Here is a 58,869-nt window from a genome sequence, read left to right on the forward strand (position 1 = left end):
ATATCAAATATCAAAATACCAATAATATATATATATACAGTGTTAAATATGATCATTGTGTTTCTATTGTTTTTCTGTCTCTGTGTCAAATGCAGTTTCTCATCATGTTTCTGTAGATTAAAGTTCAAAGCTGTTCCTGACAGGACAGAAATAAACTCCACACACACACACACACACACGCACTGAATGCCCAGTCTCACATACAAGATGTCCGTCCACACAACTGATCAAACCACAAAAAAAAAAGAAGGAAGAAAGAAAGAAATAACCCACAGCAGGTTTCAGTTTGACTCAGAAGCTGAACTTCAGTAAACTCATACACGGTTTTAAAGTTGTACTTTTCCCCATACGCTATAATTAAGAACTGAATAAATACGATTTTAAATCACTAGAGTTACTCTTTATTTTACCATGAAATGTAGATTTTATATGACATATGTATACTGTATGTAACATGTGCATACAAGTGTGTGTGTGTGTGTGTGTGTGTGTGTGTGTGTGTGTGTGTGTGTGTGTGTGTGTGTGTGTGTGTGTGTGTGTGTGTGTGCATTAGGAGGGTCAGACTCTGTCGGGGGAGGATTCACAAGCTTGTGTTTGTTAAGATCTGTTGTGCGTTCATTGATAGTCTTATTAGATCAGGCGTTTCACTGAACAGCTGCAAATGTTTCACATGTTTGTTTTGTTCTGTTTGTGTTTCTGCCGTCTGATCGGTAAGTTATAAACATATTTGTGTTGTATATTCACATATCAGAGTAATAAACTCATGCGGCGGCTCAAATTAGATTATTTTCATCCACTGTGATCAAATCTCTCTTGTTGGTTTAGGTATTTTAATTTCAATGATTACAAATGCAAATCCTCCCATGAAAATGTCTAAAAATCATTTAAATAATTTTAAATACTTCTGCTGTAATCATAAACAACTACAAAAGTCATGGAAATTCAGTAACTAAAAATGTGTTGAAAATATATAGCATATTTAAACTTGTACTTTCAAGCTGTATTTAATTTATCTTATAATTTTTTATTTGATTCTTCAACAGAACATTTTAAAACACATTAAAAGACGAAATTATTGATTATCTCTCATGTCTGTCTGTTCATTTATGTGACTTTTCATTTAGTTTGTAGTCTCTGCTGATGTTAAAAGTTACAAACTGATCTCAGACTTTCTAAACCAACTTGAGCATTAATCTGAAAACCTGTTCATGTTTATCAGGAGTGTTTGCTGCCGAAACAAATGAAATACAGTCAGTGTCAGTGATGGAGGGAGATTATGTCACGCTAAACACTGATGATACTAAAATACATGAAGAACACATACTGTGGAAATATGGAGCTGAAAAGTATTTTATAGCTGAAAACAGTAGAAAACATGGGATCTCCACATATGATGATGTTCTTGATGGGAGATTCAGAGACAGACTGAAGCTGGACGATCAAACTGGATCTCTGACCATCACAAACACCACAACTGAACATACTGGAGATTATAAACTAGAGATAATTGGAGCGACACTGACATCTAAAACATTCAGTGTTTCTGTCTATGGTGAGTCGAGTATGGTGTAATTCCTCCTGCGCTTCTTGTTTTATTAGCTATTTACATATTGAAATGTTTAATTATGTTATAGTTTGAGATGAGACAATCACTGCTCATCAACAATGAATCAAAATTAACACTGTAGATTTATCCATATTTCTGTTTATTTATCTCATCTTTCTCAGCTCGTCTTCCTGTTCCTGTCATCAGCAGTAACTCTTCACACTGTTCATCATCATCATCAAATTGTTCATTGGTGTGTTCATCAGTGTTGAATGTGTGTGATGCGACTCTCTCCTGGTACGCAGGAATCAGTGTATTGTCCAGCATCAGTGTGTGTGATCTCAGCATCAGTCTCTCTCTACCTCTGGAGGTGGAATATCAGGATAAAAACACCTACAGCTGTGTGCTGAACAATCCCATCAGCAACCAGACCACACATCTGGACATCAACACACTCTGTCACACATGTGCAGGTACCACAGCACTGATGATATATGTTTATGTACAAACACACTCACACTAATGACTCTCTCCTTCTCCTTCTCCTTCTCCAGTGTCAGTGTCTCTGATAGTGTTGATCTCTGCTGGATCTCTGATGATTGTTTCTGGATTCGGGATCTTCTGGATCTGCAAGAAATGTAGAAAAATTGACAGGGAAGGCAAGTGTTTACTGCTTTTAAACATTATAATAAACACAACTTTACACCCTAAATTATACTCTAAATATTTAGTCAACTGATAGCCCTAAATACAATTTAAAAATAATAATTGTCATTATTTTGTAGTTAACACCCTTGAGATTATTTATATGAAAATAAACCAAAATAATATGTGTAGTTTGTTGTGGCAAAAATTAATTAAACAATCATCAACTGCGTAACAAGAGACACTCTGAAATTCAAATGATCATTAAAAAGTATTTTATTCTTGCAAGAAGGCCCAGTTGCCACACAGAAGTCACCAGTACAGTCTGTGAAACAAGTGCGACGACGAGAGGGAGGGTAGAGGAGTCTTTATACTGCTTTCAAGGTCTTCTGCTTACAGGCCCTTATCTACACAAGGAGAGGCTTCCCTGCTAGTTTTCTGATACTGCTAAGTTTTGTTCTTACAAACTCACAAGTTCTAAATTGGGCGACCTCTGACCCTAGAAGTCAGAGGTCCCTTCTCATTCTGCCGCCTCCTGACGTCCCACCTGTTACCCAGCATTAAGAGAAACACATACACGTCAGTTTTACCACGTAAACCACATATAGAAGGTCATTTCAATGTTTTACTGAAAGTCAATGAAAATCAATACTGCAAATCAATGAAAATCAAAATTTTCCATAACAAGTTTGTAAAAAAAAAAAAAAAAACAGATCCTTCTTTTCTCAAATTGCACCAAAAGATTAAAAATACAAAAGCTTTCTTCACTTTATGAACACCATTTTACATGTTCCATAATTAATTTCCTATTGTCACTCTAAAGCTTTGAAACAATCTATATAGTTGAAGGTGACGTGTAAAGATGCAGCTGGTGATAAAGTTAAAATATGTTATTGATTAATTTTGTTGAACTTGTTGAGCATCAATTTCACCAAACAAAGAATGCATTTGCCTGGGTTTGATTTATAAATTATGTGTAAAAAAAATGTCTCTCTAATTTTAAGGTGATAGTTCAAATTTAAATTTAGTCGAATGAAATTTGTTAATGTAATTTTTTTTAAAGGGCTGTGTTAAACGGTTAATGAAATGTGTGCATTTATGCTTTAACTTTGACGGCCATAATAATAATAATAATAATAATAATAATAATACAGTATGTTAAAGAATCAGATCTAATTAGTATTGAGGTTTGTTGTTTTAATGCATCTATTATTGTTGAAACAGTTGAGACTCACGAAGACGAGATCACTTACGCTGAACCAGCGTTCTACAAAAGAAACACACAGAAAACGGTAAGACAATGTATAATTAAGTTATGTTGTGTTTCTCTGTGTCATTTCAGCAGTGAGTCAGATGCAATTGTGTTTTTGATTGTATAATGATCCATCAAATACAGCAGCACCAAATCAGATGTTTAATAAAAGCCATTAGATTATCAATGCAAGAAAAAGGTCTCAGTTACGTATGTAACCCTCGTTCCCGAGTTCAGGGAACGGAGACGTGTCGTCGGGGGAGTTCCCTGACGAATTGGGATCACGCTAGGGAGACCAATTGCCTACGAGTGAATTAAAACGAGCCAATGAAAATTGGCATGCAGGATTTGCATTCTGCAGCCTGCCTACCATCGCGGGTATAAAAGGCGGAAGCAACGCATGCATAGTGCTTTTCGCTGAGGAGCCGAACGGTGTCCAGTCCTCCGCGAAGGTACAGCAACATGGCGAAGGGACGACACGGAAAGAGGGTTACATACGTAACCAAGACGTTCCCTTTCGTCCTGGGAACTCCGACGTGTCGTTGGGGGAGTTCCCTGACGAATTGGGATCCCTAATAAAACGCCATGGTGCTGGCCCCTTCCAGCGCCCAGCTAAGCAGTTTCTTGTAATAAGTTGCGGGAGCTAGCTAGGGAACCACACTGCTGTTCCGCAAGACCCGCACAGTGGATTTTGGATAACACTGGGAAAGCGTGCCCTTGGGCTAGTGAAACATATGGCAGTCCCTGAGGTAGTCCCAATCCGAGGGAAGTGGGAGCATACTCAACAGGGACAACAGAACGAGTCTGTCAAGGGGAAGACACGGCTGAACTGCACGTGGCATCATGGGTCACCGTAGAGACCACTGGAAAAAACACCCAGTCTACTAGCAACTCCTTACTACAGGTAGCAGACCTGGCACCAGGCGGTCCGCCACGCCTGGCACCGAAGGGGTGATGGAGGAACTCACGAGGCCATACGGAGCCATACGGAGCAAAAGACGCACGTATCCGGCCGAGGCGCGGAGTGGCGTAGCAAGTCGACACAACCTATTCCCTCGCACCACTGGCCGTAGCGAGAACTCGGGAGGAAACAGGTTCCACACATAGGCTATAGAATCTAGCAAACGTGTTCGGTGTCAGCGAGGCGCCTTGAGCCAAAGCCCAGGAAGCGGCAACACCTCTAGTAGAGTGAACGCGCAACCTGGGAGGACAAGGCTCACCCAGAGACTCATACGCTCGGGTGATAGCATCCACTAACCAGTGAGCTAACCTCTGCTTGGAGACAGCCTTCCCCTTCTGCTGGCCTCCGTAACAGACAAAGAGCTGATCTGAGGTCCTGAAGCTTTGTGTTCTGTCAATATAAACCCGCAGGGCGCGGACGGGACAGAGAAAAGCTAGGGCTGGGTCTGCCTCCTCCTGGGGCAGCGCTTGCAGGTTCACTACCTGATCCGCGAAGGGAGTGGTAGGAACCTTGGGCACATATCCAAGCCAGGGTCTCAATACAACCTGAGAAAGGCCTGGCCCGAACTCTAGGCACGATTCGTCTACCGAAAAAGCCTGCAGATCCCCGACCCTCTTGAAAGAGACCAATGCTAACATGAGTGCTGTCTTAATGGACAGGATATTAAGCTCTACTGTGAACAAAGGCTTAAAGGGAGGACTTTGAAGAGCTCTAAGTACCAGAGCTAGGTCCCAAGAGGGTACAGAGTGCAAACACGAGGTGGATTTAACCTCCTAGCACCCCTAAGGAATCTGATAATCAGGTCGTGCTTCCCCAAAGACTTACCTTCTACTGCATCGTGAAGTGCGGCTATTGCAGCGACATACACTTTGAGGGTGGAGGGAGACAGCCTTCGCTCCAACCCATCTTGCAGGAAGGAAAGCACGACTCTGATCGGGCAAGTTCGGGGGTCCTCCTGACGAAAGGAACACCAATCGACGAACAGGTTCCACTTCAACGCATAGAGGTGCCTCGTAGAGGGGGCTCTAGCGGAAGTGATGGTGTCTACCACTGCCTGTGGCAGGCCATCTAGAACCTCCGCGTCCCGTCCAGGGACCAGACATGGAATTTCCAGAGGTCTGGACGCGGGATGCCATAGAGTGCGCTCGACCCTCGAAAGCAAGCCGTAGAAACGGTCTGTGTCGAGGAAGAATCGAGACGTGAAAGTACGCGTCCTTTAGGTCGATCGCTGCAAACCAATCCTGGGGACGGATGCATTCGAAAATGACCCGGAAGCGCTAGCCAGGCTTCCAGATACCGTCTCAACAAACCCACCCAAACCACCGGCATACCCGCGGAGGGGCAGCGAGGTGGAAGACAGGGACCCGGCTCTGGTGGCATTGTAGCGACCGAGAGCGGGGTCTGGGCATTTTAACTTGATACCAACCTGCTTCCACCTGTGGGCAGATGGCAGAGAAGGCCCGTGGGCATTCTGCTGCGGGCTGCCCGGTGGCGAGGGGAGGGGGAGAGACGAGGAACGAAGCCCTGACTCCTCGTGTCCTGGTCTCTGCGCCTCCGGGCCCAGCTGCAGACCGGAGCGACGCAGCCGAGGCTGCGTCACTGCTATCCGCAAGCTGGGGAGAGGGGAACGGGAGTGGCGCCGTGCGGAAGTCTCAACAGTGGCGGCGCGCACTGCCATTCTGACCCTCTCCTCCCGAAGAGCAGACATCACATACTCTGGGTCACTCCTCTCAGGGTCATTTCCCTTCCCTTTGCTGGGGGGGGAAACGAACTCCGAGCGGGCTGGTTTTGAGGCGCTTCTGGACCTCCAGTGTGGATATCGTCTGACCGAGGGCCAGCACTGTGACTAATCACGGTCAGTCACTAAGCGCAGCTCCACCCTGAATCAGAACTACCCACGTGCACTGAATGTGCAGGGGTAGTGAGAGAGGAAAAACTTCTGCAGATTTAGGCATGTTTGGCTTGCCATATTGGCACCAAAATGCTTCCATACTACCAACATTTTTCACACGCATCCAGGCACTTTAGACCCAGGAAGTGTGGCTGTCAAGTCTGAATCTTCAGCACGAGAACACACCATTATAGTAGGAACTCAGCATCATTTTCAGAGTATTACAGGCCTCTTTCCGATGTAGCGATCGACATCTGTCCTCCCCTGGGGCCCCGAATGAAATGCTTGGTCCCTCATGAGAAGGACCAAAATCCCATTCAAAGCCTCGATGGCACACGACACGCTGAGCGGCTCAAGCCCTTACGAGAAAGGGGAGACGAACAACGTGCTGACGTGGTCATGCACTCATGAGAGAACATGAACCACCCATGAACGCAGTCTCAACACACTGATTAGGCATGTGAAACAGCGATCATGGCCGTCAACCAGGCATTCAAGACAGTGAACGTGGCCATCGCCTCGATGACACACGGCACGCTGAGCGTTCAAGCCCTCAGGCAGGACGAACAACGTGCCGACGTGGTCATGCTCTCATGTAGAGAGCACAAACCACCCACGAACACCGTCTCAGCATGTTTGCGATGAGCTAGAGGAGTGAGTGGTTTGTGCTTACTGTAACCCTCAGATCACCAATGTTATTCACCAAAGTAGCCCTCTTCTGGTGCACCAGAAGAGAAACTAGATCGGGAAATAAGCAAAGGGACTCACCTCATAGAGTACTCTCCTTATTGTGCTGAAGCACACAGGGACCCAACGCGGCAACACAGCGGGGAAACTGCAAGCCCGCTGTGCGCACTCAACCGTTTACCAGCTGTGAAAACAGCTTTTGAATTAACAGCGTGTAGACGCAGCCGGCAGACAGGAAATCGCGCGGTCGCTGAAACGCCGTCACGCTAACACAGAGAGATCCCTTCCCGGAACAGCAGACTCGTAGAGCGTAAGATAGATACAATCTTAAAGCTCATTCACAGCTTTCAAAATGATTCAGGAAAACATTTAAACAATTAATGGTTTGCACAACAAGACTAGAACAAGCCAATTAAACAAATGAGGTTTTGTTGAACCTAATAAATTTAAGTTATTGTGTCAGATTAACATGTTAGCAAAACCAGTTGAGAACCACTGATATAGAAGATGTTGTTTGATGTCATTTCCTCAAGATGTTTAAGTTTGCATGCAGTGCTTGCAAAATGTTATTAGAAAAACTATATACTATATAAAACTATATTTCTTGTGTTGTGTTTTTACAGAAAGTTGAAGAGGAGGATCATGTGGTGTATGCACCAATCACAATGAGAAGATGACCAAACTTCAGTCTTTTTATAAGTACAAGACCGAACTGTGTGGAGTCCTGCGTCAAGTCCGAGTCTATGGTTGAGTTTTTGGTGAGAATCACCATAATTGTAGGACTTCCCAGCAGATGTAGAGCAGGATCAATATTTGAAGTATTAAATGAAGTGGTCTCCTAAAAACTTAAAACAAACTTGCCTTTTTAACCAATTAAATCATATTATTGATTGGAGCATTTCATGTTTGACTTTTTAAGTCTTAAAGGGACCATGCGTGTGATAATCTCATGAAAAACACAGATGCAAAACACTCATGAACACTGTGGTCTCATGTATTCACATCTGAACAGAAATGTGGTTTGATCTGCTGGGTGGATGGACAGCTTGTGCTTGAGTGTTTCTGCTGATGGACGTGTGTGTTTGATGTCAGTTTGTGATCGTCTCATTCTGAATAGTCTGTGAATAGCCTGTGGTTGAAGGACTTTTTCCATTCCTGCTCACATGAAACCATCGACTTCTGCTCTACAGAACACCTGCTGTACTAAAATATGCTGAACTCAGCACTGGTGTTTAACAAAAATATTATATACTTTGTGTGCGTTGATTTTGTTATAGTCTATACTCATGCAGTGATCCTGCAGTTAAGCAGTGTGACACTCTCAGGGTCATATCTTTACAAAACTCATATCATTTTCCTGCCAGTAATTTTAAGGATAAATGCCATGTATGACTTACAATTTATGATTTATGTTTGATAGTTGTTAATTTATTTTTGTTTTCATCAAGTATGGATGAGAAACTAACTAAACACTATAAACAGTCTTGATTTTTTTTTTTTTTTTTGTAGAAATTCATAGAATGAGATCAAGATCATAATTAGATAGGAAATCTCACCTTAAGTTTCCTTGATAGTGGTAAAGTCCAGATGCAGTGATGAGGACAGCTCAAGATATCCACTCCTGCCAGGGAGTCAGGGAACAAAACACAGGATTGGGTGAAGAAGTGTTGATCCTACAAATAATACAAACCACTTTTTTAAAATCTTTTTTAAAGATAAATTAATATCCCTATTAGCAAATATGTAGGTTAGTTAGTGCAGTGTTCTAGTGGATTTGAATAGGCTACCTATTTAGTAGGCTACCTGGGTGCTCTGAGTGGTTGTTTACAGGTCAAAGTGCCCACATCTCTGTGCTTTTCTCAGTGTCTGTGATCTTCTGGTTTGATGTCTCGGTTTCTCCTTCAATGTGCATCTGAGGGACTTTTCACCTGATTCATCATCATCTTCATTCAGGTGAAAATCTGCTCACTTAAAATAACAGCACGTCTCCTCAACAACACACATTATTATAGGAATCATTCTTGAACGGAGCACAGGACTGAAACTGTTTACTCGCAGATTTTCTGAGTTTTTTTTTTTCAACTTGTCAGATTTACAGCTCATGCGGAAGACAATATTAACTTTGATGCCGCCAAGATCACGTCACGTGAACACGGCTTCATCCAGGGAGATGTACACAAGAACATTCATTTTTAGCAGAAAATGAATCAGCAATTCAATCAGCAGAAAACCTGTTATCATGGTTCCGAAGATATCTACCTATTCGGAACCATGATAACAGGTTTTCTGCTGATTGGATTAGGCATTGCCCTGGTTTATCAAGGAATTAAGAAGACGGTGACAGCTGTCCAAAACCCCACAAGGCTGCCCGTCATGATTGAAGCAGTGAGCAGAGCTGTCAGCACTCAGACTGTGACTATGAACAACAATATGGTTAACATCTTGGAGAAGCTTACAGCTTTGCAAAGGCAAATGGATCGTTTCAGAGACCCAAATGGACCAGGAGCTGTTTAAATTGGAATGCGGCTACTCGTCCCAAGACCAAACAATCCCTATCTTATCTGCTTTCGGCCCCCTCTACCAGCACTGGCCTTGGCTGAGGCTGCTTCTGGAACAACAACTCCCCTGGAAGAGCACTGCAGCGAGATGCTCTTGCGTTCCTTCCCCCACTCCCCACTGACACCTGCTGATTGTTGACTCTGTCTGGGACCTGATCAAGGTTGACTCCATGGCAACTGCTGTGTATCGCTATGACATCCTGCGGACTGAGGCACCTAGATTAGGATGCCGGGCGTAGCGACTCTCCAGGCCTACATACACAAACTCTTACATATATACAGATATGCAAACACCCTCCCCCACCCCCCATCCCTCGCCTTCAACGCTTTGTACCCCCAGTCTGACAGGCGGGTCTGACCAGCGCCGAGAATGGCTGCAGGACCGGATGGCTGCTTGCCTGTGCTGGGTTACCTCCATTCCCCACTCCCCTCCCCTGTTGCAAGTCTTGTGTGTTCATGTTGTGTACTGATTATGTGTTAATGTTGCTGAGGTGTTTTTTTACTGTTCCCAAACTGTACTCCTTACAGGAGCATAGTCTGGGGGTTGCCTTTTTTTCTCTCCTCATGTCATGCTGTATTTTTCTCCTCAAACGAATTTCCTCATTATGGGATAAATAAAGGTTTCTTCTTCTTCTTCTTCTTCTTTAATCAAATAAAAAAAAATATTCTAAGTTCTTTGTGTTGACAATGAATAATTTCATAGCTGCCATGTTCCTAATTGTAAATAATATCCTTCATCAAACCTATATGTGTTCCCATATAATGCTTCTGTATTGTAAACAACCTCCTAACTGCATTTCTACAATCCTGCCAGTTCAACGCTGAGATATAGTTTCCGTTTCTTTTTACTTCAACATGCGCTAATACTCAAATAAAGCAGATATTTAAACACTCAGAAATAACTATAACAACACTTGACCACTAGAGGGATTAATCACATTCCCACCCAGAATAAATGTGGTTGATATATTTTGCTTTGTCAAGCATCAAAGCCTATACTGTTTTTATAAAGGATATTAATAATGTTCATTGCCATGGTATGGAGCGATTGAACATGGTAATTATATTTCTCCACAAAATAGTACAGTTATCGTTCCTATTATACAATTATAATTTGAGATCTTCAAAGTGTAAAAGAAATTATAAAAAAAAATGATCATTTATTTTTTTAAGTCACTCATTAAATTTCACTATAATAACTGTTGCTGTTTCCCATGATCTTTATTATTATTATTATTTGTAAGAACAACATCCCACACACAATGTGCCCTTATTATCACCTTATATTTCAGATAAGAGCAGACACGGCCATTTGTACTTTTAATGTGTCTGGCTTCCAGTGTCATATGCCTCCTTACCATATTACCATATTACATATCATATCTACATATCTTAGTAACTATAAACATGCTGGTTTGTAGCTAACAGTTTAAAGTTCACTGAACTTTGATATAGTATTCTCGTTATTTCTCTACAGCTGCTAATAAATAGGAAGTCTCGCACATTCTGCGTCCAGCTTACTTCTGCGTTGAAACATCTGGAGGATAAATTACCTGATATTTCATTAATACATAAAGTGTGCACTACAGGCAGTATGGAGACTGTGTTAGACCACCATCTAGTGTTAAAAGTAGGAATTCACCATTCAGAGAATGTTCATTTGATGTTTTTAATGTCATTTATCACATCAACACACACACACACACACACACACACACACACACAGTGGAGGGGTTTGACAAATGATAGTATTTTGGCTCTGACATGACAAAACATTTACATGACAGAAACAGGCATCACGATACACTTCTAAATGAGCGGTCCAGAGTGATTTTGCCAGCTCTTTTACTCACTCTGGATGAGTTCAGTTCTTGGAGAGTGTGGAGAGGTGTACCAGTGATTCTCTCAGCAGTCCGGACTATCCGCTGTGGTCTTCAGAGGTCTGACTGGTAGCTGAGCAGAACCAGACAGTGACAGAAGTGCAGAGGACAGACTCAATGACGTTAGAGAACTGTATCAGCAGCTCCTGTGAGAGTTGAACTTCCTCAGCTGGAGAAGGCAGGGCAACCTCTGCTGGGCCTTTTTCACAATGGAGTCAATGTGACTGTCCCAATTCAGGCACAGGAACCTGAATGACTCCACTGCTGCCACAGTGCTGTTCATAATGGTGAGTGGGAGAGTACTGGGATATTTCTCCTGATGTCCACAATCATCTCCACTGTTTTGAGTGTGTTCAGCTCCAGGTTGTTGTGACTGCACCAGACAGCCAGCTCTTTAACCTCCAGTCTGTAAGCAGAAACATGAGGCTGATAAGTGGTGTCGTCTGCAAACTTCAGGAGCTTGACAGAGGGGTCTTTGGCGGTGCAGTCGTTCGTGCACAGGGAGAACAGCAGTGGGGAGAGAACGTACCCCTAGGGGGCGCCAGTGCCGAGACATTCCCTTTCGGTCGGTCGGTCAGTCGACGCCACGTTGAGACCGACGAATAGGAATCCCTACTAAAGGGCCACAGCTGCTGCACCCCATCCAGCGCCCTGAGTAAGCCTCCACACCTTCTTGCCTGGAAGGACGATAGGAGAGGGCTTACACCGAGTGTATCTGTCACTGTTGTTCCGTGATAACCCATACAGTGAGATTATTGGATAACACTGGGAAAGCGTGCCCGATCTGAGGGAGGGGAACGCTGCGGGAGCCACATTCTTAAAAGAGTTATGTGGGAATACACATATGGACTAACCCGAGGGTTTTACTGCATATGAATAGTGGGTGACTTAGCCCAACGGAAAGACACAGGCTTCCATTAGGAGCAGCCGTGGAGAATATACACACATGGGATCCCCGTAGGGTCACACATATGAGACCCAGCCTAGACCCGGTTCTCAAGGATTCAGCGGATAAAGGCCTGGCACCGGACGTTCTGCTATGTCCGGGCTGAGGGTGTTGGTGGACTAAACAGGTTTGACTCTGGGGCAATAAGGACACACAGTAAACAGGGTGCAGCAAGCCGACAGAGCCAGTACTCACAGTGCTTCTACCCATTTAGGGTGAGAACAAGGGAGGACACGGGCTCTACACGTAGGCTATAGTATCTAGCGAACGTGTTAGGTGTCGCCCAGCCCGCAGCTCCACAGATATCTGTTAGTGAAGAGCCACATGCCAGTGCCCTGGAGGATGCAACGTCTAATGACATATCATGTGTTTTGGTGAACTGTTCAACAGCTAACTCTCAAGAGAAGGACAAAGTTGAACCTCAAGATCAAGATCAGAGAAAATGTAGACAAAAAAATCTCACCTTAATTTCCAGCTCTGAACCGCCATCAATCAGGAAAGAAACCAGAGTCAGGGCAAGTCTGAAGGGATGTTAATCCTACAAATAAACAAACCGTTTGGTTTTTAATTTTATTAGAATTTTTTTTTGTGATAAATCTTATCTTTAGGCTAATACTCGATAAACGAAAAGGCATACAATTATGAAATATGTGGTTAGTGCGGTGCTGGTGGATTTCAGTACCTTTTTAGTCGGCTACATGTGATTGCTAGGTGGTCAAAAAAGCCCACATCTCTGTGATCTTCTCAGTCTCTGTGATCTTCTGGTATGATATGTTTTTCGGGTCTCTCCTTCAATGTGGGACTTTTCACCTGATTCATTCACCAGCAGGGGGAAATCGTGAGTCTTAACTGCACACATATGAAGAATCAATCATTCATGTCTGGAGCACAGGACTGAAACTGTGCAGGACAGTTTACACACAGATACTTCTGCGTTCAGTTCAACTCAGAAAGTCACGATTTCCAACTTCTACTAAGAAAAGTGTCATCACGACACTTGAAGTCAGACAGACACAACTCATGCTGAAGTCCATAACTTCAACGCTGCCGAGATTGTGACTTCACTGACACCAGGGAGTTCATGTACACATAAACATTCGGTTTTAATCAAATAAAGTCAGTAAGTCCATGATACTGCACTGGTAGCTCTGATGAAGGAGGGAGAAGGGACTGATCTCTATGTGGAAACAGTGAATAATCTGGTAAAGTGGTGTGATCTAAATGCCCTCATCCTCAATACACAGAAAACTGAGGAGATTATCTTCGGCACCTCTCATGAGTGCCACATTACACCAATAATCATTCACAATCAAACCATAAAACAAAAATCATCGCTCAAACATCTTGGAGTGCACGTGGACAGTGTGATCATGTAGACTATATCTGCAGCAAAGTACAGCGGAGAATCTACTTTTTAAGGAGACTTAGGTCATTCGGAGCGAGCAGCGAAATTCTGTCTCTTTTCTTTGTGTCAACTCAAAGCTTTCTGCAATTTGGAGGAGCAGTGTGGTTTGGGGGCCTCTCAGCTCATCTGAAGGCCAGGATTCTATGGCTCCTGGGAATCTGTTCCAAACTGGTGGGACACTCAGTGGAGAACGCGTTCACTGAAAGCCATGTATACTGCACACTGTCAGACTGGTTGACAAAATCTCCCAGGACTCTTCCCATGTGTTGCAGCGGGAGTATCAACTCCTGTCCTCCGGGAGGCGCTATAGGATCCCAGAATGCAGAAAGAATAAATATAAACACTAATTTGTTCCTCTGTCAGTATCTCTGCTGAATCAATACAGGAAAGTAAAGAAGTGATAGTTCCCCCATACTTTCGCATTCATCTATATATGTATGGCTATTGAAGACCACTCTTGCAGGGCAGGACCCCCATCATATTAATTAAGTGTCTATTTATGTTTTTACTGATGCTTCTATGTTTTTTTTGTTTTGTTTTTGGTTGTTGTGTTGTAATTGTTGGAGCTTGTATTGCAAGACAAATTTTCGTGTACACGTACAATAAAGTGCTATCTATCTATCTATCTATCTATCTATCTATCTATCTATCTATCTATCTATATATATATATCTATCTAATAAATGAGTTGAAGTTCTTACACTTTATGAATATAAAGCATATTAATAAACAGTTGAGGTGGCACTAAATGACTCCCTCTGTTAATAATCATAAACCCGCACTACTTCATTTATCTACCATATCTTTCTAAGGCAGAAAGCTGTATGCTAGTATGCGGTTCTGAATTTAGCATTATTTTATGCTGACAATGGACAACTGCAAAGCTACATATATATATTAAAGTCCAACTGAAATCAAAATTGACCCTATTTACTTTGTTAGCGCATATTACTAGTCTTGTGGTGAACAATTAATCCGTGCAAGTTAATACACAGAAAAAAATTGTTTGCCGTCGTAATCTTTAATCAAAGTCTGAAAAGTTACTTCCGGTCTGGAATGGCGTTCCTTCTCTGATGACGTAGGTTTGACGGCTTGGTTTGGGAAACGCTTAACCACTCCCCTCAAACCGTTAGTCTGTAATGAGCGAGAGATGGAGAGGAGGAGCGCTAGAGTAAAACCATGGCGAGAAGTTTCACTCTCAGTACACTTCCGGCTTCTGAACTGGTTGCAGTTCCTCTCTGATTCCATATGAGGGCGCTCACAGGACGAGTGCAGAATGAATGGAGGTCTATGGCGCTATACCAACCAAAATCCACTTTTCTCAGGATATAATTTTTTTGTCTAGTAATTTGAATGTTGTATTCGAAAAGAGATGCAAAGAAATTACACATTGCTGGGTGTTAGATTTTTTAGAGTCACTTATTTGCTTAAAAAAATTTTTTAAAGTGTCAATGACGTCATACACATCGTACGACCAGCTTTACGGCAATCCTTCACTCACTCTGGTGCGTTCGCGCTCTGCACTTTCTTTTCACTCGAGGCATCGACAACACAGCTGACACAGGTAAACACACGTGCTAGAAGAGTTTTTGTTTTGTTTGTTTCTGGTCCCGCTTCGGATGCCACGATGCCATCAAGCGGTATCTCTGGTCATAATCAGTCCTTCACTGACCAATCAGCGTTCATTAGCTGAATGCTAGCGTGTTATGGGCAACAACAACTCAACCTGTAAGAAATCGAAAGGACATAAGAACTCATTCATTCAACTTTCGACCAAAACCCATGTTGAACTTGCAAAAACTACAATCAGATCTGAGATTTCTCAACGGCAATCGGGTGAAAGAGACACATTTAGCCGTCTAGCCCCATAGACTCCCATTCATTTTGCACTCATGGCGAGCGCCCCCAGTGGAACTCTGGTGGAACTACAACCAAAATTCGGTACAATAGGACTTAATAGGGAGTGGCCAGGCTCTCCGTAGACGGGCTCTGGTAAAACCCTGCCCTCTGTTCAAGATTCCTTTTCACTGGGAAATACGTGACAACACTGGAGAAAAGACGTTTGCAACTTCCGGTTCACGCGGACTTTAAACGTATATCCTTATACATAAATTAGCCTATCTCGCAACAAAACTGATGTGTGCTTCCACCTAATGTTTCTGTATTGTAAACCTATAACCTCCCTTCATCATTGGGTAATCCTGTTCATAGCTTAGAAAGTTGCGTTGCTTTAACTGAAAATTAAACTAATACATCATGTGACCATTAGAGGGATGAGACAGTCCTACAGGATAAAGGTTTTTTTTTCTTTGCCAAGCATCTACTATTTCTAATATTATTCCTTTGATTAGGGTATTAATAAATAATAATAATAATAATAATAATAATAATAATAATAATAATAATACAAAAAGAAAAACAGATGCATTACTAAACCATAAAGCACTCAACCATGATAATCATATTTCCCACATTATTCTCGAACTTATTGCTCCCACAAAATCATGTGAGATCAATTTTGTCGTTTTTTTTTTTTTTTTTTTAGACAGTGGTGTCTGATATCACATTACCACAGTTGTACTGTAGTAACAATCTCTATAAAATTGTTACATATTTCCAGAGAGTGCAGTGATAGTAAATCACACCAGCAGAACAACAACACATCCTGAAGACAGACCTGAAGCTGTAATGATAAATAGACATAATTATTATTAGAGACTGATTGATAATCGATTTTACTTTGACTCATATTTACACCTTTCTACTGTCATCACTTTTCTTCTCGATATTGAGTGGCACCATCTGGTGGTTTTGAATAACAGCAGCTAAACAGCATTACAGCACTAACAGTGGCACAGAATGTGTATAAAACCCTTTTTTAGTGAACAAATATATACAGAACAGGACAGTAGGCTTACTGTGTAAATGTTTTTGTACAGATCATAAAGATTGTCGGTAGAGAAATATGTCTGGATTCATAATGCAAACAAACAGCAGAAGAACATCATTGATTCACACTTTCATTCATCAAACATGCACAAGTCTCGTGGATGATCTGAATCTCCTCATATACGCATAAACTCAAATAGTGTTCACTTCATATTTTCAAAAAACTCTGCTCACTGGCATCTGTTAAAAAACACTGGATCCAGAGATGGTTTTATTATTGAGAGATATCAAGGTCCATCATTAAAGAAGGCAAACTTCTCTGTCTCCTCCAGGATCATATCATGAAGCATTCAAGTCCTCGTGGGAAATAACTTTCATCAGAGCAAGATGTAAAAATACAGCAAGATTTTTAAACTACTTCTGGAAAATGAAGAACAAAAAATGTGCATCAGGTGCATTTTGCTTTTTATGTATTTAATAAATGTATGGTTCGGTTTGCTGTCCTCCGGTGGTTTTCCTTTAACTAATAAATACCGCTTTGCAAATAAGTCCTTCAACTGTCTCCTTCCAACCAAGCCCTGACAGAGAGGAAATAAAAAGAGGACCTTTGAAGAGGCCCTTCAGCTACACACACACTTGCTCTAAATACCCGTTCTCACACACACAAGATGTTTGTCCAAATCAAACCACATTTCTGAAGAAAACCAACCACAGCAGATCTCAGTTTGACTCGGAGCCAGAGCTTTAAAAGTGGTAATGTGAGATCATACATGATTTTAACGGTTTCTTTCAGAAGTATGTTAAATTATAAAAATAATATCTCACCCATTAAGAACAGTTTAAGTCTTAATAAGGCCAGATGAACTATAACATTATGTCATGTGCAAATGCAGCGAGTGAAACTAGGAGGGTCAAACTGTGTCGTGTGAGGATTCACATATAGACTGAGTGTTTTTCAGTGGATAGTTTCATCACACACTGAACTACTGAAGAAAATGTCTCACACGTGTGTTTTATTCTGTTTGTGCTGCTGGAGTCTGATCGGTAAGTTATAAAAACATTTTCATTGCTTTTGTTCTATTTCAGAGCAATAAAGTGGCTGATACTGTTTGAATTAGACTTTTATCTGCTGTTAAAATGAATCATGAATATTGTGAAATCTACTAACTTTGAAATCAGGTCTCCAATTCTTAACTAATAATAATAATAATAATAATAATAAAAGGGGTTATAAACATCTACAAAAGTCATGGAAATCCATTAGTATATATATATACACAGTATATAAATACACAGTATATATATATATATATATATATATATATATATATATATATATATATATACACACACACTGTCGTTCACAAGTTTGGGGTCGCTAAAAGTTTTTATGTTTTTAAAAGAGTCTCTTCTGCTCAGCAAAGCTGTGTTTATTTGATTAAAAATACAGTAAAAATTGTGAAATATTATTCCAATGTAAATCAGCTGTTTTATGTGAATATACAGTATAAGTGTAATTTATTCCTGTGATTATTCCTTCAAAAATCATTCTAATATGATGATTTGATGATCAAGAAACATTTATGATTATCAATGTTGAAAACAGTTTGTATTTCTGTGGAAACCGTCATATATTTTATTTTTCAGGATTCTTTGATGAATAGAAAGTTCAAAAGAACATAATTGATCTGAAATAGAATCTTTTGTAACATTATAAATGTCTCTACTGCCACTTTTGATCAATTTAATGTGTCCTTGATGAATAAAAGTGTTTATTTTTTAACTTCTTTCCAAAAAAATAAAAAATGTTACTGACCCCAAACTTGTGAATGGTAGTATATATATATATATATATACACACAAACAGCAATGTAAAACTTGTACTTTCAATTTGCAATAATTATCATGTATTGATTTTCGACAAATGATGTAACTTTAAACACTGATTTTCCTCGACATCCGATAATTAAAAAAAAAAATGGACTAAGCTTCAATCTAGATTAAATCAAGGTTTATCTAATAATTCGGTTTGCACCAAACTTTAAACTTTGTTTAAAAATATGCAGACTTACATTTAAACCATCATTCTCCTGGTTATACATTTAGGATTGCTATATTACTTTAATATAAAATCCTTAATGAAGTCACATGACTCAAACTTTTTTAATCTACAGCATTAAATATCCTGGAATATTTAGTGTAAAATGTAATGCATTGTATTTGCTTGTTTAAAATGGGCATTTGTAAAAAGTATAATAATAATAATAACTAGAAAAATGCATTTCCGGAGGAACTGCGAAGTGTGCTTGCTCGGGTGCAGTTCACTAACGTGAGCAGGTAGTGGATAAGGGTGCATTGAAGTTTGCTTGATGTGAGAATTTCAACAATAGTACTTTTTTCAAGATTGTGCAAAAAGGTGAAAATTCATGTGCATTAAGAGACATGTCTGCAATGTAGACTAGTGCCAATGGCATTGTTTATGTGGCTTGGTTGTTGGTTTTGAAATAATTGGTTATGAATATACAGCAGAGTGTTTTGGGTGATGAAATAGTATTGAAAATAAGCTGACAGTCTTCATTTACTGTATCCAATAAGCCAATACAAAACTCACCCAGCTGTTCTGTGGTTGAGTCCCAGCCAACATTTGTATGTGGGGCCCATATGGGTATTAAATAGGCTGGAAAAATGGGCCTTATATAGGATTGTCCGCAGGTTTCTTTATGGCCCCACGCCAACTGCCCACATGGATTTTATGCATGATTGCACTTGCCACTAGGTGGGCCCCAACTGGGCAACATGCACAAGACCCGTTTCGGTCCCAGCTTTAAGTGTTATGTGGGTACTACATGGGCTTTAAATATGGGTTATACATGGGATTGTCCATGGGTTCCATGCTGGCCCCTTGTCAATTGCCCATGTAGATTGTATGTAGGATTTCACTGGGTGTTAGGTAGGGCCCAAGTACCCAGCCAACATTTGTATGTGGGGCCCATATGGGTATGAAATGGGCTGAAATGTAGGATTGTCCGCGGGTTCCATAATGGCCCCCATTGCACTTGGTACTAGGTGGGACCCAAGTGGGCAAAATGCACAAGACCCATCTCTGTCCCAGCTTTAACCCAGTAGACATTTGTATGTGGGGCCCATGTTGGTTTGAAATGAGCTGAAAAATGGGCTCTGTATGGGATTGTCCGCGGGTTCCATAATGGCCCCATGCCAACTGCCCACATGGAATTCATATAGGATGGCACTTACAAAAAGGTGGGCCCCAACTGGGCTACATGCACAAGACCCTTCTTGGTCCCAGCTTTAGTTTTTTTGTGGGTACTACAAGGTTACTACATGGGCCGAAATACGGGCTGTAAGTAGGTTTGTCCATGGGTTCCATGTTGGCCCCAGCAACTTACTCATTTAGGTTTTATGCAGGATTTCACAGGGCTTTAGGTGGGGCCCAACTAGGAATCATATGCATGTGGCCCAACTAGGAATCATCTGGGTTCCATCTAAATGAGTAGCAACACCACACAAACAAGTTTTAAAGCATTAGAGCACACAGTGAGATTGAAATCTTTTCAAATTAAAATTTTATTGAAATTACCCATCATATTATACTATATTCTGAAATTCCAGAGACAATATTTAAAGAAGCAGATTTATGTCAAGTTATATACCTAATTGTTAAAATACATACTTTTAGGGGGGGGGGGGGGGGGGGGTATCATGTCAAGATTAACATGAGATAACAATCTCATGTTAATCTTGAGTACCTATATTGCATCCTTCATATCTCCAAAAAGTCTTTAGTTTTATTATATTTATAAAAGAAAGATAGGTTATACCGAGTCTTTCCGGAAAAAAAAAACGAGCGGCTGGAGGCGTGCCGTGTGGGCGGAGCTAAAGAATCACGAGCGCTGTTCACTGTTTACTTGCTGTGCTTATGCGCCGATAGCTAACAACACACAGACATTTGAAGCAGTTTTACTCACCGCCTGCGGTTCCAACGCACGACTGTGAACCTTTATCGTTGGGACTGCTCCATTCGTAAGCATTAGACGATCTGCAAATCCGGCGTCAAACTGGGTCTTGTTTATAAAACAATCATCGTCGAAATGCAGGGAACAAACAAGAACACTTGCACAACTCCGTTGATGCTCTGGAAAAACAAACTCCATCCACTGGTCCCTTAACGCTGGGTTCTTTGGGAATCTGTGCAGGGTTGTCTTGCCCTGGCAACCAAAAAATCACTTCTTTGGTGACAGTGACTTCCCTAATGCCGAGCACAGCGCTTTGATGGGCGTACTGCTTTCGTTCTCTTGCTCTGGTCTACGGGTGCGCGCGGGCCCTTCCGGGAGAAGTGCCCTTAGGACCCGTATAAGGAAATTCCGCCCCATCTGACGTCACACAGGCCCATACTCGAAAAAAACTTTCCAAAACTTGTGACAAACCGGAAGGAGTATATTTGGCACAGAAATACTCCTTCAAACGTACAATTTAATTGTTAAAACTTTGTCCATGTTTAGCATGGGAATCCAACTCTTTAACAGTGTAAAAAACTCAGTATGCATGAAATAGCATTTTGTATTAATAAAACCAGTTTATAAAGTATGAATATGCAATGTGTTTGAAAGCATCAATTCATTAATTGATACAAGTTAACCCTTAAAAAAAATTATAAACAAAAATAATAACAATACATTATTTGTCTCAAGTCATTTTAATAGTAGGTAGTTTCTCACAATCAGATTCTCAGTCCATGATATAATGGGCTGACAAAATGATGCATAATTAAAGTATTTATTGCTAATGATTTATGATTGCTTTTAAAGTAAAAATACACAAATATTATTCTTTGAGTCTTTGGAAAATAATTGAGGTAATCACAGGTGTGGATGAATCTTACATTTCCAGGATGGCTCGACTTAAGAGTCACAGTTTTAATAACAAGTTAGAACTAGAAAAATGCATTTCCGGAGGAACTGCGAAGTGTGCTTGCTCGGGTGCGGTTCACTAACGTGAGCAGGTAGTGGATAAGGGTGCATTGAAGTTTGCTTGATCTGAGAATTTCAACAATAGTACTTTTTTCAAGATTGTGCAAAAAGGCGAAAAGTTATGTGCATTAAGAGACATGTCTGCAATGTAGACTAGTGCCAATGGCATTGTTTATGTGGCTTGGTTGTTGGTTTTGAAATAATTGGTTATGAATATACAGCAGAGAGTGGGAGTGTTTTGGGTGATGAAATAGTATTGAAAAGAAGTTGACAGTCTTCATTTACTGTATCCAATAAGCCAATACAAAACTCACCCAGCTGTTCTGTGGTTGAGTGTTCCCTTTTATTAGGAACAAATTTACTATCTCAAATTAAGGTCTACCGTAATTAGCGATGCTTTGATTGCTGCTGTCAAGATGGTTGTCATCACCTACAGAGAAACTCAGATTTTTATAGCCTACCGTCAGTCCTCATATTGTAATTAAATGAAAAACGCTATCAGTTTCACTATAAGCTTACTCTAGCGATGCAATCGCAACAACATGGATAACGCTGTTTGGCCTTGCCTAACTTTATATGACATATGCGCCATATGCTAGAGTTACACATTCCGCTCCCGCTGCCATTTCAGGGCTTGAATTTCGGTGCGGGAATGTGGGGATTGCGCATAATTTAAACCATTCCCACAAGGTTAGCCTTTATAGTGCGAGAAATTCCCGCACAAATATATTCGCTTAGAGCAAATGATTAAAAAATAAATTCACAGATGCGAGAAAAAAGATGTCAAACTGTCTTCCGCTGAGCCCTGGCCATAGACAGATCATATGCATTCTGCATTGCGCTGATCTTATTCACACTATCGAGTGTAGGTACAGCATTCTAACATTGAGTCATAATGAGCTGTTTGTGAAGAAATGATCCGTTTCCAAATTATGTCATTTTAATCACGAAATTGAAACATTAAAAAACAATTTGCTCTTTATGGTGTGCGAGTGATAGAGCGCGGCAGCAACGAACCAACAGCTTGCAGCGTAACAACATTGAATGCTCGGCCGAACAGCTGATCATAGCTGTACAGGGCGCCTTATTATTTTCCATCTCCATAAATATATCTAGTAGTAAAGCTAATGCAAGGGCTAGAAATATATTAATCTTTTGCTGATACTTCCTTAGCTGTGTCTTAAACCGCTCACTCGTTCACTAATCCCTACATAATGAATGGCAGTTGAGTGCAGTACATCAGCAAAGAATTCGGACGCTGACATAATTATCACGCGCCAGAGAGCTCAGACAATTTGTCATAAACATTACCTACCCATCTTTAATATTTCCTTTTCTTGGCTGTATGAATTGTATGTAACAATTGTATGTATGTATTTTTCACGTTTATTGCGTTATTTGATTAAAAAAAAGATAATAAAAACACTTGCTTGTCATATTTATTTACTTTTTACATTTATATGTGAAAATTAAAGAGAACAAAACACTACACAACACATTTGTTTATTCAAATATAGATATAACGGTATATATAAATAAATAACCAGGCGTCTGGTCTTATAAATGATTGTTTTCTAACTCGCGTGCACCGTTGCCATGGTGACATTTTTGTTTATTTTTCATTCGCGCTCTATCGCCTTATCGTGTTGGATTGTGGGAAATAGTGTCTCAGCAAGTGTACATCGTATGTACACTCGAATTCAGAGAGGATTGTGGGTAAAAGTAGTGAATAATGTAGGGAATGATGTCGTTCACTCAGAATTCGGACAGCCCTACAAAATGGCCGACACCCTAAATAGTGCACTATATCAGGCACGTGCACACATAGACATCAAAGGGGGCTTGAGCACCTGCCCTTTTTATTACTGGAGAGAAAGTGCCCTTTTTTCTGGAGTGCTTTTTTTCTATTTTTGAAAAATAATATATATATTCCTGTTTGCGCACAGCTTCCCTGTCAAACAAATATATTTATTGAAGAATAGTATATCTAAATATCAGGTCCGTCCAAGTGATCTGAGGGCGCCCGCGCATCCTGGTGTGTGACGTGTAGACTGGTGCATAGAAATATACACTAGATGTCGCCTTGTCTACGGCAGGTCATTGGAACGAATGTCTTTAAGGCGACATCTAGTGTATATATCTATGCACCAGTCTGCGTACACGTCACACACCAGGATGCGCGCGCGCCCTCAGATCACTTGGACGTGGCTGTGTATAAGAGCTAAAAACGATATAAATGCTGTTTGTTTTCTCACACAAACCGCTCGTTTCGTGTCTTAGGCCATCAATGTGTACTTACGATGGGGAATTGTTTAATTTGGACGATGGGGAATAGTTTTAATTTGGACTCTGTGCATGCTCTTTGAGATAGTGACCATAGACCTGCACTTAATAATAAGAAACCTTAAGAAGAACAGTAAGTGTGCTGCTTTCAGCAAGCACACTTAATAATAATAATGAGAAAACTTAAGAAGAACAGTAAGTGTGCTGCTTGCAGCAAGCACACTTAGGCTAATAATAATAAGAAGAAAACTTAAGAAGAACAATAAGTGTGCTGCTTTCAGCAAGCACACTTAATAATAATTGTGGTTGAAGACACTGTGGCATTAAACTTGATGGGGCTGTCGGTTCTTATAGTTTGTTAAATGTGGTTTTCTTTACTTTTTTCATAAATTATGATGCCATTTCAGTCCATTTATACATACTATAAATATATTTACAGGCAATTAATAAGCGCTGCCGTAATGTTTTCTGACAGTCTCTGAGTAACGTTATCAGTTTATAAAGATATTTTACATATTAATTTCATTTATCAAGAGCTACTGGTGACAGAGAGAAAGTTTCTAGTAAAAAGGAAATGGAATATTCCATTGTTGATGATATTCCAAACATGATTGTTGATCATCATGTTGATGATGTTTAATTATAATGGTGAATCCATCATGGTGGACAAAATAAACTGTATGAATGTTTTAATCACAGTTTATAATAATAATCCCTGATTTGATGTGTTTAACATTAAGTGTTGCAACAAACTATAAGTGTTTGTCTGTTCATAAATCTCACCTTTCATTTAGTTTCATGTTTCTGCTGTTTTTCTGGATGTTCTAGACTTCACATCTAAACAAGAAATACTGATTTCAGGCTTTATAAACCATCAGAAGTATTAATCTGTGTAAATCTGTTTGTTCTCCAGGTGTGTTTGGTGATTCAGTGTCAGTGATGGAGGGAGATTCTGTCACTCTAAACACTGATCTTACTGAAATACGTAAAGATGATGATATACTGTGGACATTTGGAGCAGAAAAATCTTTAATAGCTAAAATGAATAAAAATAAGCAAATCTTCTCCACATATGATGATGTTCCTGATGGGAGATTCAGAGACAGACTGAAGCTGGACGATCAAACTGGATCTCTGACCATCACAAACACCACAACTGAACATACTGGATATTATCAACAAGATACAAGTGGAGCAAAAAAATCATCAAAATCATTCAATGTTTCTGTCTATGGTGAGTCGAGATCATTTGTCCAAACATTCACATATTCATGTTTTAATTTACTGGATCTATTTCAATTTTTAAATTACATAAGTTTTCAGTGTGTGAGATGACAAACACACTCACTAAGTGTTATTATACTAAACATTCACTCAGCACATTAAATCAAGTATTTTTTTTCCAAGTTCATCCAAATTCCATTTTATTCTCTCATGTTTTCCAGCTCGTCTGCCTGTTCCTGTCATCATCAGTAACTCTTCACAATGTTCTTCTTCATCATCATCATCATATTGTTCACTGGTGTGTTCATCAGTGTTGAATGTGAGTGATGCGACTCTCTCCTGGTACAAAGGAATCAGTGTATTGTCCAGCATCAGTGTGTGTGATCTCAGCATCAGTCTCTCTCTACCTCTGGAGGTGGAATATCAGGATAAAAACACCTACAGCTGTGTGCTGAACAATCCCATCAGCAACCAGACCACACATCTGGACATCAACACACTCTGTCACACATGTGCAGGTACCACAGCACTGATGATATATGTGAGTGTTTACTGACCTGATCTCTGTCTTCTGTTGTAGATCAGACTGATGCGTTCACTTCTTTCTTTATCATTACAGCACCAGACACACTCTCTCCTTCAGTTCCTCCAGTCTCAGTGTCTCTGATAGTGTTGATCTCTGCTGGATCTCTGATGATTGTTGCAGGATTTTGGATCTTCTGGATCTGCTGGAAACACAGAAAAACAGATAGAGAAGGCAAGAATAACTGCTTTTAACTAAAGTGTTAACAAATAATAATAAATAATAAAATCTACTCCAAATGCATTTTTTTCAAGTGATAGCCCATTTTATTGTTTAATATTTAAATATGTATTTATGTAGGTAATGTAATTTAGTTCTTAAATAATGTTGGTTATTGGTTGTTGCATTGATCTGAGCAGCTTTACTCGTCTCACACACAAACACTGATTCTGTATTTACTTTTACTCTGGTAATAGTGATGTTTTGTGTGTGAAAAGTAATAATGTCAAATTCCATATTGCCATTTTAAAAAAAATCTGTTTTAAATATATTTAATTAATTGTGTGCAATAACTTTGACAGCCTAATAGTCACACATATGTTGTAAAAAACAGATCTAGATTTGTATTTTTAATCTCTTCCTGTTGTTCAAACAGTTCAGATTTGTGAAGATGAGAAAACTTCTGTTGTTATGTTACTTCATCCATCGTTCTATGAAAGAAACACACAAACATCGGTAAGATGGTAAGACGGTAATCAGCATCACTTATCAGATATTTCCAAAAGAAGCTATTTTACTGTTAACACTATTATATAAGATATTTGAATAAAAGTCATCTATAGTTGATTTATTGTCTTGTGGCTTTGATGAAACAGAGTTAAATTAAAGGAGTTTATTGTAGCTCCTGTTTCAACAGATTATGTTACTTTCATATTATGATTGATCACATTACATTTTACTTAGCAAGTAATACATTTTAAAGCAATTAATTAACACAAAGGGCCTATTTTAATGATCTGAAACGCAAGTATCAAGCGCGAAACGCAAGTAACTTTGTGGGCAGATCTTAGGCGTTGTTGCCGCCCAACGCAAATCTAAAAGGGGTTGGTCTGAAGTAGCTTCATTATTCATAGGTGTGGTTTGGGTGTAACGTGAAATAAACCAATCAGAGCGACATCTCACATTCCCTTTAAGAGCAGGCGCGCTTGTTCCATGGCGGATTGCTATTATAACGACGGATTTGACAGGCGCACGCCAGGAGTGGTTCACAGCTGAGGAGACCGACGTTCCCGTCAGGGCCGTAAAACACAGAAAAGTGACATTGGGGATGGAGAAACACACCCAAATTAGCTTCGGTTAAACAGGCGTATAATAATGTGGGTAAATGTGTAAGCTAGATATATGCCTATTTTTTCACATCCTCATGGACACAAATGATTTATCTTGTGTTAATATTTTTCCTTGTAATAATGTATGGTTTTCTAAAAATGAGAACTGCTGCGTCTGTGTGTAGATGAGAGAATCAAAGTGTATTTGTGTTGTGCACACGCTACATTTATTATGGCCAAGCATGCGCCCTTAAATAGCATTTGAATAACATGCGCAACGCGCCACTGACTTTATACTAGGTTTTTCCTGGTCAGTGGCGGAATTGTTTTCTAAACCTGTAAAATAGCATCAGGGAACGTTTGCGCCAGAACACGCCTCCTCTTTTCGCTGCACTGCCCCCGTGAGCGCAAGTTCATTTCTTAGTTTACTGACATGCGTCTGTGGAGGGAAAAGTCCACTGTGCGTCGTCGGTTGCAAAATAGGAATGATACATGCGTCGGTGTACAAAGTCAATTGCGCTGAGTGCAAGATAGGGCCCAAAATGATTTCAAGATATTTTAATATAATAAATTAATAAAATGTTCTATAAGTGTCACAGACAGCAGGAAAAAAAGAATGTCTAAAATACAACTAACCATATTATTGTGCAAAAGAAAGGGAAAAAAAACCTCAAACTCTATTCAGACACAAATACATCCATGAAACTCTTCAGTTTAGGATAATATTAATACAATATTGTTTTTAAGGTATTTACAAAATTGTCAGTTTTCCCATCAGCTTGGAAAGTGTTGTTATGATTTAACATAGTTAGGCCTTTGCAGTTCATGCTAATATTTGTTTTTTGTTTTTATTAAAATATCTTATTATATTTGGTGTGATGTTTTTTTTTTTTACAGAACGCTGAAGTGGAGAGTCACGTGGAGTATGTGTCTGTCAGCGTGAGAAGATGATTTAATATTTCAATATAAAGTACCAGATCCAGCTGTGGGATCATTTCACATGGTATTAATATTAAAGGTGCTCTAAGCGATGTTGGGCGAAATCACTTCTTGTTGACGTTCAAAGTATTGTCAAACAAAACGGAGGCTAGCTCGACCCTCCCTCCTCCTCATCCCGTCTCCCCACCCCCCTTCCATGCTTCCTGAAACAGTCATGAACCATTTAGAAAAACCAAACTGGATTTACACACCTGTCCAGCAAACAGAGCCACCTGAATGTCAGATTGGAAGCCCTTCTGCCGGCGGAGTTCTCGCCACCTTTTGAACGCTTTTCCGATGTAAATTCGGGACTTCACACGTTCCTTCTCCTTTTCCCTATTCTTTGTTATTTGTTCATCAGAACATCGTCTCTTTGGTCGTGTGTCGGCCATTTCAAAATTCTCAAGAATATTAATTTTTAACGTTAGTCGTTGTCCAGGACATCTCTCCTCTAGCTAACTTCCCTCTTCATGCTTTTCTCTCCTCCACTCCCCACACCCCCCTTCATGTGCACACGCACTAACCCCCACCACCAAATCATTCTTGTCGGTGATTGGCTGGAACACTGTTTGTTATGTTTCGTGGTCCAGGCTGGGCCAGTTTGTTTTTCTTGCCGTTTGTGGAGCCTGGGCTGTCTACAGAGACCACGTTTTATTACAGTGTGTTCAGGGGACAGGCAGCTAGCAGATAGTAAGGAGATGTTTACTGGATGTGACAAAAAAAATGTTGGGCCTAAAAATGCGTGACATCGCTTAGAGCACACAAATGAGAAGTTTTTAGGGCAGTCAAAATAGGAAAGATTAACATGATGGTCAAAGCACTTAACACAACTAAATCAAACCAAGAGAAACAAAACACATCACAAATCAAATTCAATACAAAATGTCTCTCTTGCTCTGGCAGTAGCATGTTCCTTAAGTAGCGCTTCCCCAGGTGTCCCCTCACAGGGCACAGCCAATCCACTCGTCACGGATGATTGACAGGAAAAACAGCCAATCAGCACATTGCCTGTTAAAGTGAAATTATAGAGAGAGACACAAGGAACCGAAAAGAGAAACACACACGAAACACACTCTAAACGTCCCTAAGGAAGAAACACTTTCTATGTCACAATTTTCACTTATGTCTTAACAATGATCTACCAGAGCATTTTTTTCTTATGTGGTGGAAATGGGCTTCCATATTATAATGATCTATCACATAAATCACGAAACACAACAGCGCCATCAGATGTTTAAAAGTCTTAATGATTAATCGCAATAAAACCGCATACGATTTGGCAAAGGCTGCGATTATTTTGTGCGCAGCTTGTCAGTGCAGTGCGGCTGATTGGTAGTAAATACTGCCCCATTTGAACGCCAGAGGGCGCTCTCACGCAAACATGATAAATATGCCCCACCGCAGAAGTACAATAATGCACATCATTCCAGGAAATCCCTATCGCTGTAGCTGAATAAACAGAAGATTGAAACTCTTTGATTAAACATGACATAAATACAAGACTGCCTTATTCTGTGTAAGAAGGCACATCATCTCACAGAAGGAGCTCAACTGTCGTTATGAAGTGAGTTTGGAATAAATGCATGTTATTAAATGTTGTCTGTTGTTGGACAAGAGGTTCATAAATGCTTCTCATGTTTTGGAAAGATGTTTGACGCGTGTTGTTTTTTCAAATGCACGTTATAAGTGACTCAAACTCACAGTGCTTTCAGATGGAGCAGCGTTTACAGAACCGTACATAAATGACACCCTGCGTATAAAAAAATTATCGCAGCCTTTGCGATTTTAAAATCGCGATAAGCCATCTCGATTTAAGTGCGATTACATGGAAAGTGCGATTAATCGTTCAGCCCTACTTGTTACTTCAAATAAACTATATACAGAGCCCGTCTACGGAGAGCCTGCCCACTCCCTATTAAAGGGATACTCCACTTTTTTCGGAAATATGCTCATTTTACATCTCCCCCAGAGTTAAACAGTTGAGTTTTACCGTTTTAGAATCCATTCAGCCGAACTCCGGGTCTGACGGTACCACTTTTAGCATAGCTTAGCACAGATCATTGATTCTGATGAGTCCAGTAGCATTTCTTTCAAAACGACCAAAGAGTTTCAATATTTTTCCTATTTAAAACTTGACTCTTCTGTAGTTAAACCGTGTACTAAGATCGACGGAAAATGAAAAGTTGCGATTTTCTAAGCCTATATGACTAGGAACTACTCTCATTCCAGCGTAATAATCAAGGAACTGTGCGGCTGTACCATGAGTGCAGCAGGCGTAATGATATGACGCAGCGCCTGAAAATAGGTCTAATAGGTTAGACAAACTTAGTCCCGGTCACGTTGGAAGAAGTTACCGAGCTGGGGACTATTTTCAGGCGCTGCGTCATATCATTACGCCTGCTGCACTCATGGTACAGCCACATAGTTCCTTGATTATTACGCTGGAATGAGAGTAGTTCCTAGCCATATAGGCTTAGAAAATCGCAACTTTTCATTTTCCGTCGATCTTAGTACACGGTTTAACTACAGAAGAGTCAAGTTTTAAATAGGAAAAATATTGAAACTCTTTGGTCGTTTTGAAAGAAATGCTACTGGACTCATCAGAATCAATGATCTGTGCTAAGCTATGCTAAAAGTGGTACCGTCAGACCCGGAGTTCGGCTGAATGGATTCTAAAACGGTAAAACTCAACTGTTTAACTCTGGGGGAGTTGTAAAATGAGCTTATTTCCGAAAAAAGTGGAGTATCCCTTTAAGCCCTATTGTACCGAATTTTGGCTGTAGTACCACCAGAGTTCCACTGGGGGCGATCGCCATGAGTGCAAAATGAATGGGAGTCAATGGGGCTAGACAGCTAAATTTGTCTCTTTCACCCGATTGCCGTTGAGAAATCTCAGATCTGATTGTAGATTTTGCAAGTTCAACATGGGTTTTAGGTCGAAAGTTGAATGAACGAGTACTTATGTCCTTTTGATTTCTTACAGGTTGAGTTGTTGTTGCCCATAACACGCTAGCATTCTGCTAATGACGTCAGCATTCTGACGTCATTGACATTTTGAAAGACTTTTTAAAGCAAATAAGTGACTCTAAAAAATCTAACACCCAGCAATGTATAATTTCTTTGCATCTCCTTTCGAAAACAACATTCAAATTACTTGACAAAAAATTATATCCTGAGAAAAGTGGATTTTGAGGGGTATACCGCCATTGACCTCCATTCATTCTGCACTCGTCCTGTGAGCGCCCTCATATGGAATCAGAGTGGAACTGCAACCAGTTCAGAAGCCGGAAGTGTAGTGAGAGTGAAACTTCTCGCCATATTAGACATTCTCTGCTATATATCACATTATTCTTTATTATTATTTCATGTTATGCATTTTTCACAGAAAGCTGAAGAGGACAATTGTGTAAATTATGCACCAATCGCACCAATAAGATGATCAAACTTCAGTCTTTTTCCGAGTACAAGACCCAGATTGTAATCATTTCACCTCCAACGTCCTCAGACTCAGAGTCAATGGTTGAGTTTTGAGATTGTGAGAATCACCACGTTTCATCAGGAAATCACAGCAGTGTAACGACTGAGACAAATCAGACACAATTATTTGTTGTATTTCACAAATAATCTTTAAAACTCACTCTGGGGTCTATGGACCCATCCCCCAAAGGACCAACTAGGGCAAGAAGGGCCTCAGTTACCATGACTACCAACTGATAAGACGGTTTATTGCTGTAAAAATGTGGTCACGTGGAAAAGCAGAGGCCATAGGAAAGACCCACAGTCCTTAAAACAGACTTTCCTGCATTCATTTATGGATGAACTGATCTGTAAATGAGCATGCACTCCAGGACATTGTACAAATGATAATTACTGTCTTGTGTAATGTCTTTTGATACTATTATTTTTTGATACTATGTATTTTATGATTTAACCTCACCTACACCATGTTTGGTCTCTATAAATTGGTATTTTGAAGATCGAAATGGTCGTGTATATGATATGTCGATGGCTGCGCAACATATTTGGATTACAATAATCTTTAATAGTTTCTTCTTCAGCAACCAATCCAGCTGCACATTAAAATAAGCATGCTTCAAACTAAGAGCCATTTATCTCAAACAGAGGAATTTTCTCACTTGGATATTCCACCTTTCTCATTGGTCAAGCAAATCCAGAGAGGTGGGACTTTTCTCAGGCTTTATTAGAGCCAAATTCACAGTGACCCCCTCTCCCCATACACAAAAGAAATATATTTTCTGGATATGTTTTGGAATATATGCACATATTTGAAATTGGCCCAATAAATATATTTCATACTTATATTTCATATATTTTTGTTATATTTCAGAATATATTTCAATGTATTTTTTTTATACATTGAAATATATTCTGAAATATAACAAAAATATATTAAATATAAGTATGAAATATATTTATTGGGCCAATTTCAAATATTTGCATATATTCCAAAACATATCCAGAAAATATATTTCAAATACAATTCTTTTGTGTATGGGTCTTCTGGCTTCTACTGCGGCTTCTTCGGGTTGATGTCTGTGGGGAACCTCACCGGGGCCCATGGGCAACGGCAGGCCTTGAGCACAGCCTGCTATATCTTCACTCACCCAACAGAGTCAGACTGTAATTTCTTCAGAGCTTCATTCCCTGTTTACAGTTTCATTCTGTCACTTTTTTCATTTTACCCGTGTATGTGTGATTGTGTGTATGTGTTTATGTTTAGATTAGATGTGTTCGTGTTTAGTTAATAAACTTGTGCACAATACATATTTGGTTCTGAATCTCTGCTTGCAATAAAGTTTCAGTGTCAGTTTGTGATCGTCTCTCTCTGAGGTGTGAAAAGTGTGTCTGTGAATAACATGCGGTTGAAGGTGTTTTTTTTTCCATTCCTACTTACATGAAACCATTTGACTTCTGCTCAACAGAGAAACCACTTTACAACACACCGGTGATACTGAACCCATCAATGCTGATGTTTGACAAAAAGGTCTCAAATCAAACAGAGATATTGAAATATTGAAATATAAAAATATATACCTTGTGTGCATATGCATCATGATCTTATATACTCATGCAGTGATCGTGCAGTTCAGCAGTGCCAGTTTCAGTATTTTTTTTTCCAGATGTAACACTTTCTCTAAGAAGAACTATTCTTGATACCTTTGTTTCGTATAAAGGTCATCCTGTTTTTTTCTGCCAATGTTTTGGGCATTATTTTAAGAATAAATTGTTAATAATTAATAATGACAGTTGTTAATAATTAACTTAGTTTTTCCTCAAAACTGATGAAAACTAAGTAACACTGCTAAGAACCTTGTTTTAGTAGCATTAGTGCTCCTGTCTACAGGTAAACAAATAAGGTCAAAACTTAAATGAAATAGTTCTGTTTGATGCAATATGACACTGGTGGGTGTGGCCACACATCAAAGCAAAACTCACTCGAGGTGAAATATAGAAAAATATTTTAATTCCTAACTTAAACACTAAATGCAAACTGTACACTGAACATCACTGTACACACTGTAAACAGAAATAAACTGCAAATAATAAAATGTTTAAAAATGTGTCCGTTTTTTGTAAGGTGTTTAAATATTGCTGGCCCACTTTGGCTGAATGTGTTTGATAAAGTGGGATTCATGTAAAGTGGGTGACCTTTAACCTTCAGTAATTATACTCAAATTCATTAAATAAATTGAGATTCACTGGTCATTCAGGGTTTTTTTTAGCCTATGTGTTGTTATGCATTGTGGTCACAATTTGATGTTGTAGAGTTCAAATGCCATCACATTTATGTTCTATCAGTCATTTTGAATTTTACACATGAATTGAGTAATCTGATGAATTTTCCTCATGTTTTTGGGTTTGTTAAATATGTTGTTGAATATGTTTGTTTAATATATGTAACAAATGATGTGTTTTTAATTGCAGGTGAATCACTGATGAAACATCTGCTATAATACTATAAATGAATAGTTTTAAATGTAGAAATAGGCCTTTTCCTAATGGTGTAGTTAAATTTAACAGCCTCTGTATAGAGCGCCATCTAGTGTTCAAAATAAGACTTCACATCTGGAACAATAATACTAGGGTTCTTTCTGTGTTTGTTTATCGGTCAAAAGAGCCGACCTCGAGTCTCTGTGATCTTCTGTCTCTATATAGCTCAGGTCCCTCCTTTAATGCAAGTCTGTGGGTTCCCCCCCAGAGAAGAAAGCTGGTAGTAGCCGAGGTCCGGCAGCAAGAGGAGGAAGAGATGCACAAGGCAGTCTCGCAGTCCAAACAGGGACTACCTGGGAAAACCTGGAGAAACGTAAGCTCACCTGGAAGGATCTTTGGGAGATGGAAGGAAACAGACTGAGCTTCATCATCAGAGCCACCTATGATGTTCTTCCCACACCCAAGAACATAAACCAGTGGACTGAAGAAGATCCATTATGTCCTCTCTGTTAAAGGTGAACTAAGTAACTTTTTTACCTTAACTGAACAGCTTCGGAGTCATTGGAATGGTTATATTACTTATTTCGGGTTGAATGGTGGTCGTTTCGCACCCCCCTGGTGCCCCTGAGCGGAAAATACGCACTTGCAACTTTGAGCCGGCGGGCCGCCGACCACCGCGTCAGGAAGTATCGCGTGATATCAGGTCTCGCGATGTAAACAATTGCTTTACGGCCAAAAGAAATCTGCTAAAATGCTGTCATTATTGCACTCCCTCACGCTGTCCGAACCCGAATGAAGAAGACGTTTTAAAGAATGTCCCATCTGCTTTGATGTCGTTGATCTATAGCCTCTGGTGTCTGAGAATCACCAACGAGTTTTTACAACAGTGTTGTCAAATATCTATTCCGAAGCTGTAGGGGGAGCTCTAGAGATAAACCTGCGAGCAAAAAGCGAGAATACAGCGAAGAAATCCCGAAGCTACTGAGTGCTGCTTTAAACCCCAGCAACGCTAAGGCAGATCCTCATCATCTGCAAAACCAGTCTTTCCCAGCCTTACACCTGGAGGCACAATCAGGTCCTGGGACAACTGGCGATTATCCTGGAAGGAAGGAGAACCACCACCAAAGCCCTTTTTCCTCCAAAGCATGGATACTCAAAATCCACTGCCTATAAGAGCAGGACAACTTCCAGTGAAGCCAACAAGCTAAAGTCCTAAGTCCTAAAAAGTGAAGCCAAAGTGTCTCGATCGCCCCCAGGTGGCTGGTCCATTCCTTAAAGAAAAATACATGGAATGACTGAATTACACTTACTAACGACAGAAGCTCTTTATGATTCTGCTGTTGATCTGTAGTTTATAGAGTCTGTGTTTCTGGTGTTTGTGATGATCCAGCTTCAGTCTGTAAATGTAACACATGCAAACAAACAGCAGAAGATCATCATTTATTCACACTTTCATTCTCAGATAAACATACATACGTCTCATGATCTTGAACAACTTAATGATCATTCGACACACATCCTGATTTTTAAGCATCAATCTCTAGAATGTGAAAGACTGTTTTTTCTTTACCAAATTGATATAAAATGATAAATTTTTAAAGCAAAAGAATAAATAACTTTTACAGACTACACTTGTGAATGGCAGTGTTAAATATGATCATTGTGTTCCTATTGTTTTTGTGTTTCTGTAGATTAAAGTTTAAAGCTGTTCATATAGAAGTAGGACAGGAAGAAACTCTTCACCTACAAACTAACACGCACACGCACACACACACACACACACACACACACACACACACACACACACACACACACACACACACGCTGTGAAGGTGTTTGGTGTTTTAAGCCCCCAACGGCGCCTTCCAGGCAGCGAGGGGATGGGTAGGTTTAAGGTTGAGGGTAGGGTTAGCTGCCTCTAAGGAGCCACTGGGGGCTTAAAACACCATCGAGCCGCTGTGAATTCTCACCTACAAGTTGTCTGTCCACCCAGTTTACACCAAATAACAAATAAAACCCCCGACCCCGCAGCAGGTTTCAGTTTGACTGGTAATATGAGATGAGATATGATTAAATATACACAACCATTTAAAAATTATTAGAGTTATGCTTTTAGCCATTTAACACAGTTTCAACTATTTTTCAAAAATGTATGTTAAAAAACAAAAATAAAGAATATTTTCAAACATTAAGGACAGTTAAAGTCTTAATAAGAGCTTGAAGAATATTATATGATATGCAAATGCAGCGAGTGAAACTAGGAGGGTCAAACTGTGTCGTGGGAGGGTTCACGCATATAGACCGAGTGTTTCCAGTGGATAGTTTCATCACACACTGAACTACTGGAGAAAATGTTTCACGTGTTTTTCACATGTGTTTTGTTCTGTCTGTGCTGGTGCCGTCTGATTGGTAAGTTAGAAACACATTTTTATGGTTTATTTTTTTTCCCCATTTCAGAGTAATACAGTGGCTGCTACACTCAGAAAAAAAGGTACAAAAGCTGTAACGGGTGACACACTTTCAAAATTTATCACTATCATCATTTAGGAACTAATGTACTTTTAAGATACTAATATGCATCCTTTAGAGATTAATAAGTGAAAGGGTCTCGCTCCAGTCACAGCTTTTGTACCTTTTTATCTGACAGTATCTGTTCAAATGAGATTATTTTCATATACCGTTATGTGTGAGATGAATATTGTGAAATCTACTGACTTTGAATTCAGGGCTCTGTTCAGAATTTTAAATTGAAATTTCCAGGTCTGGAAAGGTCATAATAATGATGGACATTTCTACAGCGAATGTAAATGTCTCTATTTTTTTTTTTTTTTTTTTTTTACTTCTGTAGTGATCATAAACATATTAAGTCATAAAGTTCGTCAAAATTAGTAAAAATGTGCGGGTGTCATTTATATACAATAATGTATTGAAAATATCCAGCACAATAAATCTATAATTTCAATCTACAGTAATTATTAGCTTTTTTTTCCAATAAATTATGTAACTTTATAAATTGATTTTCTTCTAAAGCAGATCATTTTAATACAAATTAAATATTAAGGATCTGTTGCTTTAATTTAGATTTAATCAAGGTTTATCTAATTATCGGCTACTGTTGCACCAAACTTTAAACCTTCTTTAAAAAATTACAGACTAACATTTAAACCATCATTTTTATACAGGTTTTACTTTATTTAAAATATATATTCTTTAAACAAAGATATATTTCCAAGCAATACGTAAGCGCCGCTGCAATGTTTTCTCTCTCTGCTTGATTCTGACAGTCTCTCTGTAACAGTAGAGGTTTATAAACACATTTTACACATTTATTTTTCTGTATCTGCAAAAGCTACTGATGTCAGAGAGAAGGTTCTGGTAAAAAGGAAATCAAATATTACCTTGTTGATGTGTAATTATAATGGTGAACAAAATGAACTGTAGATGAAAGTTTTAATCTAGAATTATAATTCCTGATTTGTTAATCTGTGTTTAACATTAAGTGATGCGACAAACTCTACGTGGTTGTTCATTTAGTTTTGTGTTTCTGCTGCTGTTCTGGATGTTCTCAACTTGTAAACTATAAAAACTTCAGCTGATTTCAGGCTTTGTAAACCATCAGAAACATTAATCTGTGTAAATCTGTTTGTTCATCAGGTGTGTTTGGTGATTCAGTGTCAGTGATGGAGGGAGATTCTGTCACTCTAAACACTGATCTTACTGAAATACGTAAAGATGATGATATAATGTGGACATTTGGAGCTGAAAAGTCTCTCATATTTAGAATAAAAAAAAAAAAGCAAATCTTCTCCACAAATGACGATGGTCGTAATGGGAGATTCAGAGACAGACTGAAGCTGGACGATCAAACTGGATCTCTGACCATCACAAACACCACAACTGAACATACTGGAGTTTATCAACTAGAGATAAGTAGAGTGAAAAAATCATCAAAAACATTCAGTGTTTCTGTCTATGGTGAGTAGAGACGTCATTTCTCTAAACATGCACATATTCTATTTACATACAATCATAGATTAAATAATTGTATAGTTTGAGCTGACAGACACATTCAGTGAGCGTTAACGCACTAAACACTCTCTCCACACAAACTACAATTCACAACACCTAAAATAGACTGATTGTGTTCATATTTCTGTTTATTCTCTCATGTTTTCCAGCTCGTCTGCCTGTTCCTGTCATCAGCAGTAACTCTTCACAATGTTCTTCATCAAATTGTTCACTGGTTTGTTCATCAGTGTTGAATGTGAGTGATGCGACTCTCTCCTGGTACGCAGGAATCAGTGTATTGTCCAGCATCAGTGTGTGTGATCTCAGCATCAGTCTCTCTCTACCTCTGGAGGTGGAATATCAGGATAAAAACACCTACAGCTGTGTGCTGAACAATCCCATCAGCAACCAGACCACACATCTGGACATCAACACACTCTGTCACACATGTGCAGGTACCACAGCACTGACGATATATGTGTGTGTTTACTGACCTGATCTCTGTCTTCTGTTGTAGATCAGACTGACACATTCACTCACATTAATGACTGTCTTTTCCTCTCCTTCAGTTCCTCCAGTCTCAGTGTCTCTGATAGTGTTGATCTCTGCTGGATCTCTGATGATTGTTGCTGGATTTTGGATCTTCTGGATCTGCAGGAAATGTAGAACAATTGACAAAAGCAAGTGTTACATACAGCTTTTAAACAAGTATTATAACAAATAACAGTACTAATTATAATTATTATTATAGTAGACTTTGACAGCCCTAAAAACACGTTGTAAAAAAATAATTTTAGTTTTGTATTTTTAATCTTCCTGTTGTTCAAACAGTTCAGATTCGTGAAGATGAGAAAACTTCAGTTGTTATGTTACTTCATCCATCGTTCTATGAAAGAAACACACACACATCGGTAAGATAATTTATCATTAGTTTCTGTTGTGTGTGTTTGTATCATTCAGCAGTGAGTCAGATGGAGATCAGTGTGTGATTGTGTTTCTATAATCATCATCACGCATCAGATATTTTCAAAAGAAGCACTTTTACTGTTAACACTATTATATAAAATATTTGAGTAAAAGTCATCTATAGTTGATTTATTGTCTTGTGGCTTTGATGTAACACAGAGTTAAATTAAAGGAGTCAGATTATGTTACTTTCATATTGTGATTGATCACATTACATATATATTTTTTTGAAAATAATTAGCCATTTGTACTCGAATTTTAAATTTTTAAATTTTAAAGCAACTGAGAAACATTAAAGATTGGAGGATATTTTAATATTATAATAAATAAATAAAATGTTCTAAAAGTGTTGCAGGAAATAAATTAATAAAATACAACTGTATAAACAAAAGAAAGAACAATAAAAAACACATTAACTTTTAAAGGGAGGAAGAAACTCAAACTCTTCTGTATTCAGACACAAATTCATTCATGAAACTCTTCACCTCAGGCTAATATTATTTTAATATTGGTCACACTTCTGTTTGCTATTTATGCATTTACAAAATTGTCAGTTATGTTATGATGTAACACAGTTAGGCCTCCGCTGCGTTTCCCAAAAGCCTTAGTTGATCATAGAGACCATTGGTAATATGATAGGCTTACAATGCTTTTGGGAAATGCAGATCTGTGCAGTTCATGATAATATTACTACATTTCAATATTTACATTTAAAGAAAAGAACATTGACATAGTGTAATTATTATTATTATTTTTTACATTTAAATTATTTTATTATATCTTGTGTGACGTGTTTTACAGAGAGCTGAAGAGGAGAGTATTGTGGAGTATGTGTCTGTCAGCATGAGAAGATGATTCATTTTCAGCAGGATTGAGTCTTTCCCTCTAGTTTTCCTTTGAGAATAATCAGAAAATCCCAGCGGACAAACAGCCGGATCATTCTGACGGGTTTGAAGGGAGATATTCAGAGATTGATTGATGAAATGATCTCCTAAAACTTCAGGAGACTTTGCATTGTACATTTATATTTATTCATTTAGCTGACGATTTTTATCCAAAGCGACTTACAATTGCTATATATGTCAGAGGTCGCACGCCTCTGGAGCAACTAGGGGTTAAGTGTCTTGCTCAGGGACACATTGGTGTCTTACAGTGGAGAGAACCCGGGTCTCTCACACCAAAGGCATGTGTCTTATCCATTGCGCCACACCACCCCTTATTGTAACACAAGTTATTATGTAAATTGTATGGCCCACTGAATCATTTTCATATTTGACTCAAAATACTCAAAAGAAGTGAAAGAGAGCCCTGGAAACCTTAAATGGTGATCTGAAATCAAACTGTGATATTACTGTGAAATATGAAATTATTAGGCCTATTGATATTCAAGGGAATCCACATATTCATGACCTTATACTCACGCTTTGATACGCAGTGTTACTGTAGTTTCAGTAGATATTTCCAGCAAGAGGAGCCAAAGCTTCATATATAGCACACTATTTTTATATAAGATTATATCCTGTTTTTGTCTGTCAGTCTCATTTTAAGAATAAATTCAATGTCTGACTCGCTGTTGTATTATTTATGGCATCATGCAGATGATCAGTGGTTCTAGTTTTCATCACTGTAAACCCGGATAAGTAGAATTTACTTAAAAAAAACAAGGTAACTCGTTGCCTTACATTTTTTAAGTAATGAAGCATTAGTTGAATAAGTGAAGTGGACTACGTTCAATGTACTTAAGCCCATAATGGAATGGAATAGTACATTTAAGTTGAATGTACTTATAACCGAGTTACAGTAACTGAAGATACTTAGTTTAAACAATCATTCCCCACCCATTTATTTAACTCAGCTTGTTAAGTAAACATTACTCCATTACCAATTCAACTAAATTGTATATTCTAATGGGCCCAACTTAAATTTTAGTTACTGAAACTCAAAATATCTTTCAATCAATAGAGCCATGTAAAATACACACATACTGCAACATTACACTGATCCAATTATATTTGTTATACATGTCTTTTTTTTAGCAACAAAAGAAACAAAGCCATGGCCTAATAGGCTTCTAGTGTGTAGTTTCCTCACATACTGTATTTTTACAGCACTAGTACAGTAAAAAGCATTTACAGTACTCCACTATAATTACCAAATACACCACATACTTTTACAATATTAAACTTATTTTACAGGGAATGCTGCTTTTATAATTACATAATTAAAATATTATACGGCAAGTTTTCATAAGAGTAGCCACACTAGGAAAAAGAAAACAACATTTTCTGGGTTTTAAAACATTTATTTTGGTTAAATGCAAAGATAAGAAAATCGCCTTCTGTGAACATGTTGGCTGAATTTTTTAAAACATAAAATGCAATTTTAACACTTTAACAACAAACAGGTAACACTGAGCGCTTAATTAAATGGATAGTTCACCCAAAAATCTTAAATTAGCACATGATTTACTCACCCTCAAGTCATCCGAGGTCTATATGACATTCTTCTTTCAGACGAATACAATCAGAGTTATATTAAAAATGTCCTGGCTCTTCCAAGCTTTGGAAGTGATGTGCTGTTTCTGTTTTGAAGTCCATAAAAGTGCAAACGAAATCCCATTCAAAGTCTGCAAGTTTTCGCAGAAGTGAGGACACCTGTAGGCTTACAGTGTTCATTTTTTGCACAGCTTGGCCAGTTTTCTTTGAAGTTACTTGTCCTTTCTTTGTTTTTGATCCACGTTCAGGATTGATGCCAGGAAATCGTCTAAAAGGGAAAAAAACAACAACAATGAAATATTATGGACTGAGATTATATATTTTGACAGAGAGAAACAGCACAAGAAATGTGTAAATAAAAACCAGATATCGGTTTTAACGACTAATTTGTTTGGATAAAACTAAACAACATGAAAAAAAATGCAATGCTGGATGTTGTGATCAATAACTGATATTTCTTCTGCCCTGGTTAAAATACATCAACTCAATGTGTCTGTTTACAAGCGCACTGTCAACTAACTAATTTAACTTAATTGCAAGCCTCGCAATGTGAATTGCATACATGACTACATGGATAATGTTAAACATGACGTTTACCAGACTAAACTGCATGTTTGCACCCAAATATGAAAATCTGTCATTATTACCCACCCTCAAGACTTTCGTTCATCTTCGGAACACAAATTAAGATATTTTGGATAAATCTGGGAGGTTTCTGTCCCTCCATTGACATCAATGTCATTGCGACTGTCAAAGCCCAGAAAGGTGGTAAAAACATCGGTAAATAGTACATAGGGGTGCACCGATCCGACTTTTTCAGTCCCGATACCGATACCGATGCCTGGGCTTTGTGTATCTGTCGATACCCGATACCGATCCGATACTATAGTTGAATTAATAATAAACTGTATACCTTCCACCTTATACCTTCCTTGAAGAGACTAAAGGCACCAGACTTTACTAACTAAACATAACTAAGACAAAATAACAGATGTATGTAATGTGTTTTATTCTTATTTATTTAAAAAACAATTGTGCATTCAAATCGAAAATAGAATATAATCAAACTTATTTAAATAAATGTAAAAAAAATCAAATTAAAATGTAGTGGTGGAAACAAAAAAACTGTGTTTCCAAAAATTGTAAACATGTAAAAATATAAAGTGCAAAGTCCTGCAACAGGAATTTAAAATGCAACATAGCAGCTGAACCTGAGAATAAAAAAATAAAAAGTTGGTCGAACAACAACTTGATCACACATACAAATAATAATAACCAAACATTGTAATGTGTGTCACACCACCATCACAAACATGACCTGTGAATGCTCACTTAATCAGCAATGGCAAATTTAAATGTCAGTTTTAATGATCATTATGTTTCATATTTTTAAAAATGAAAACAAAAAGAAGCAGGGTTGTGTTTTATATTTCGTGTTGTTAATATGCAGTAAAGATAATCAATGTACGCGTTTGCCTGAACCACATTTATGTGGCCATTAATATGTTTAAGATTTTTTTTTTAAATGAAAAGAGGCAGAGTGGTGTTGTATAACATACTTCGTTTTATTTTTGGCTAAAATATACATAAAGAGATTACCGGAGTAGCCAGAGCGAGCTGAGTGACGCGATCAAGAACGCATGCTGTTCCATTTGCAGAATAACCGGACTCGCGTCCTCTCGTCCTCGGGAGTTCGTTCTCCTGAGTCGAACTTGGCAAGTCCGAACTACCAAGGAGGACGCAAGTCCGAAGTTTGCGTACTTGGTATTGAGAAACGGCCTCTGGCTCGCTCCATGTTGCTTCTAGCATGCGACACGCGTGAAGCTGATGAATGACGTAGGTTCTGCTGCGACGACAAAAAAAAAAAAAAAAAAAAAAACCTGGATCGGCCCGTGGATCTGTTATTTTTTCCGATCCCCGATCCAGCTATTTTATCAGTATCGCGGCCGATATCCGATCCTAATATCGGATCGGTGCACCCCTAATAGTACATATAACTACAGTGGTTCAACCTTAATATTATGAAGTAACGAGAATACTTTTTGTGTGCTAAATAACCCCAAAATAACGACATTGTTTAATAATCTCTTCTTTTCCATGTCATTCTCCAACACTGTTGACACAGTGTAAACAGTGCAGCGCTTCTGGGTTCTACATCAGAATGAAGGCTCACTATTGGCTAGCTCCTGGGTCATCACACACGACCAGAGTTGGCCAATAATAAGCCTACGTTCTGACGTAGAACCCAGAAGCGCTGCACTGGCTTTTTTTCAAGGCTTGCAGCTTGAAATCTATAACAGGGTTTGCGTTCTCAAGTCACCAGGCCGGAACGCGTTAAAGGATAACTCTTGCCAAAATGCAACCTCTATTTGTTAATCTACCTGAGGCAAACTTTCATTTAAAAGCATAATTAGGATGGAAACGCCACTTAAGTTTGACCATATTTTCGTTTAAATTGAACTCCAGCATTGAGAACATTGTTTGTGTACACAGAGTTGTAATAACTTTATTCTAGAGCTGCTGTAAAGCCTAAACAATCTATGTTACTGTACTTTCCTATTATCACTGTAAAGCTGCTTTGAAACAAACTATATTGTTAAAAGCGCTATATAAATAAAGGTGAGCTGACACTGTTTACACTACGTCAACACGTAGGAGATTGACGTGGAAGAGTAGAGATTGTTGAATAATGTCGTTATTTTGTTTTTGTGCACAAAAGGTATTCTCATCGCTTCATAATATTAAGGTTGCACCACTGTAGTTACATAGATTATTTAAACTATGTTTTGACTACCTTTCTGGGCCTTGAAAGTTGCAAAGACGTTGCTGTCTATGGCTGGTTCAGAAACCTCTCAGATTTCATCAAAAATATCTTAATTTGTGTTCCGAAGATTAACGAAGGTCTTACAGGTTTGGAACGACATAAGGGTGAGTAATTAATGACAGAATTTTCACTAATCCTTCAACTAAACAACTTGCACTGACATATCTTAAAATATGTGACTGCCACTGTTTTGTCTCAAGATGCACACCAGTAATGCTTTTTTTTTATTATTAGACATTTTTATAAAAGCTGCTTAAATACCCTAATTTTATTAAGGCCTAGACCTGGCTTAAGCTAAGCCCAGTATGGAAACCATGGCCATATTGTTTATACCAGTAGTCAGCTTAATAAATACTGTCAAGAAGACAAGTCACAATTCAGTCTAATATTTATATGAATGGCAAATATGCTAATGACTAACCTCTGAACAAACTCAAGGTGCTGCCTCTTCCTGTACTGCAAGCTGAACTCATAGGAGGAGGCAAACAGCGCTGCCAGGCCAGTGATGAAGATGCTGTTATCCTTTCCATACACACCTTGACCTTCCAAACGTAATATCCAGCACTGGTCACTTAGAGATTGACCTGTAATAAAAAAGAAAAAAATAATTAATAATTAAAATAACTATTGTGGGTTTCACTGAGGTTCGATGTAGTTGTCTATTCATAGTTCTATGAATTACATTTTTCACCTAAACATTAAAATTGATTAGGGTTAGAACGTTAAAACGCACTGGCATATTATTTTGCTTGTTTTAAGCATAAACTCACTTAATTTTGACTTATTCTTTCAGAAAACAAGACAATTTTTACTTGTTCTTCATGTAAGAATTTTAGATATCTGGACTGGAAACAATTAAAAACACTAGAAAAACATATTTTGCAGTGGGGTGAGTAAATGATGGCTTTTCATTTTAGGTTAAAACTAACCAATGTTTACATATCAAGAAATATAAAGTGTGGACTCTCTGGCAAATGTAGATTGCTGGACATCAGCGTTGCAAATTCCTGAAACAATTTTTACAAAGGACAGCACAACCATGATCAACAGAACCAAAACATAAAACATATTACAGATTAATGAGATTTGTTGAATAATATCTACTTATCTGCTTTAAGGATAACACCGTCTAACTTCTCTTTGAATTGTGTTAGTTGTAGGACCATGGCATGGTAATCAGGAATAAAATATATTTGAAAATAGCATTAGGAACATGGATTTTCTTGTGCTAGCAAAACTCTGACAACGATTCAAAAGCACAGGATCACAGAACTGACAGCATTTTTTTTTTTTTTACCACATATAACGTAGTTAGATACTATAACTGTAGCAGTAACGTTACACTATACTTAAAAGCACTTACATTAGCACTGGACCGTCATCAGATTACAAACCCTGAAACGAAAAATATATATATCAAAAGCACATCGTGCAAATTACATGGTAAATGTTGCCTATTATGTGAATTGTCGAAGTTAACGTTACTTGGTAAACATGTGGAACAGAGTGAATGCTTGCGAGGCCGCGGTAACGTTAGTAAACCGCGTTCGCAAAATCAAACCAAATACGTGGAAACAATGTAGAAATGCAAACGCAAAAAATATTGGCTTACCGTATCACTCAGTTCAACAATTTTCCATCTTCTCAAACTCTAAATCCCACTTATCGTCACAGGCGCAGGTTAGATTATTCAGATGACAAATTCTTCCATCCGTCTTCATGTAACGTTAATGTCGTCCATTTTCTGCTGCGAGCTGCGTCGCAGGCAACTGTTTGAAACACGAACCGAAGCTCACAAAAGCTTAAAAATTGCTCACAGATTCGCAGACGCTGTTTATCTTGATGACAGGAATGATTATTCTGTTCATTTGAATCCCGCTGACAAATCAAGTTTGCCTGTACTGTCTGCTCGCGTCGCGTCACATTTGAACTGAATTGAGCGCGAAAGAAATCAATCCCACAACGCAATACAGTATGATACTCGATACTGTATATTACGAATTTATCGGGTTGAAAACAGAAATGTGCTGTATATTTACAGCTGTTCCGTAAAAGATACATCATTCTGTATTACGAATTTAACACAACAATAACGCCCAGAAATCACGAACTTGCCCATGACTCCATCTGGAAGTAATTCGCGATTTCGTATTTTGTTTTTGACCCTCTGAACTTACCGTTGGACAGGCAAAACTTGGTGATTTTAAGTTGTTTGAGCTCAAACACATAATTACAATAAGATAGGCCATTAAAAAGTACAGTTTACTCAGAATTCATAATTAATGTAAAAAATGACACATGTTTAAGTAATACAAACTCAGTTTGTTTGAGTAGTAACTACTGATTTGACTTAAACACTCAATTACAATAAGAAAGGACAAGAAAAAGTTCAGTTTAATCAGAATTAACAAGTAATGTCAATAAATTAGGCACATTTAAGTAATATAAACTCAATCTCTTTGAGTTGAATCAAAATCTGGGTTTACAGTGATCAGTGAGAAACGCTGTTAAACAACGCTGTTAAACAACTATTAATACTATAATACTTATTTCTTCAGTATTATAACAGCACTGTTATCCAAGGCAAAACACATGAACTACACATTTTGTCATTTCATTTAGTTATTTACGGCTCTGATCTGTTCTGTGACAGATGGGTTTGGTTCACATAATAAATCCACCAAAATTCAGTAAAAACATTATTTTCAACAACTTGAGCCATTTTTTTCACTTGCAGTTCTTAGCCTAGCGTTTAGTCTTTGGCGTGTGTAGCGTGACTCCAGCAGTGAATGTCATGTGACTGATCACGCTTTATTAAACCTCCGCATAAGACAAGGCCTACACTAGAGCATAACCAATTAACCTTTCAAAAATCAGATCCACCACAACTTAAGTAGGCTATATTAAATAAAAAGCTTTTCAAATTACAGTTAAGACACTCATATTGCTAAGGACTGAGAGAACAACCTTTAGTATGTGAAAGTGTTTAAGTGTTTTATATATACCGATCAGTCATACCACTATGACCACTGACAGGTGAAGTGAATAACACTGATGATCTCTCCATCACAGCACCTGTTAGTGGATGGGATATATTAGGCAGCAAGTGAACATTTTGTCCTCAAAGTTGATGTGTTAGAAGCAGGAACAATGGGCAAGCGTGAGGATTTGAGCGAGTTTGACGCCTGGGTCAGAGCATCTCCAAAACTGCAGCTCTTGTGGGGTGTTCCCGGTCTGCAGTGGTCAGTATCTATCAGAAGTCACAACTTACAGGACTTAAAGGATCTGCTATTACAGTTTTTCTCGATTGCTTAAACACTATAACCAGGCTTTTGAACTAAAATTTCAAAACCATAATGCCATTTATCAAAAAGCACACCCATTTCACTAAACTATAAACACTATTCCCTGTTTTGACACATGAGTCAAATTTGTTGAACTGTCACTGCAAAACTCTACACACAAGTCCCTTCATTTCTCATTGCCTACACCATGTTGTAATGTATAAAGCACTAGCACTCAATATTGTTCACTCAAGTCAGCACAGCTTCAGCTCAGTTAGCACACAATTACCCAGGTGGAAACACTAAGAGTCAAAATTTAACACACATCAATCAGATCCTTCAATAGATAGATAAACGGGCCCAAATCAGTTTATTGAGTTTTGGAACAATGGATCCAGAAAGACATGAAGGAAGAGATCGAGGAGGGATAAGGAGGAGGAGGAGGAGGAGGACGAAGGGCAAGAAGACAAGCAGTCTCAGATGAAATTCAAGCCACTCTAGTTGCCCATGTCTTTGTCAATGGTGGGTCATTCTCTAATTTAGGGTACATTTCATGTCAGCAAAAAAGCACAAAAGCACTGTCCTTTCTCAGTGGAACATTAAGTGTCTCAATATAGTATATTAATTCAGTGTTACATATCTGTTATCTGCAGAGCTTAAATATTAACTGTTTTTAATTTTTTTTAAATTAAAAACATGTTTTTACTTCAGAGTTTGTCAACTATGTTACGGACAAACAGGGTGTTATACAAACCATTCAATTCAGTCTTGTACTTGAAATTAAATGCAATTTAGAAGGCTCTTGAGTCTATTTCTGACACACATACAATTGTTATTTAAAATGATTTTCATAATCAACCTTTTTTTAAAGATGAACATACAATGCATTTATAACTGTCCTTATGGACAATGATGTTTTTCATCATAAATCTCCATTAAAGTTATTTTTGATTATTAAAAAAGATGTTATAGTAAACTCCAACCTATGCAAATAAGTAGAATGCTTAAAAATGTCAGAAACATCAATATTGGCTATTTTAACTTTAAAAATCTAAGTGTAACCTAGGTGACAATGAAAATCACACGGTTGACACTAATAACCTAGTTGACTGGACATATTGTTAACCATGGACAACATTTTATTCATGAGACAGAATTTAATTAGCAAAGTTGCTTTCGGTGAAAACCTCTTTTATTTTAAATGTAGAATTATTAAACAGTACAGAAATGCACATAATTCCACGGACAATACATTGAAATGCACACGAACAAAACTTTCAATTCACAAAGACCTGTGATGTAAAATCATCCTTTATGCATTCAAAAATCTGAAATGATCAAACACTACACACATAAATTCATGGGAAATCAGGAAATTGCTTTAAAATGTCCCCACAAAGCCTACAATCAATATTCAATCAATCAATAAAACAAGCTAATTCTTATGGAATGAACTTAGTGAACTGGACTTCTCAATTATGCATTCAGAATGCAGTGATAAAAATACAAACAGCTACATATAATTTCATGGAGAACCTCCAAGTCAACACTAACTAGTCAGTATCTGACATAACAGGGATTGCTCATAGTAATAGTAATTATATAATCCCAAACAAATCCTTTTGAAGTTTTTTTAATGCATTCAGAATGCACTGATAAAATGCAACACATACTCTTAGTAATTCATTTCTCAGCTCAATTCAAGTAATTTAACAATTCCAAAAAAACTCTAAAAACTCTTCAACAGAACAGTAGGCTGATGCACGAGCCTTTAAAAAACAAAACTAAAACTTATTTTTTTGCATTCCGTATGCAACGGTGAAACACTGCACACAAAACATATTTCAGAGAGAATGCCTCTAAATGAACACTAAGTTAGATCTTTGACAAATTTGACCAGATATCTTGATCAATTTCAACATGGCGGGAATTTACTGGCTTTGGAGGAGGAATAATTTGCAAAACATCTTCAAACAAGTACCAGAGCACATCATCTCTCAGGGACCAGAAAAAGCGGTTCTCTGCACGTCCAACTTTACTCATGCACTTCACCTGCACATGAGTCTCTGTGATTTCCTGAATGGTGCCAGGGTAAATTGTCTCCTCATAGGTCACAACACACCACTGTCCAATCAACTGAGGACTCCACAGAATTTCATTGTCCTTGTTTGAGTGTACTAGAGGCAGTGCAGGGGTTGATGGCTGAACCTCAAAGCTGAAGGCATGTGTGTCTTCACACTGGCACTCAAACATTTGCCTGGTGGTACAAGGGCAACTTACATCTCGATAGAGAAGCTTTCCCAAGGACCCTGTGACCACCTGATGTATTCTCATGGTTGAAGGCACTGCTGACAGAGAACTTGGCATCTTCTTGAGGAATTCATTCACAAGATTTTGAGAGATGTAGAACACTCGTACAGTACCACTATCAACCAAAGCACTGTATAAGTCCTCTGCTGATCCGATATCATGCCCCTGGCTTACAAGCCTGTCAGCCGTCCGTTTCAGGAGGCCTCCCACTCCATCGGGAGCACCTTTCCCGTGGCTCGCTTCAAAAAAATTCCATGTTCCCCTTTTGAAGCCACGGTTCACCAGCTCTGTGGTCAAGAGGTAGAAATTTCCCTTCTGCCTATATTGTGTTGTAGGGCCATCACTAAAGAAATGCACCACCTCAATAGAAGGATGTGAGGCCTTGACTTCATCAAGAATGGGGGACAGATGTGCCCATATGGCAGGAGGGCCCTTCTCTTTTGATGAAGAAATTGTGCCAAAGCACATGTGCTCTGCTGTCCCCCCAACTTAAAGAACTCCTGTGTGGAGGGTAGCTTGTTTCTGGTTGAAGTGCATTGCTTGTATTTCAGATGAAAGCTTACATGAATAGTTTTCAGAAAAATCCACGTGAATTAAGCATTCGTTGTTGGACATATTTAGCCTCAATTCACGGTAATGTGAAAATTGACTTTTGATGTTAAATACATGCCGTTTCAAATGGGTCAATTGATCTTGAAACATCTCCAGCATGTCTCTTAACTCTATTTCCTTTTTCTTCTTCGCTGTTATTCTCATAGGGACCATTTCTTTGACACCATCATTGTTCTTCTTTTCTCTAATCACTGTTTCAGACAACCACTGAGTGATCTCGACACGTTTCTGCAGGTCACCTTCTGCTAGTATAGCAAACTCCTGCCCTTTGCAATCAGGACACACATTGTACATGCAGTCCTTTGATTTTGTATTGCAGCTTATGGATGTCATCATATCCTCCATGTCCACACACTTAATTAATTTAAGCGTGTGAAGCTTTTCGGCAAGAAATGAAAAATTCTCATGGACCTTGCATAGACAGGTTTCTCTGTCTGCGATTGTTGGATGAACTACCCAGAATGGACGCAGACGGCAAAACAAGGAGTAGGAAAGGCTGGAATGAGGATGGTCAATGAGAAATTTCCTGTGGAGGTTTCTCAAGGTGTCATTTAAAAACCTCTTCTGTTTTTTCTTCTTCCCTCTCGTTATTGTTTGAGCTTTGCCTGCCGTCAAACGGCTGTTTTCATCCCTTGTCAAAAATTCGTGAACATTTTCTTGCAATCTATAGCACAGGCTTCTGTACTTAATTTTCCCTTCAGCATCAGCTAGTCTCTTCTTTTTTCTGGACAAGTGTAGTGTTTTAGTCATTTCATGCTGTAAGCCATACTTTTTCAAGATTCTTCCTGTTACAAGCCCTGACATTATCCGCCTATGTGCCCTTTTCTTTTGGGTGAAAAAGGCATCTTTCATGTTGGCCACGAGTGCATTGTGCACAAGCAGTGACCTGCGCACCTCAGAGGAAACAGAGGCATGTTGAAGTTGTCGCCTAGTCTTGGATCCTGGGGATTCTGACACATGCTCTTTTGAAGTGCTATTGTATCTTTTTAGTTTCTTGCGAAATTTATCTGATTTTCTTTTTTGCTTTTCAAGCAAGTCTCTCAGTTTCTGTATTTCTCTATGTAATTTTGAGTTTCCTCTGTTGGCCTTTATTCTTCCAGTCTTCTTCTGTCTGAAATAAACAACCAGTATATTGTATATTAATGTACAGACAAAACATGTGGGTAACTGGGAACATTAAATGCATAAACCTGTTTCTGTCTTGCCTCATGAACTCTACCTGCTGCTCTGAGGTGGATGGTTGTCTGGACTGTCCGGTGGTGTAACTACGTTCTCAAGCCTGCTCTTTCTCTCTCTGCTATTTTGTTTTGCTTTCTTCCAGTAGGACCTCTTTCTTCTTTTCTCTCTCTCACTCATATCTGCCACTGTCTTCACCTTTCCTTGTGACCTGAGCCTGTGCCATGCCTCTCTCTGCTTCTCCAAACATGCTGCCCTTCTTTCAGGATCTGCGTCACGACGAGCCCTGTATCTCCGCTGTCTCTCAGCTGCGGAGACCTATATAAATGTATCATTTTTAAAAGTAAAATAATATATCTATATAAAATGTATATATATTTATATATATACACATGTTCAGTCCATATAAATAACATATAAACAATTAATGATCATGATATGCCATAGAGCACTGATGTATCTTAGTTGAAAGATAGTTGACCGTAACTTAGTTGACCATAACTTAGTTGACAATTTCCATATTTCTTCCCCATAACAGAAATGGTGGACCTAGCCTAGCTAACCACATGTCATTTTTTTGAGCAGGTTAATGTAAGAATTCAACACAAAATTTCATTATAATAAATACAACTTTTTAGCCTTGACGATGTACATAACATAGTTGATGGTTAATAATACGGCCGTTGACAATATGCTTTTCTACATCAAATATTGAAAAAACTGAGAGGAGACTCACCATGGTGTGTTTGAAATGGCCTCCACAGAGGAAAATGACATCACATGGTGCTGGTCACATGGTCTTGGGACAAACCATTTTTGAGTTGCTGGGGGAGGTTTTGTTTGTAACTTAGTTGACCAACATCTTGTGGACACGAATAAATTAATATATTTTAAGTATTTAAATAAATAACTTATATTTGAAACTATTATTTTCCTTTAATATTAATACTTTTGTAAAAGATTGCTAAAAGAATTGATTTATTTTAATTATTTTAATGGATGTTTTTGGACCCTCAACTTTCTCACATTGAAATCGGACATGGACAAAACTGTACATTTAGGGCCATAATGACACATTTTAAGCAAAATGAAGAATATATTGCACATATTGTCTGTGTGATGTTATTTCATGAAGCAAGTTTACACATAAAATGCAATTTGTTTGAAGAAATTTGATTGTATAAGTATATTTAACATCAGTGGACATGCAGTGTACCCTAAATTATAGAATCACCCTGGTATGACTATGAGGGAGGCTGGGCTATACGAGTAAGGCCAAACTTGAGTCGCTTCACCGTCGCCTCGAGAACCTTCAGGGAGGAGTGGTGGCAAACAGAATTCTATCACTGAATAAAAGACAAACATTTCCAATAGTCTTTGATGAGGTTTATTTTCTTGCAAGAAAGGCCAGCAGTCGTACAGTCACACAGAGTGACTGCAGAGTGTAACAGTGAAGGTTGGCCATCCTTCATCCTTTATAGTCTTGACTCCCAGAATGTTATCTTTCTAGGCAAATGATGATATTTCAACCATACGTGGAACATTCTTAGACGTGTTCATCATATTGTCTCCTTGAGTGGATCGAGGCCCTCCTGTCACCTACTAACACTCTTTACCATTCCAATACAATTCCACATAGAATAAGGTTTTGTGTGTGCTCTTTTACTGTCATATGATGGTCACACACATCTTACTGTAAGTAAGTAAATACTGTAAAAAAAAATTAGAGGAGAGAGTAAAAAAAATATATAATTTTTTTTTTGTGTGTGTGTGTGTGTTGTACTGTGTAGTACATGAATGAATAAAAATGTGCCAGTGTATCCATTGGTTGTGTCTTTTGTGTTCATCATGTGAAAAGGTTTGTGAGGTGGGGAACCACAAGTAACATAACTTACCAGTTTTGGAAATGTTGTTTTGAATTTATTGCACCAGTGTGTTAGACTATGTTGTAGTGTGTGTGATTTTGAGGGCTTGTGTGTCAAGTGTGAGGGCAAAATTTGGTTTTTCAGCAAGAGTGAATGGTTTTGAGTGTAGAGCTTCATTTTGACCTGAAAATAGGATGTTTGGGGAATTGGGTGAGACGTTATGGATTTGTGTTTACTGTTTTGAGAATATGAGGCATAGTTTCAAGAAATATGTTTAAGCAATCGAGAAAAACTGTAACATCTTGGTGCCAGATCCCACATCACACCTTCAGGGGTCTAGAGGAGTCCATGCCTCCACGGGTCAGGGCTGTTTCAGCAGCAAAACGGGGAGCAACACAATATTAGGATGGTGGTCATAATGTTATGCCTGATCGGTGTATATCAAATATCAAAATACCAATATGAAAAAAAAATATATATAAAAAAAAAACCTTTACAGACTAAACCTGTGAATGGCAGTGTTAAATATGATCATTGTGTTTCTATTGTTTTTCTGTCTCTGTGTGAAGCAGTTCCTCATCATGTTTCTGTAGATTAAAGTTCAAAGCTGTTGCTGGCAGGACAGAAATAAACTCCACACACACACACACACACACACGCACTGAATGCCCAGTCTCACATATAAGATGTCCGTCCACACAACTGATCAAACCACAAAAAAGAAGAAAGAAAGCAATAACCCACAGCAGGTTTCAGTTTAAACGGTTTTAAAGTTGTTCTTTTCCCCATACACTATAATTGGGAACTGAATAAATATATACAACAATTTTAAATCACAAGTTACTTTCTATTTTACCATGAAATGTAGTGTTTATATGACGTGTATATGTAACGTGTATATGTGTGTGTGTGTGTGTGTGTGTGTGTGTGTGTGTGTTGTGTGTGTGTGTGTGTGTGTGTGTGTGTGTGTGTGTGTGTGTGTGTGTGTGTGTGTGTGTGTGTGTGTGTGTGTGTGTGTGTGTGTGTGTGTGTGTGTGTGTGTGTGTGTGTGTGTGTGTGCATTAGGAGGGTCAGACTCTGTCGGGGAGGATTCACAAGCTTGTGTTTGTTAAGATCTGTTGTGCGTTCATTGATAGTCTTATTAGATCAGGCGTTTCACTGAACAGCTGCAAATGTTTCACATGTTTGTTTTGTTCTGTTTGTGCTTCTGCCGTCTGATCGGTAAGTTATGAACATATTTGTGTTGTTTATTCATATATCAGAGTAATAAACTCCTGCGGCGGTTCAAATTAGATTATTTTCATCCACTGTGATCAAATCTCTCTTGTTGGTTTAGGTATTTTAATTTCAATGATTACAAATGCAAATCCTCCCATGAAATGTCTAAAAAATCATTTAAATAATTTTAAATACTTCTGCAGTAATCATAAACAACTACAAAAGTCATGGCAATTCAGTAATTAAAAATGTGTGGAAAATATATAGCATATTTAAACTTGTACTTTCAAGCTGTATTTAATTTATCATATCATTTTTATTTGATTCTTCAGCAGTTCATTTTAAAACACATTAAAAGACGAAATTATTGATTCTCTCGAGTCTGTCTGTTCATTTATGTGACTTTTCATTTAGTTTGCAGTCTCTGCTGCTGTTAAAGGTTACAAACTGATCTCAGACTTTCTAAACCAACATGAGCATTAATCTGAAAACCTGTTCATGTTCATCAGGAGTGTTTGCTGCCGAAACAAATGAAATACAGTCAGTGTCAGTGATGGAGGGAGATTCTGTCACTTTACACACTTCTGTTGATAAAATACATGATGACGATGATATACTGTGGAAATATGAAGCTGAAAACTCTATGATAGCTAAAATTAAAAAGAAGAAGCAAATCTTCTTCACATATAATGGCACTGATGGGAGATTCAGAGACAGACTGAAGCTGGACGATCAAACTGGATCTCTGACCATCACAAACACCAGAACTGAACATGCTGGAGTTTATCAACTAGATATAATAGGACGGACACTGGCATCAAGATCATTCAGTGTTTCTGTCTATGGTGAGTCGAGATGTAATTCCTCCTGCGCTTCTTGTTTTATTAGATATTTACATATTGAAATGTTTAATTATGTTATAGTTTAAGATGAGACAATCACTGCTCATCAACACAATGAATCAAAATTAACACTGTAGATTTATCCATATTTCTGTTTATTTATCTCATCTTTCTCAGCTCGTCTGCCTGTTCCTGTCATCAGCAGTAACTGTTCTTCATCATCATCATCACACCAGAATTGTTCATTGGTGTGTTCATCAGTGTTGAATATGAGTGATGCGACTCTCTCCTGGTACAAAGGAATCAGTGTATTGTCCAGCATCAGTGTGTGTGATCTCAGCATCAGTCTCTCTCTACCTCTGGAGGTGGAATATCAGGATAAAAACACCTACAGCTGTGTGCTGAACAATCCCATCAGCAACCAGACCACACATCTGGACATCAACACACTCTGTCACACATGTGCAGGTACCACAGCACTGATGATATATGTGTGTGTTTACTGACCTGATCTCTGTCTTCTGTTGTAGATCAGACTGACACATTCACTTCTTTCTTTATCATTACAGAGCCAGACAGACTCTCTCCTTCAGTTCCTCCAGTCTCAGTGTCTCTGATAGTGTTGATCTCTGCTGGATCTCTGATGATTGTTGCCGGATTCGGGATCTTCTGGATCTGCAGGAAATGTAGAAAAATTGACAGAGAAGGCAAGTGTTCCTTACTGCTTTTAAACATTATAATAAACACAACTTTATACTCTAAAATATACTCTAAATATTTACTCAACTGATAGCCCTGAATATAATTTAAAAATAATAATTGTCATTATTTTGTAGTTAGCACCCTTGAGATTATTTATATGAAAAGAAACCAAAATAATATGTGTACTTAGTGTTTTAAAAAGACAAAAAAACAGATCCTTCTTTTCTCAAATTGCACTAAAAGATTAAAAATAAAAAAGCTTTCTCCACTTTATGAACATAATTTTACATGTTCCATAATTATTCCATGTACATGTTACATAATTTCCTATTGTCACTGTAAAGCTGCTTTGAAACAATCTATATTGTTGAAAGCGCTATATAAATGAAGGTGACGTGTAAAGATGCAGCTGGTGCTAAAGTTAAAATATGTTATTGATTACTTTTGTTCAACTTGTTGAGCATCAATTTCACCAAACAAAGAATGCATTTGACTTAAATGTCCTGCCTGGGTTTGATTTATAAATTATGTGTAAAAAAATGTCTCTCTAATTTTAAGTGATAGTTCAAATTTAAATTTAGTCGAATTAAATTTGTTAATGTAATTTTTTTAAAAGGTCTGTGTTAAACGTTTAATGAAATGTGTGCATTTGTGCTTTAACTTTGACGGCCATAATAATAATAATAATAATAATACATACATACATACATACATACACATAGTATGTTAAAGAATCAGATGTAATTAGTATTGAGTTTTGTTGTTTTAATGCATCTATTATTGTGAAACAGTTGAGACTCGCGAAGACGAGATCACTTACGCTGAACCAGCGTTCTACAAAAGAAACGCACAGAAAACGGTAAGACAATGTTATTAAGTTATGTTGTGTTTCTCTGTGTCATTTCAGCAGTGAGTCAGATGCAATGTGTTTTTGATTGTATAATGATCCATCAAACAGCACCAAATCAGATGTTTAATAAAAGCCATAAGATTATCAATGCAAGAAAAACATATGTTATTTTCCTATTGTGTTGTTTGGATCACATCACAGATTACATTTATAGCAAGCAATTAGTCATTTGAAATGTAATACATTTTTAAAGCAACTGAGAAACACTGAAAGACTGCAGGACCTCTAAACTTCATCTATAAAGGATTGTAATTACATTGAGGAAAACATTTAAACAATTAATGGTTTGTACAACAAGACTAGAACAAGCCAATTTAAACAAATGATGTTTTGTTAAACCTAATAAATTTAAGTTATTGTGTCAGATTAACATGTTAGCAAAACTGAGAACCACTGATATAAAAGATGATGTTTGATGTCATTTCCTCAAGATGTTTAAGTTTGCATGCAGTGCTGATAAATGTTATTAGAAAACTATATACAGTAACTATATAAAACTATATTTCTTGTGTTGTGTTTTTACAGAAAGTTGAAGAGGAGGATCATGTGGTGTATGCACCAATCACAATGAGAAGATGAACAAACTTCAGTCTTTTTATAAGTACAAGACCCAACTGTGTGACCAGCGTCGAGTCTGAGTCTATGGTTGAGTTTTTGGTGAGAATCACCATATTGTATCAGGACGTCCTAGCAGACGCAGAGCAGGATCAAAGTTTAAACTGTTAAATTAAGTGGTCTCCTAAACTTGCATTTTTAACCAATTAAATTATATGATTCATTGGAGCATTTCATGTTTGACTTTTAAAGTCTTAAAGGGACCATGCGTGTAATCTCATGAAAAACACAGATGCAAAACACTCATGAACACTGTGGTCTCATGTATTCACATCTGTACAGAAATGTGGTTTGATCTGCTGGGTGGATGGAGAGCTTGTGCATGAGTGCTTCTGCTGATGGACGTGTGTGTTTGATGTCAGTTTGTGATCGTCTCTCTCTGAGGTGTGAATAGTCTGTGTATAGCCTGTGGTTGAAGGGCTTTTTCCATTCCTGCTCACATGAAACCGTCGACTTCTGCTCTAGAAAACCTGCTTAACTACAAAATACTGAACTCAGCACTGCTGTTTAACAAAAATATTATATACTTTGTATTCGTTATAGACTTTGTTATAGTCATAGTTATAGTGCGTGTGTGATGATGATCAATACTCATGTAGTGATCCTGCAGTTAAGCAGTGCGACACTCTCAGGGTCATATTCTTACAAAGGTCATATCATTTTTCTGCCAGTGTCTGCGTAATTTTAAGGATAAATGCAATGTATGACTTACAATTTATGATTTATGTTTGATAGTTGTTCATTTATTTTGTTTTCATCAGTATGGACGAGTTTTTTTTTTTTTTTTTTTTTTTTAGCATAACAGTGGTCCTTTGCATTAGACATAAAAGTTCATAACTTTTCATAACTAGTTCATAAAACATAAAGGTAGAAATGTATAGAATGAGATCAAGATCATAATCAGAAAATCTCACCTTAAGTTTCCTTGATAGTGGTAAAGTCCAGATGCAGTGATGAGGACAGCTCAAGATATCCACTCCTGCTCCAGTTCTGTAGATGATGACGAATCAGGGAACAAAACACAGGTGTGGGTGAAGAAGTGTTGATCCTACTAATAATACAAACCACTTGTTTTTAATCTTTTTTTAAGAAAAATGTATATCTCT

The 58,869-nt window shown here is 38.3% G+C and overlaps 2 protein-coding genes across 2 annotated transcripts; both read left to right on the forward strand.

Annotated features, from left to right (window-relative positions):
* Positions 1 to 544: 544 nt before the first annotated feature.
* Positions 545 to 8,341, forward strand: LOC311295170 (uncharacterized protein). Its single transcript, XM_084416406.1, has 6 exons — positions 545 to 710; positions 1,220 to 1,552; positions 1,729 to 2,019; positions 2,101 to 2,205; positions 3,416 to 3,483; positions 7,606 to 8,341. The coding sequence occupies exons 1-6, from the start codon at positions 662 to 664 to the stop codon at positions 7,657 to 7,659; spliced, it is 900 nt and encodes a 299-aa protein (XP_084272532.1). The 5' UTR covers positions 545 to 661; the 3' UTR covers positions 7,660 to 8,341.
* Positions 8,342 to 50,882: 42,541 nt separating this feature from the next.
* Positions 50,883 to 56,865, forward strand: LOC311294766 (CD48 antigen-like; the record flags this gene model as incomplete). The annotated part of the gene is made up of 5 exons (XM_084415795.1): positions 50,883 to 50,979; positions 55,204 to 55,539; positions 55,714 to 56,004; positions 56,067 to 56,243; positions 56,855 to 56,865. The coding sequence occupies 5 exons, from the start codon at positions 50,883 to 50,885 to the stop codon at positions 56,863 to 56,865; spliced, it is 912 nt and encodes a 303-aa protein (XP_084271921.1).
* Between the last annotated feature and the right edge of the window lie 2,004 nt (positions 56,866 to 58,869).

Source organism: Rutilus rutilus, assembly GCF_951802725.1.
Source record: "Rutilus rutilus genome assembly, chromosome: 8".
NCBI classification, from domain to species: Eukaryota; Metazoa; Chordata; class Actinopteri; order Cypriniformes; family Leuciscidae; genus Rutilus; species Rutilus rutilus.

Coding starts and splice junctions, on each gene's coding strand:
- LOC311295170 (XM_084416406.1), top strand. CDS start 662: ATGTTTCACATGTTTGTTTTGTTCTGTTTGTGTTTCTGCCGTCTGATC. Junction 711..1,219: donor GTGTTTCTGCCGTCTGATCG/GTAAGTTATAAA, acceptor CATGTTTATCAG/GAGTGTTTGCTGCCGAAACA. Junction 2,020..2,100: donor ACTCTGTCACACATGTGCAG/GTACCACAGCAC, acceptor CTCCTTCTCCAG/TGTCAGTGTCTCTGATAGTG.